Consider the following 53,746-nt stretch of genomic DNA (forward strand, 5'->3'; position numbering starts at 1 on the left):
CCTTCCTTCCTTCCTTCCTTCCTTCCTTCCTTCCTTCCATTTCACTTAACCCACCTACGCACACCCCACCCCTTTGGAAAGCATTTTGTTCTGTGGTCTGTTTCTGTTTTGTTTTCTTTACTCGTTTTATTTGTTTGTTTTTGTTTTTTGTTTGTTTTTGTTATTTTTTTCGATTCCACATATAAATGAAATCATATTGTATTTGTCTTTCTCTATCTGACTTATTCACTTAGCAGAATACTCTTTAGGTCCATCCATGTTGTCACAAACGGCAAGATTTCCTTTTTTATTGTTGAATAATTTATATTTTGATGGACACCTAGGTTGCTCCTATATCTTGGCTATTCTAAGTAATGCTGCAATGAACGTAGGGGTGCATATACCATCTCAAATGGGTGTTTTTGTTTTCTTCAGATAAATACCCAGTTATGGAATTACTGTGTTATATGTCAGATCTATTTTTATTTTTTGAGAAATTTCCATATTGTTTTCCCAAGTGTCTACACCAATATATAATCCCACCAACAATGTATGAGAGTTCTCTTTTCTTCACATCCTCACTACCACTTATTTTGATGCTACCCAATCTAACAGTTGTGAATTGATATCTCATTGTGGTTTAGATTTGCATTTTCTGCTGATTAGGATGCTGAGCATTTTTTCATGTTCTTGATTATCTCTAAGTATTCTTTGGAGAAATGTCTACTCAAGTCCTCTGCCCATTTTTTAATTGGATTGTTGGCTTTTTGGTGTTAACTTATAGGAGTTCTTATATATTTTGTATATCAACCCATTATCAGATGTATCATTTGTCAATATCTTCTCCCATTCAGCAGGTTGTCATTTGTTTTGTTGATGCTGTCCTTCAATGTTCAAAAACTTTTTAGTTTGATTTAGTCCCATTTGTTTATTTATTTTTATTTCCTTTGTGTGTGGAGACATACCCAAAAACATACTGCTAAGACCAATGTCAAAGAGTTTACTCCCTATGTTTTTTTCTAGGAGTTTTATGGTTGCAGATTGTACTTTTAAGTCTTTAATCCACTCCGAGTCTATTTTTGTATGGTGTAAGAAATTTGTTCAATTTTGTTATTTTTCAGGTATCTGTCCAGTTTTCCAAAACCATTTGTTGAAGACACTGCCTTTACTTCATTGCATATCCTTGCCTCCGTTGTCATAGATTAACTGCCTGTACAAGCAGGGATTTATTGCTGGGCATTGGATTTCATTCCATTGATCTATATATCTGCTTTAATGCTAGTGCCATATTGTTTTGATTGTTGTAGCTTTGTAGTATAGTTTCAAATCCAAGAATGTGATACCTCCCACTTTGATCTTTTTCAAGTTTTCTTTGGCTATTCAGGGCCTTTTGTGGCTCCATATAACTTTTTGAGGTAAGTGTTCTAAGAAGAATGTCATTTGTATTTTAATAGGGAATGCACTGAAACTGTATATTGCTTTAGGAATTAAGGACATTTTAACAATATTAATCTGTCCAAACTATGTCCATGGTATATAGCGCTCCATTTATTTGTATCTTCTTAGATTTCTTTTTTAAATGTCTTATAGTTTTCAGGGTACAGGTCTTTCATCTCTTTGGTTCAATTTATTCCTATATATTTTATGCTTTTTGATGCAATTGTAAATAGGATTGTTTTCTTAATTTCTCCTTCTTATCATTTGTTACTGTTGTATAGAAAAGCAACAGATTTTTCTATATTGATTTTGTATCCTGAAGCTGCTGAATTCATTTATTAGTTCTAATAATTTTTTGGTGGCGTGTTTATGGTTTTATAAATATATAGAATCATGTCATCTGCATATATTGAGAATTTTACTTCTTCCTGTCCAGTATGGATGCCTTTTATTTCCTCTTCTTGTCTGATTCCCGTGGCTAGGACTTCTGTGTTAAATAGCAGTGATAGGGGGCATTTTTGTCTTGTTCCTGACCGTAGAGGAAAACTTTCAGGTTTTCACCATTGAGTATGTTTGTTATATACAGCCTTTATTATGTTGAGGTTTGTTCCTTCTATAATGACTTTGTTGAGAGTTTTTATCATAAAAAGATGTTGAATTTTGTCAATTGCTTTCTCTTCATCTGCTGAGACAATAATATAATTTTTATTTTTTATTTTGTTAATGTGATATATCATGTTGATTGATTTACAGAAGTTGAACCATCCTTGCATCCCTGGTATAAATCCACTTTGTCATGGAGTATAATCTTTTTTATTTATTGTTGGATTTGGTTTTCTAATATTTTGTTGAGAATTTCAGCCTACATGTTCATGAAGCATATTGGACTGTAATTTTCTTTTAATTTGTATGTTTTTGTCTGGTTTTGGTATCAGAGTAAACCGGCCTCATGTAATTAATTTGGAAGAATTCATTCCTCTTGTTTTGAAACAGTTTAAGAAAAATAGGTATTACTTCTTTATTAAATATTTGGTAGACTTTACCTGCGAAGTCAACTCATCCTGGACTTTTTATTTTTTTGAGAGTTTTTTGATTACTGATTCAATTTTTAGCTAGTAATTGACCTGCTTAGATTTTGTATTTCTTCCTTGTTCAGTCTTGTAAAGTTATGTGCTTCTAGAAATTGATTTGTTTCTTCTAGATAGTGGAATTTTTTGGCATACAATTGTTTGTAGCATTCTTTAATGATTCTTTGTATTTCTGTAGTGTCAGTTATCAATTCTTCTCTTTCATTTATAATCTTTTAAAAATTTTCTATTTTGTTTATTTCCACTCTAACTTTAATTATCTCTTTCCTTTGTTTATTTTGGGTTTTGCTTGTTCTTTTTTTCTCATTTCTTTAGGTGTAAAGTTAGATCGCTTATTTGGGATTTTTACCATATCTTGAGCTAAGTCTCTATGGCTATGAACTTTCCCTCTTAGAACTGTTCTTGCTGCATCCCATAAATTTGGGGTATTTAAAAAGTAACTAGTAAAATAAAAAGCTTGAGCTCGTTATGAGTGAAGAATGTATCTTTATTACATAGTTCAAATCCAATGATTAATATAAAAATGATAAAATAAAATTAAACCATGTATACCAAAAGTCTTAAAATTAATAGTTTGGTTTCAACATTATTTCCAAAGCAGTAGGGAAAAAGAACTAAAAATCAGAAATTTCAAAACACTTAATCTTGGTCTACACTCCAGTATTTATTCTAAGTCTTTCATTACAGTGTAAATGATTTCATTAAAATTTAAGTTTAAAAACTCTATATTGTCCTTAGAAGATGTACTTTTTTCAATGTTAAGCTTCCCCATTTTTCATCTTTGTAGATGAAAAGATAATTAAAGTTGATGAGGTGGCTTACGAATCTAACCCCTCTCAGCAACTTTTAAGTTTTAGCCTTCAGTTTTACTGCAACCTAAGAAGTTAAGAGAACGTCAGTGTTGCTTTTTAATTCCCAAGTTTAACTTATATAAATAATAACTCCAAATGAAATAAAATTGTGTATTTGAGTGAAGACCCCTATATAGTTTCTAACAATAACCAAAGTTATATAGACAAATGGAAACTTTCATCCTAAAAATTCTAGTGACTATACCTGTCACAGATTCCTGTTGTAAATTTTATCTTGGCCACGAGTCCAATTTAGAAATAGGGTATACATAGTGTAAGAAAGTCCCCATCATGGTCCATAATTTGCTGTAAAACTTAAACCAAAAATTTCACAAAAATTTTCTTACAGTCACAATAGCTGATGCAACTCTGCACAGACTACTCATGTGACAATAATATTAAAAGTAACTGAAAATATTTTTAGCAAAGAAATGCATGCAATTCTGATGGCACACTCAGACAGGCACATTTTTAAAAGAGGCATCATGCAATACAGAGTACAAACGAAAGCTTCAAAAATGTATGTTATGTATGAGGAGCACCAAAACATTCAAGAAACATGTTTAATTTACCCTCTCTTCCTGATGAGAAGAAATTAGTACACGTAGATGCCAGCTACTGCAACGCCAACAACTACAAGAAAACCAAGAAACAAATGATGTGTAACTCTAAAAACTAATACCAAAATTCAAAATATAGCAGAAGAAATTAATGGTTACAATTCAGTAGTCAGAAAATGTAATTTAATTTAAGTACATATATATTTATATTCCATCTGGATTCTTCGCCAAGGGCAAGACTCTGAACTCACTCAAACAGTCCACAGTAAATCAGAGAAGAGTCCTAATGGCTTAACTTCGAAAGTTACACAAAGAATATTTGAGATGCAAACTCATCTGACTAATCATCTCAAAAAACGTGTATTATTTAAGATTTGTCACAGAGAGGACATATAGAATAAAATATATTCAATTGTCAATACAAGGTAGATTATCACTTAAGATGTCGGGTGTTTCTAGATGGGTTTACTAAATTTCAAGCTACAAAACTGTAGAGACTGAAAATCAGCTAAAAAATAATGTACTCCTTCATAGTAATATTTTACTTTAAGTGATATACAAGTTTGGGACACTTATAATAAGAATAGTTTGGGGCACTTACAGTAAGAACAATCACAGCAGTGAGTCCTCCATCTGGGAAAAAATAAAAGCAGTTTGATATAATTGAGCATATATGAGTCTCCAGATAGCAGTTACATTTTAAATTTGACCAGATCATGTATAAATTATAGCAAAGAAAATGTTTCTCAATCCAGTTTAGTAACACTGTTAGTGCATCTAGGTAATTTTGATCATAGAACCTTTCTAATCTGATTCCAGGCTTAGGGTCCAACATTATTTTGTGCTATAGTTTCCGCACTAGGTTATTTAGTGAAGGTTATTAATAGAACAATTAGAATTCATTCATTAGAGGAAAGTCATTTTGAAAACATATTATCCCATTATAGTTGGTTTAGTCCAGTATTCAGTCTATATTTCTTATGATTTATAGAAATTTAATGTATCCTTTTCTCACCAAAAGTGGGTCTGTGGAATGTCATAATGAAGTTCTCTTAATCTATCGCCCAGGTGCAATCTTCACATACAATATTTATCTTATTATCAATACCTCCTTATCTCTCTATCCAAAGAAAATTAAGACATAGTCTTAATTATGAAGGAAATTCTAAGCATGTATATGAAACACTGGGACACATGGATGAAAACTATGCATAGAAACTTAAACATGCATTTTTGAGTGTCTAAGGAGCAATAAATAATACTAGCAAATCTTAATTCTTAGAAATGTTGGTTAGTTTTACCTCTACTTCTAAGTGGCCATTATTTTTATGAAATTTTTATATGGCAAAGCATATAGTGTCATGTTTACCTCTTCAGAAAAAAATTATCAAGTGTTTAATGTCTTAAGACGACACTCGATTAACTGGCACAATACAGTTTAACCACAGTGTTCAGAAGGAAAACATAAAAAGCCTAAGGCACATTTTATAAAAAGATTACCTTACTAGTCTAATGTAAATAAAATACATATTTTTCATTTACTCATCAAGAAATCTTATATTTCATTTAACTGTACAGCTATACTTTATCATTTTCTTAATATATATTGGGTGAACCTTGTGAGTCTACATGAAGTGTGCTATAACAGCATGTTTTAGAAAAACAATAATCTCACTTGCAGTATTTTAAGGCCTACATATACAAGGTATGAATAACAAGAAAATTTACCTACAAATTGCTATCACAAAATTATCACATGGAAAGGAAGTTATGTTTTATATATTTTAACCTACATATAAACACAATATTTGATAAAGTTACCTCACCATACTAGGAATTCTAATTTGGAGCATCTCTTGAAAACTGTATTATCTATGTGTCTACACATACAACTGGTTACATTTGTCATAGTATCTAAACTATTTATAAGTCCAAATGTCAATTACCACCCATTTGGGATAGATTGTTTCTACTCTAAGTACAGGTAATTTAAATATGATATTTCCATGTAGAACTCTAAGATCTTATAATGCCGGGTTATTAATAACCAAAATAATACCTAAATCCTTAACATCATTAGCTTGTGATTCATCACTGGAAGTGACATTCTCTGGAAAAAAGAAAAAATGAAAATAATTAAAAAGAAGTAGAAAATAATAAAGCTTAAAGACTTCTGAATTCATAGGTTTTGATGTCTTTTGCCTTTGTACAAAACCCCTTATAATTTCATTTTCCTTATATAAATTATATTAATGTTTCTTATTAAAAGTAGTATAAAATATTATAAATTTAAATTCAATGTTATCAGCATTTTTTTTCCTGTCCAATAACATTTCTTATAACAATAGTCTGTGATACAGCAACCAAATTTTTCATTAGTGTATTGCCAAAATTAGCTGTGGATTCAATGTGATTCTACGTAAAATTAAAAATACAGGAAGGCTTAAGAAACAATTTAGAAGTTTATCTGCAATAGAAAGAAGTTTCAACGTAATAAATTCTATTTATGAAAAATCAATAGCTAACATTATACTCAATGGTGAAAGACAAAGATTTCCCTTAAAATCAGTAACAGGAACAAGATAGGATGTCTGTGTTTGTCACTTCTGTTCAACGTAATATTAGAAGTTTCAGTTAGAGCAATTAGCCAAGAAAAAATATAAAAAGCACTTAAATTATGAAGGAAGGAATAAAACTATCTGTTCCAAATGACATGATCTTTTAAGTAGAAAAATCTACAGTTTACACACAGAGATGCATGTGCGCATGCACATATATATATATAGAGAGAGAGAGAGAGAAACACATACCTGTTAGAACTAATATATAGATTTAACAAAGTTGCAGACTACAAATCAGTTCCATTTCTATTAACTGACAATGAGTAATCAAAAAAAAATAGAAAAATAATTTAATTTACAGTAGCATCGAAAAGAACAAGATATTTAGGAATAAACTTATCCAAGGAGGTAAAAGACTCCGACACTGGGAACTACAAAACATTGCTGAAATAAATTGAAGATGACATAAATGGAAAGATATCCTATGTTCATGAATTGGAAGACTTAATATTGTTAGGATGTTAAAACTATACAAAACAATCTACTACACGTTAAATGCCACCCCTATCACCATCATGAATATGCATTTTGCAGTAGTAGAACAATGTAATATATTATTCATATAGAATCTCAAGGGACTAGGGCTTGAGATTCTATATGAATAATATGTTAGATTTTTAGCCAAGACAGTCTTGAAAATGAAGAGCAAAGTTGAGAGAACTCACACTTCTGGACTTCAAAACATACTCAAAATCTGCAATAATTACAACAATGTGGCACTGGCATAAAGACAACACACAGACCACTGGAATAAAATACAGTGCCCAGAAACAAACAAACAAACAAACAAACAAATATTCAGATGATTGTGTACAAGGGTGCTAAAAACATTTAAGTGGGAAAGGACAGTCTTTTCAAAAAATAGTTCTTGTAAAGCTGGATATGCACATACAAAATAAACTTTGATCCTTACCTTATGCCATATACAAAAATTAAGTCAAAATGGATTCAAGAATTAAATATAAGAACTAAAAGACGAATCTCTTAGAAAACAAAGATTCATGATGGATCTTGCAATGATTTCTTGGATTTGATATCAAAAGCGCAATTAACAAAAGAAGAAAAAACATAAATTGGACTTAATCAAAATTAAAAACTTTTGTTTACCAATGGATACTATCAGTAGAGTGAAAAGTCAATCCACAGAATGGGAAAACATATGCACATTGTCTATCTAATAAGGGATTACTATCCAAAATATATAATGAACCTCGGAAATAACAACAAAAAGAACCCCAATTTAAAAATAGGCAAAGAACTTAAGTGATATTTCTCTGAAAAAGATACATAAAAGACCAACATGCATATGAAAAGATGATCAGTCACTAGTCATGAGAATGAAATGAAAGTAACAATGAGCTAACACTTCATATATATTAGGATGCCTGTTATCGAAATATAGAAAATGACAAGCATTGGGAAAGAGGTGGAGAAATTGGAAGCTTTGTACATCACTGGTAGGAATGTAAAATGGTGCAGGTGTCACTGAAGACAGTATGGCTGTTCTTCAAAAAAAAAAAAAAAAACCACACACAGAATTACACATAACTCAGCAATTCTACTCTTAGGTATATATTCTCCAAAACTGAAAACAGTGACTCAAATAGTTACTCAAATGCCAGTATTCAGAGAAGCATATTCGGCATATCCAGAAGTTGGAAACAACCCGAGTGTCTATCAAAAGATGAATAGATAAAGGAAATGTATATTCAAAAAATGAAATATTATTCAGCCATAAAAGAAAATAAAGTTCTGATATATGCCACATGTTGGATAAACCTTGAAGACATTATGCTGAGTAAAATAAGCCAGGAGATATTCTATTTCTATGAGATATCAAATTCACAGTTAGAAAATTGAATAGCGGACAGGCGAAAAAACACGGTGGAGTGAGAGATGTCTCCAGATCTCTCCCCTTGAAACAACAATAAGCTGAACATCTAAAACTTAACAAAAAACACCGAAACTGCACACCAGCACATCTGAGTGTGGGATCTGTGCATAAAAGCTACTACAGGTCAGAACCCTGGGTGTTGGGTGGTGGCCTGGAAGATAACCTCAACAAATATAAGAGGGTTGAAATCATACCAACCATATTCTCTGATCATAATGCTTTGAAACAAGATATCAACTACAGAAAGAAATCAGGAAGAAACACAAATACATGGAGATTAAACAACATGCTATTGAAGAATAAATGGGTCAGAAAGAAATGAAAAGATCAAGAGATACATACAAATGAATGATAATGATAGTACAACATATCAAAACTTTTGGGACATGGCAAAAGCAGTCATAACAGGAAAATTCATATGATTACAGGCCTATCTCCAAAAACAAAAGTGAGCCCAAATAAATAACCTAACGCTTCATCTTAAAAAAGTAGAAAAAGAAGAACAAATGAAGCCTAAAGTCAGCAGAAGAAAAGTAATCATCAAAATTAAAGCAAAAATAAATGGAATCGAAAACAATAACAACAAAAAACAATAGAAAAATAAATGCAACACAAAGAGCTGGTTCTTTGAGAAGATTAATAAAATTGACAAACCCCTGGCTAGATTCACTAAAGAAAAAAGAGAAAACACAAATAAAATCAGGGATGAAAGAGGGGAAATTACGACTGATATTGCAGAAATACAAAGGATCATGCAAGAATACTATGAAAAACTATATCACACCAAATAAAATAACCTAGAAGAAATGGACCAGTACTTAGAAAAATACAACCTTCCTAGACTGAATCGAGAACTGGAAAATCTAAATAGATGGATCAGCAGTATGGAAGTTGAAACAATCATCAAAAACGTATCAAAAAGTAAAAGTCCAGGAACAGATGGCTTCACCAGTGAATTTTAGCACATTCAAAAAAGATATAGTACCTATTCTCCTCAAACTATTAGAAAAAATCGAAGAGGAGGTACTATTTCCTCAACACATTTTATGAGGCCAATATCACTCTGAGACCAAAACCTTGTAAAGATAACACAAATAAAGAAAACTAGAGACCAATATCTCTCATGAACGCAGATGCGGAAATTCTAAATAAGACACTAGCGAACCGAATACAGCAACATATTAAAAAGATTATACGCCACGATCAAGTAGGCTTCAACCCAGAGGCACAGGGATGGTTCAACATATGCAAATCGGTTAATATGATACACCACATAAACAAATTAAAAAAGAAGAATCATATGATCATATCAATAGATGCAAAAAAGGCTTCAACAAGATACAGCATCCATTTATGATCAAAACACTTAACAAAATTGTTATAGAAGGAAAGTAGCTTAACATAATAAAGGCCATATATGACAAGCCCTGAGCCAACATTATACTTAATGGTGAAAAACTAAAAAATTTCCCTCTCAGATCAGGAACAAGGCAAGGCTGTCCACTATCGCTACTGTTACTCAATATAACATTGGAGTTCCTAGCGAGTGCAATCGGGCAAGAGAAAGATTTAAAAGGCATCCAAATAGGAAACGAAGAAGTCAAACTGTCACTACTTGCGGATGACATGATTCTGTATATAGAAATCCCTAAAGGCTCCACAAGAACACTGCTAGAAACAATAAGCAAATACAGTAGAGTTTCTGGATACAAAATCAATGTTCAAAAATCCTTACCTTTCCTATACTCTAATAATGAAGCATCAGAAAAAGAAGCGAAAAAATAATTCCATTTGCAATTGCAACAAAAAGAATAAAATACCTAGGAGTAAATTTTATAAAACATTCGAAGGACCTATATAATGAAAACTACAATATCCTGTTAAAAGAAATCAAAGAGATACAAAGAAATGGAAAAATATTCTATATTCTTGGATTGGAAGAATCAACATAGTTAAAATGACTTTATTACCTAAAGCATTATACAGATTTAATGCAATCCCCATCAAAACCCTATTGGCATTTTTTAAAGAAATAGAACCAGAAATCATCAGATTTGTATGCAAGCACAAAAGGCCCCAAATTGCCAAAGCCATCCTGAGAAAAAAGAACGAGCCTGGAGTCATCACTCTGCTTGACTTCAAATTATACTACAAAGTGGTAGTAATCAAAATGGCATAGTATTGGCAGCAAAACAGATACACTGACCAGTGGGACAGAATCGAGAGTGCAGAAGTAAACCTATATTTATATGGGCAAATAATTTTTGACAAAAAAGCCAAAAACATACAGTGGAGAAAGAAAAGCCTCTTCAATAAATGGTGCTGGGAAAACTGGAAAGCCACCTGCAAAAGAATGAAACTAGACTGTTGTCTTTCACCACACACCAAAATTAACTCAAAATGGATTAAGGACCTGAGTATAAGACCTGAAACAATAAAATGCATCGAAGAAAACATAGGAACTAAACTCAAGGACCTTGGACTTAAAGAGGATTTTATGAATTTGACCTCAAAAGCAAGGCAAGTAAAAGCTAAAATAAATGAATGGGGGTATATCAAATTAAAAAGCTTTTGCTCAGCAAAAAAAATGGTCAACAAGGTAAAGAGAGAACCATCTGAATGGGGAAATATATTTGCAAGCAACACCTCTGATAAGGGCCTAATATCCAAAATATACAAAGAACTCATACAACTCAATAACAACAAAAAAACCCAAATGATCCAATCAAAAAATGGGAAGTGGATCTGAACAGACACTTCTCCCCAGAGGACATACAATTGGCTAACAAGTATTTGAAAAGATGCTCAACATCACTAGCTATTAGGGAAATGTAAATCAAAACTACAATGAGATACCATTCCATACCTGTTAGAATAGCTATAATCAACAGGTCAAGTAATAACAAATGTCAGGGAGGATGCGGAGAAAAAGGAACCCTCATACACTGCTGGTGGGTACAGCCACTATGGGAAACAGCATGTGGATTCCTCAAAAAACTGAGAATTAATCTAACATATGATCCAGCAATCGCTCTACTGGATATTTACCCCCAAAGACTTGAAAACCGATATCCAAAAAGATATTTGCACACCAATGTTCATAGCAGCATTATTCACAGTGGCCAGGATATGGAATTAACCGAAGTTTCCTATAATAGATGATTGGATAAGAAGCTGTGGTGCATATATACAATGGAATATTACTCAGCCATAAAAAGAGATGAAATATTGCCATTTGCAACAACATGGATGGACCTTGAAATAATTGTACTAAGTGAAATAAGCTGGACAGAAAAAGTTGAAAACCATATACATCACTTTATGTTAGATATAAACCTAAAACCAGTAAATGTACAGGACAGAAAAACAGAGACTTGTGGACATGGACTATAGACTACTGGTTACCAGAGGGTACAGGGAAGGTGGAGAGGGGAGGTAGATGGGGGAAATAATTTAAATCATTTCTTCAAGTAAAAAAATAAATTAATTAAAATAAATAAATAAATAAATAAAATAAAAAACAGGAGCCATGGACCTTCCTCTTCAGTAATATTAACTGGAGCGATGGTGTCAATCATGTCAGCTTCCTATATGTCAGGCACTGTAGTGCATCTCATTTTACCTACCTATCACCCAGTGAAGAAGGCATTAAGTCATTTTACATAAAGTAAACACATGTAAGTTTTACTTAACCTGCCAAATTTACATACCTCTTTCTATCTGTGGACTGTGGCAAATCATTTTAGAATCACTAGTATAACAACCAGAATGACTGTATATATGTCCTTTTCCCTTTTATTACTAAATAAGATGAATGACTGCAAATCAACGACATTCAATGAACTCTTTAGAAAATCATTTAAGCAATTTTGAAAAATAAAGCAGGAAGTTAGTAAACCTGCCAGACGGGATATTGTAGGTTTTGTTCTGGGAGAATGGAAATTATTTAAGCAATTTTGAAAAATAAAGCAGGAAGTTAGTAAACCTGACAGACGGGATATTGTAGGTTTTGTTTGGGGAGAATGGAAAATGTAAAATAAAATCACGTAGACTTATCTACCATTTAGTTAATATTTTCACTTAGATGAAATTATGCCTTTCATTCTTCACTTATTTAGGTAAAAAATCCTATGCTTTAATTTATTGGAAAATGGCTACTCTAAATTTTTAAACGTAAAAATGCCAACCAGAAATTTATACACCTATGTGATATACATGACATACCAAGACCGTATGAAAAAATACAAAATAACAGCAGAGTTGTTTCTAAATTACATGCCATACATTTTTCATGGAAATAAATATAAGACAGAGTTAATTGCTAAAACTGCTGGTATTCAATTATTTTATACATTGATATTTAATATCAAAGAAATAAAATCTAATAAAGAAGGAAAGGGACACCTGTTGTTTCTTTAGTACATTCTGGCATCTCAGGCTCCCATACACTGTTAGCACCACAGAAAATTGTGTTGTTGCCTTTAAGGTGAGAACCCTGGTTGCATTCAAATGCGACCTCGTCTTTATAGTAATATTTTCTTCCAAATCCTGACACCAGTCTTCCATTTTCGACTACTGGATCTTGACATTTGACCACTGAAAAGTAGAGAAATTCCAGAATTAATAAAAAGCTGCTATGACATAGGCCACTAGTGCAAAGTAGTAATATCCACTTGGAACCAAGGGAGAAGGGATAGAAGGATGTTGACTTTTTTTTCTTAAAAAAGACTATTTGTGCAATTTAAATCCACGTATGGATTTAGAGAAATCTAATAACCTGTTTCCACCTAGAATAGATAGTCATTACAATTTATTGTTTTCCTACATTCCCCCCGCCCACCCCCCTTTGAGAAAGGTCTGAATACCAGATAACAATTCCAGGGAAGCTGAATAGCAAGTTTTGAACATTTTAGATCTAGGGATTATTATTATTTTTTTTTCATTTCATGTTGACAATGATTACAGTTTCCTGCATTTTATAAAGCAGGAAAGACTCTTTTGAGAAGGTAATACATGAACTCAAATGTAGAAGTTGGAAAAAAGCTAGCCAGGCAAAGATTTGGAAAAAGAAAGTCCTCAGGTAGCAACAACATGCATGAACTGCGATGTTCAAGAAATAGAAAGGCCAGTGGAGTTAGGGCCATGTTTTCGAAACTTTTGGGTTATAACCTAGATCTCAAACACCATATTTTACATTGTAAGCTAGTATATAATCCCAAAGGCCTCAGATAAATTAAAAATTAATATTTAGAGTTCATTTTACTACACTCTGGTATTTCCCATTCTACTCTACTTCTCAAGAAGTAAAATGCTGGCCATGCCCTTCTAGAATGATTACAGGATCCAGTAATGTGTTTGGCAGAATTTGGAAAAAGCACAAAGAACACTGGGCTGGGATGTGAGTGCAGGAGAACCTCTCATGAGATTAAATCTGAGCAATAGAAAAGGGCCCATAATGTATAGCCTTTTAAACCAGAAGAGTGCTCTTCCTCGTTGCCTGTGATGTGAATTTCCATCAGGTATCTCTTTCCCTTCACTCTGAAAAACTTCCTTTAGCAATTCTTGTTGTGCAGGTTGGGTAGTGACAAATTTTATTACTTTAACCTCAAAATGGTTTTATTTCACCTTCAGTTCTGAAAGATTTCCCTTGACAGAGATTTCTAGGTTATATGTTTTATTCTCTTTCAGGACTTTAGCTAATATTATTGTCTTCTAGTTTCCGCAGTACTTCCACAGTTCCTTAAGAGAAGTGAGAAGTCATTACACTTAGGGTGAGGGGGGTGGGTCAATGTAATTTTTTTTTTTCTCTTCTCTCACCGGCTTCTTTTACTTTAATTTTTAATTTCAATACTTTCACTACGATGTATGTAGTTTAGTGAGGATTTCTTTGTAAAATTTTAAAAATTTATCCTCCTTGTGTCACTGAATTTCCTGGACTTGTGGGGTTGTTGTTCTGGTTCAATTGTGGTAAATTTCTGGCCAATTTTTATTCAAATAATTGTCTAGACTGTCGTTTCCCCACTCCTTTTGTAACTCCAATAATATGTATGTTTGACTGCTTGCTACTCTTCCCCAGGTTCGTAACTCTCTCTCTCTTATTTTAATATTTCTTTCAAATCATGTTGGATTCTACTGTTCAGAAGTTAGGTTTGCTGATTTTTCATGTTGTTGTAAATGCTGGTAGCCACGTTAATGATTTTAAGTTAGTCTTTTACTGGCTATAATTTACATACAGTAATATTCATCCTTTTAAGTGTACAGCTGTATGAGGTTTCATAAATGTAAACGCTACTATGGAATTACTACCAAATAGACATAGGAAAGTTTCATTACTTCTAACATTTCTTCATGCCACTTGGGGCAAACAGGAAATGGGTTAATTTATTTTAGTGTTTAGTTGTTTTTACCATTGAAATCTTGCACATTTATTGTTAGATTTATTGGCAAATATTTAATGTAGTTTGGAGCGCCTGTAAACAGTACTTTAAAATTTTAAATTTCTATCCATGTGTCACAAATGCCGGTATTTCATCTTTTTTATGGTTGAGTATATGAAACTGAAAGCAACAAACAAGACAAACAAACAAAAACCCATAGACTCAGACAAGATTTTAGTGTTTACCAGAGGGGAAGGTTGGACAGTGGAGTTAGATAAGAGTAAAGGGTGTCCAATATATGGTGACAGAAGGAGATTTGACTTTGGGTGGTGAATACACAATGCAATTAATATACGTACGATATATTATTGAATTGTACATGTGAAACCTATATAATTTTATTAACTAATGTTACCCCAATAAATTTAAAAATGCTAAAAAATTATCAATCCACAATAAAAAATGTAAATTTCTAATGATTTATTGCTAGTGTATAGACATAACATTGTTTTCTGTATGTTGAGCTAGTGTAGTGCAACCCTGTAAAATTCAGTCCTTCAAATTTTCCACATAGACAATCATGTCGTAAGTAAACAAAATCTATTTAATTTCTTCCTTTCCAAAATGTATGGCTATTTCTGTATCTTGCCTTATTGTACTAAACAGAACCTTAAATATGATGATGAATAAAGGGGTAAGAGTAGATACACTTGTCTTGCTCCTACCTCAGTCAAAAATAAATTGGTCTTTTACCACTAAGTATAATGTTAGCTGTGAGATTCTTGTAGGTGCCTTTTATCAGGTTAAAATAGTTAGGTCTTCTCTATTTCTCATTTGTTGATAAATTTCGCCACAAAAAATGATCAATTCTGTCAAATGCTTTTATTGCATAAGGCAAATTATACTGATTAACTTTGATTTTAAACAACCTTATGTTCATGGAATAAATTCTACTTGATTATGATGTAGTCTTAATTTTACATATGACAAGATTTAATCTGTTAATATTTTATTAAGAATATTCTGTTATATGTTCATAATGGATATTGCTTTAATTTTCCTGCAATGTTTTGTCTGGTTTTGGTATTGAGGCAATGCTGTCCTCACGAGATGAGGTGAAAAGTATTCCTTCCTCTTGCATTTTCTTGAAGAGTTTGTGTAGAGCTGCTATTATTTACTCCTTAAGTATTTGGTAAATTCTCAGTGACAACACGGGCCTGCTTTTCTCTTTCTGAGAAGATTTAAGTGTCAAACTTACTGGCATAATGTTGTACATGTTATTCCCATATTATCTTTTAAATGTCTTTAGGATATTTAGTGACTCCTCTTTCTCATTATTGATATTGGCAATCTGTATCATCTATTTTCTTATTGGACTGGGTATAGATTTATTAAACTCCAAGAACGAGCTATTGGTTTCATCGATTCTACTTTTTTATTTAAATTTCACTGATTTCTATCTTTATTATTTTCTTCTGTTTCCTCATTCAGGGTTTATATTTGCTCTTTTTCTTTAGTTTCTAAAAGTGGAAGCTGAGATTATCGATCTGAGACTTTCCTCTTTCTCTAATGTAAGTATTTCGTGCTATAAATATCCTTCTAAACAATGTTTCTGCTGTCTCTCCAAAACCTGTATATGTTGATATAGCATGTTCATTTTTCTTCAGTTCAAAACACTTTCAAATTTCTTCTGTGACTTCTTTATTAATGGGTCAGTTAAAAGTGTCTTGCATAATTTTTAAATATTTGGGGATTTTACAGATATCTTTGATTTGAGTTCTACATTCATCTCATTGTGAAAATTCTGTACTGTAAAGAATTTCAATTTTTTAAATTAAAAAATTATCTTATTGTCTATAATATGATAGTAAAGATTGTTCTATATACACCTGAAAAGAAAAAATATTTTGCAGTTGTTCAGTGGTTTCTTTCCTTCAAGTGTCAAATACCCTCCAGTGTGTCCTTGGTTCTGGTCACACTCTCATGCCATAAACATTGTTTTTAAAGTACAGACATATCTCAGAGATATTTGCAGATTTGTTCCAGCCTATAGCAATAAGTGAATATCAAAATACAGTAAGTCACAATTGTTTTGCTGGTGAGGGTCTTGCCTTCAATTTGTAAAAAATGCAACATCTGTGAAACACAATAAAGCAAAGCGCAATTGATCAAGGCATGCCTGTATGTTTTGTTTAGAGTTTTTCAATCTTATTTATTGGTGAGAGGGGTGGCTGGTCTTTTATAATTTACTGTACCACTCCATAACTGTCATGCTACTTGTGTTAAGAGATAAAAACTTTCTTATTTTTAAGCCAATGTTTGTGCTTTTTATGCTTTCAAGCAAAAAAAAAATAATAATAATAATAATTACTATATGTATAGTAATTAACAATGTATAAACAAGAATGCTAAGAACCTGTGGGTGGAGAGGTGGGTGACTCTATAATTAGAACTATTTTTGATATTATTTGACTCATATTAAATTAAATGAGAAACTAATTTAACGGGAGAAGCAAGCATATATGGGTGTCTTGTTTACTTGTTAATAAAAGTATTTACAAAGTATTTCCAGGCTACTTTAAAACGAGAATGAAAGAGTGGAAATAATATTACCTTTACACTCAGGAGGGTCACTACTCCATAGTCCGCGACAAGTAAGTTTGCTCTCTCCAACAAGTGAATATTTATCTTGTCCCATTGAAGGATTACAGCTATAAGTTACTACTTCATTATAGTCAAAGATAGGCTTGTCACTATTGGTGTATTTTCCATTTGCTATATTTGGAGGTGCTCGACATATAATTTCTTAAAAAGAAAAAAAAAAAAGAAGACATGAAAGGCAAATGAAACAGTGGAAACTAAGACAGCATTAGTAATGTCTTGTGAACTGCCTTTAATACGTTCCCTGACGTATTTCTACAAAGTAGTTGTGAATCCAGTATACATTTAGAAGAAAGTTTCTAATATATTATCTCAATTCAAATCATTAATGGAGAAATGAACTTTTAGAAGAAATCTCCTTTTCTTAAATACCTATATAAGTTTCCTATATAAAATACTTGTATTTATCTGCAAGGCCTTTTAAGTCTGTTAAGACTTCTTCTCATGATAAGAGATGCTGACAATTTAATAAGACATTACGCTTATGTTTAAAAACACACCTCAGTGTTGAGAAATGTTTTATAATTTATAAATATGTCATTCCTAAATCGATGGTCACAGTAATACCAAGATGTTATTGTCTTTTTCACTTTCATTCTTGAGTTTACAGTGAATTTTTCCAATGGCTTCAAATTGTTTGATAATGTAACAAAATGAATCCAGAAGTCTTCCTTAAAGCCAGATATTGAAGAGACTGAGAAATATATAAAACAAAGCCATAATTCTCACTGTTTGTTTTGGAAATATTTTATTTTTATGAAAAAAAAACTTGCATTTGTTGGCATGTATTGAGCTTACGGTTCTTACAAATGGATTGATAAATAATTATTTTAAAACATCTCTGTTTTAATTCCAATATAAGGAATATTATTAGACCTAATCCAATTGCAGGAAAGCTCTGTGGGCTCTTTACAATTTAAAAGTGTAAAGAGGTCCCCAAGCCAAAACGTTTGAGAACTGCTGCTCTAAATTTTAAAGAGAGAATACTTACTTTCACACTCTGGGGGATTATCACTCCAATCTACATTACTTCCAGAAAGTTCACAATATAGAATTTTTGTCCCACGTAGGATAAAACTAAAGGAAAAAATAAAGGATTACTGTGTTCTTATCTGTTACAAAAAGAATATAATGAAGAAAGCATCTATATGGATGTTTTTCTGCACTACTGTAGTTTCATGGAGAAGTTTCGTATACAACATATATTGAATGTACTAACAAAACCTGCTATATAATCAAATAAACAGATTTTGCATTTGCACACACATTGTCCTAGAAGAAAACATCTAAATAAATCTGTCACCCTTGTCACTCAGGTATTTGCTATCTCTGGCAATCACATCACACATTTACTTCTTTGCCTTTCCCGGTGCCATTCTACGCAGTATGGACAACAGCTGAGTAGAAAGATGAGGCCTTAGAGTTCACCTAACTGGTTTCCAGTTCCATCTCCAGCTGGACTGACTTGTTTTTTCAGCTTGGACAAGTTTTTAGTGTTTCTGTGGAACATGGTGAATGCTAGACAAGTTTTAGTGTTTTATTAATATTTTTCAGAATATCCTCCTAAGAGTAGCTCAGGAAAACTACTTGATGAAATCTCTGATGATTTACATTCACAGTACTCTCTTCTCCTCTGGACTCTCATTGCAATGATCATGAATAAATCTATTTCTTTGGTACTTCTCATTTACTACTTTCCTTTAACAGCTCTCAGTATATATTGTGCTTCTCAATAAGACTACGACTTTTTGAGGAGAGTCTATGTCTTAAAAGAATTTTTGGTACTCAGTGTGTGTAACAAACTCTCTCTCTATAATTATTGACTGGATATTTTCACTTATTAAACTACAAAATAATCAGTGAAACTGCCTATGATTGCTTCCAGCTGACTTCTCTCCAAGGCTATACCATAATGAATTAGGAGAGGAATCTGTGATGATGGATGGCAGGATAGGAAACAACAAGAATGTGTCTTTTGACCTAGACAACAATTGTAGTGCTAGAATCTCTCTGATGTAACTGTTTTGGAACTCTGCAGCCTGCTGAAGACTTGCAACTTCCAGGAACAGACTTGGATGGGTAGATTGTACTAATTTTGGTCAGTTTCAGCTCTTAGCGCAGTGGCAGCCACCAAGTACACTCCTAAAGCAAGCAGCCACTGTGTATGTCTTCCTGTAGCAGCTTATAATCAGCCCTAGGGAATAAGGTGGGCAAAAAGGACTTTGTCCTCCAAATATCACAGATCCATGCTCTTATCATTGATCGCTGATTCTGATCACAGAGAAGCAGACAAAGAGTTGGGCAGCCATTGCTGTTTCATGTTTCCATACTCCTGTAAGTCTCATCTTTGCTGACTGAGGTGTCTTCCAGGGGAATTAAAGAACCAGCAACTATTGTTCTCTCATTGATTTTTCCCTTTTGAGAGCCATACATTAAGAACTGGGACATTCAAAAACAAATATATATGTGAAATAAATTAGAGAGTGACTGCAAATGCCCAGAGGAAGGCTCAGAAAAGATCTGAGAAGACTTTCAGTTACATATCAGGCTGATTCTTAGCACAGAGACAGTCTTCAACAATAGAAAAAGAAAAACAAAAAACCCATAAAACAATAAACACTAGTAAAGGTGAAAACCTGATTTCCAGAATTACCTCATTATTAGATTCAAATGTCCAGTTCAACAAAAACTCATGAAGCATACAAAGCCACAGGAAAGTATGGCCGATTAATGAAAAAAAAGGAATCAACAAAAATTACCCCTGAAAAAGAACTGAGGGAATATATACTAGACAAAGACTTTAAAATAGTCATTGAAACTGTGTGTACATAGTTTGCAAGCACTCTTGGTGGCAAACCTGCAATTTCTGATTCCACAGTCTTTGTTTTCTTCATGAGTCTGTTGAGCAACAGATGCAGAGCTGCAAATCTTTGTGATTACCCTGACAGGCAAGACTATCACTATCGAGGTTGAATCTAGTGACATCACTGAGAATGTCAAAGCCTAAATCTAGACAAGGAGGGTATCCCTCCTGACCAACAGCATCTGATGTTTCTGTGCAAACATCTGGAGAAGGTCCACACTCTGTCAGACTTCAACTCCCAGAAATAATCCACCATGCACTTGGCACCTCGCCCATGGAGTGACATCAATGAGCCTTTCCTCCACCAGATCCCCAGGAATACATCCGCCACAAGATGTGCCACAAGTGTTTTGCTTGCTGCATCCCTTGTCAACAGCTGTAGGAAGACATGCAACCACATCAACAATCTGCGACTCAGAGGAAGGTAAAAAGAGGCCTTTCCACCGGCCACTCCATTGTCTGTAGAAATGCCAACTGCAGAAGCCTAATAGCCCGGGGGTTTCAATAATATTAGAAAAAAAATACAAACTGTCTTAAGGATGCTCAAAACACTAAAAGAAATGTAAAAAGTTAAGAAATCAATGTGTAAGCAGTGCCAAGAAGAGAATTCACGGCTATAAACACTTCAAATAAAAAATGGAAGATCTGAAATCAAGAACCTAACTTTACAACTGAAAGAATTAGAAAAAGAAGAAATAACCCAAAAACAGTAGAGGAAAGTAAATAATAAAGATGAGAGCAGATATAAAAAAATTGAGAAGAGAAAAATAGAGGAAATCAATAAAACTAAAAGTAGGTTTTTCGAAAAGATCAACTAAATTGACGAAACTGTAGCAAGAAGGACTAAGAAAAAGACTCAAATTACTAAAGTAACAAATAATAGTAAAAAGTAAAGTAAAAAATAATTCTACAGAAATACAAAATTTTATGATGACTATGAACAATATTATGCCAACAGTTGGATAACTTATTTAAAGTAGGAAATTTTCTAGAAACACAGAACTGACGAAGACTAAATGAAAAAAAAAAAAAGGAGATCTGAGTAGACCTATAACTGGTAAGAAGATTGAATCAGTAATCAAACATCTCCTAATAAAGAGAAGTCCTGGACCTGATGGTTTTACTGGTAAAAAGTACCAAACATTTAAACGGAATCTAAAACCAATCCTTCTCAGTCTTTTCCAAATAACTGCAGAGGAATGAAGCCTTCTGAACTTATCTTTGAGACCAGCATCACCATGACACCAAAGTCAGAGAAAGATACTACAAGAAACGAAAGCTACAGACTAATATCCCTTATGAACCTTGATGTAAAACTCCACAAAAATACTTGCAAACAGAATTCAGCAGGATTATACACCATGGTAAAATAGATTTATTCCTAGAGTGCAAGGGTAAATCAACATATAAAAATCAATCAATGTAGTAGGCAACAAGAACAGAATGAAGACCAAAAGAAACCCCACACGATTATCTCAATTGATGAAGAAAAAGAATTTGACAAAATCCAACACTCTTTAGTAATGAAAATACTCAATAAACTAAGGAAACTACCTTAAGATAGGAAACACCATGCATGAAAAACCCACAGCAAACAGCATACTCAATGGTCAAAAACTGAAAGCTTTTCCTCTAAGATCAGGTGCAATGAAAGATGCCCACTTTTACCACTTGTATGCAACAAAGTACTGGTTCTAGCTAGAGCAATTAGACAAGAAATAGAAATAAGGGCATCCAAATTTGTTAGGAAGAATTAAATATGTAAAAAATTAAGGATTACACACTAACACACACACACACACACACACACACACCTGATAGAATAAATGAATTCAGTAAAGTAGCAGGATACAAAGTTAATATAAAAATCAGTTGCTTTTTTATATCGTTTTACATTTACCTTCCAAATGCACATTTGTCATAAATTCCCAATATCCTGAATATATAGTATGAAAAGAGTTTTATAAGATAAAGGCTAGTATTAAGTGCTCAGTACCTCTTTTTGAGATGCTTCACTCCTTTGTAGCACTCTCAAAAATAAGGTTTTCCAACTGTGAGACTTGATCAATAAATATTAAGGCCCAGGCTAACCAGGTCTATTTTTTGTCTGCTAACACCTGACAAAGTTACCTCATGTAAGAATATCTTTGGCAATTCCACCTTGCATTTCTATAAGCCCTTTATCAACTCTGAGAGTTGGCCATTTTAAACAGGGTGCACTTTGTTGTTAAGGATAAAGTCATCATGACTACTACATTTTTAATGCTAATGATAGGCTTATTATTACATATAGCAAGTATTATACAATTTTGCTTTCCTGCAATTTAAATTTCTTCTATTTCATTATACACCTTTTCAGTCTCCATAGAAAGTCGAAGAGTTGATTAGCTACAAGTAAAGCTGTCACAGAGAAAGCAAAGAACCAAAATTATAGGAATCTGTAAGAAGAGAAGCAAAACAAATATTAAATTAGTAATATTTACCTTCTTCCTAAGCAGCAACTTACTTACCCCTCATTGCAAACATAGTGAGCCTGTGAACCAAACTGAAAAGTTCTGTTTACATAGATTATTTGGCCATTTAGGGGTTCTTCTAGCTGTGGACATGATTTTTCTAAAAGAAAAATGTCAAGTTTTTTGTGTTATAATTTCAAAACAGATTTAGATCAAAATCAAAATTCTACATTATTCTTCTGAATTCATGGAAATATTGTCTTTCTTTCATGATAAAAAGCTCAAACTTAAGATTCACATTTGCTCTGAAGACCAATTGCCAAGAATAAGACTCGGGCTGACATTGCTATTTAAAATCTACATTCTCATGAGAATACCTTCATCACAACAGTGAAATATGCAGTTTAAAATGTGTGAAGATCTAGAGCAATAAAAAGAAAAGTTTTATTTACTTACTTGTACAAGCCTCCTGGAGAGTTGTCCATGTGTTATCAGGCTGACAAACAGCAGTTGTGGTAACATAAGACAGAATGGGCTGGTACCCAAGGCGACATTGATATTCTATTTTGTCCCCAGATACATAAAGATTTTTAGGAAGACTGCTGAGCATCATAGATTCGAATCTCGGTGGGTCATCACAGGCATCTGTACCTAACAGAATGAGAATATGAAAATAACACTATTTGATCTTCTTCATCAGCTAGGGACTATGGGCAGTATCAGGTGGGAAGTACAGAATAAATGGAAAGGTTGTTGCAAGATTATAAATGACTGTTTCCTGCTTTTATACAAGTGGTGGTAATAGTGGAGGATGTTCTGTGCTTGCTTTAAATAACATACTGGTTTGTTGGGGAATGAGGTGAATTCTCACTCCAGTAAAATAAAGAGATAGCAGCAATGTTTTTGGTTTTAAAATTTATTTAAAGCATGCATCCTTCCCCATTTTTTCTCAATTCCTTTCACACTTACCTCTCCCCGAAGAAGACTTCTATACTACATAGCACTCTGGCCAGATTACTCTTCCACAGTTTGAGACACAAACTGATGATGAATTGTCACTTCTGGCTCAGTCTTCTCTAGAAGGCAAGCTCCTCGAGGCCAGGGATCACATGCCTTCTTTTTCTACTACACTCTGTACCCAGAGAGTGCTCAAAGAATGCTATGGTAAGAGGTGATCACTACAGAAGCATTGTAGATTTCAAAAGTCCAAATAAATATGGACTAAAATTGTTCAAAATATAAGACTTCATTTCATATGTTTCATATCAGCAACCTGAGCATTTTATAAGAGAATAGATGCCACTTAAACATCAAATTTTATAACTTTGACATTATTTTAAATATAATTTAATCTTCTTCGCTGATCAATGGACTATACGTGACTTCAGAAGTTCCCTCAGGTGGCTGTGGGCTATGTATCGAGTACATCTCTTTAGTAAAGCTACTATACTGCAGTACTTTTAGAATTTTTTACTTCTGGGTGTTTTATTTTTTTGGTAGTTTTTCCCTCTAGAATAGTGTCACTTCCACCTTAGTAATTCCTTTCCTTTAATTATCTGTGGGCTTGACAACCTAACAAATCTGTTAGAACTATTCTGTAAAATAATGTCATAGAGACACATCAAGTAAAGTACTTGAGGGCTGAAAGAATGCAGAGGCTCTCTTACAAGGTTAAGAATGTAGGAAGAAACAAGATAGATCCATTTTGATCCCTGTGATACCTTCCTGTCTTACTCCCTGGATTGTTCTTACTTCAAATTGAGAACTCTCACAAGTGAAATTTTACTCTTATTTCATATTGTATTCTAGATGCTGAAATTCTCTCTATATACACAGTTCAATATTTAATTTTCATCCTGTTGTGATATTCATCTGTTGGACTAATATTTTCAACATTTCCACTGTGCTGACCTTGATATCTGAATGCTCCTCAATCAACTGTCCAAAATAAAGCAAAACCAAAAAGCCAACCCAAAGCCCTAGTAATTAAAAGCATTGCTTAAAACGAGGATTGGTATAGAAGTGAGATTTATTAATAACATTACATTTACTGAGTATCCTGAGCCAGACATTTTCCCTTTCAACAGGAAAACAAACATGAGTTAGAAATGCAACATATTTCTGTTTAGATATAAATGGGTAGCATCATTCTAGAATTTCCTGAAACCATGAAGAAAGAAATCCAGTAACAGCAAGTCCATGATTAAATTATACAAGTATCCTTTATTTTATGCATTTTGTCTCAATAAATGTCTTGAAAGCATATAAAGAAGATAGGATTCCTAATATGAGTCTCATATGCAGTGCTCTGAAGGAAAAAAGAAAAGTCAACTGGCTCGTTTAATCCATTCAACTAATTTGAAGCATTTCTTCCCATTAACATGCACCATTAAAGTCATGATTACAGCAAAGTGCAGAGTTTATCATTTGTTTTGGCAACCAATTGATTACACTAAAATAATTGAGTCCAATATCGCACTTTTTCTTTTTCTTTTGCACCTTATTTAAAAAACTGTTTTTTAATTTTTCAATTACAGTTGACATATGATATCATATTAGTTTCAGGTGTATGACACAGTGATTATATCTTCATGTAACTTATGAAGTGATAACCCCGATAAATCTAGTACTCATCTGGCACCATACATAGTTTCTACAATACTACTGACTATATTCTCAATACTATACTCTACATCCCCATGACTATTATGTTAACTACCACTTTTTATCTCTTAAATTATCTCCCCTTCAACCAGCCCCGCAAGCCTCCACCAAAACTGGCAACCATCGAAATGCTCTCTGTACCTTTGAGTTTGTTTCTGTTTTGATTGTTCATTTACTCTGTTTTCTAGATTCCACGTATAAGTGAAATCACATAACATTGGTCTTTTTCTGTCTGACTTACTTCACTCAGCACAATACCTTCTAGGTACATCTATGTTGTCGCAGATGGATCGATTTAATTCTTTTTTTACGACTGAGCAGTATTTCATTGTATATTTGCATCTCCTCTTCTATCTGTTTATTTATTGATGGATGTGAAGGTTGCCTCAATATCTTGGCTATTATAAATAATGCTGCAATGAACATATGAATGCACATGTCCATTTGATGTACTGCTTTGGGTTTTTTGAATAAATACTCAGAAGTGGGATTACTGGGTTCTTCTTTGTCTCTTATAATAGCCTTTGTTTGAAGATCTATTTTCTCTGGTATTAGTATTGCCACCCCAGCTTTTTTTTGTTTCCATTTTAATGAAATAGTTTCCCCGTCCCTTTAATTTCAGTCTGTGTGTCTGTTTTGATCCCAAGTAAGTCTCTTGTAGGCCGTATATGTAAGCGTCTTTTTTTCTTATCTATTTAGCCACCCTATCTTTTGATTGAAGCACCTAACCCATTTACATTTAAAGTAATTATTGATAGATATTTAGTTATTGCCACTTTATTATTGATTTTTTAAAATCCGTTTTCCTTTTTTCTTTTTTTCTTGAAGAAGCCCTCCAACATTTCCTATAATACTGGTTTGGTGATGATGAACTCCATTAGCTTTCTGTGTCTAGAAAGCATTTTCTGTCCTTTGATTCTAAATGATAGCACTGCTGGGTAGAGTCATCTTGATTGTAGATTCTTCCTTTTCATCACTTTGAATATTTCATGCCAACTATTTCTGGCCTGCAAAGTTTCTGTTGAGAAATCAGCTGACAGTCTTATAGGCACTCCTTTGTAGGTAACTGAATGGTAATTGACTGGAAGCAGCTTGGGCCAGTAAATTTTTTGGAGTGGGATCCTAGGGAATCACCAAGGTGAGGTGAATGGTGTTAGGTTGATGAAGACTCAGGTATGGCATCTGCCTGAGCATGCACACTGGATGGAGGGAAGGCTCAACACAGGAACAATGGCTTCTGCCAGCACTTCTGTCTGGGAAGAAGGTGTCTCTCCTCTGTCCTTGCCTGTAGCCAGACAATTTAATTTGTCCTCGTATTTCCCTGGCACCTTTTGAGCTGCTGCCCCAGAGCTGGAGCTCAGAGTGAGTGAGCCCATCAGTGAGTGAGTCTGCATGTGGGCCCTTTACGAGAAACACCTGGCACTACAGCCATCCTCCTCATTCAGCCACAATCTACCCCAAAAGATGTTAGGACTTCTCCTCACGGCACTGGAACTTGAGCTGGGGAGGCTGGTGTGGGGCTGGGACTCCTCGATCCTCGGGGTAGACAGCTTAGAAATCCCTCTTGATTTTTAATCACCATTCATGGGTACAGGATCAGCATGATCTGTTTCTCTGCCCCTCCTACAAATCTCGAGGTGGCTTCTTCTGTATGTCGTTGGTTATAGAACTTCTTTTCAACTATACTTCAGGCAATTCTCAATGATGGCTGTTCTGTAATTTAATTGTAATTTTGATGTGGCCATGAGTGGAAATAAGTACAATAGTTATGTACTCTGCCATCTTGACTGGAACTCCAAGACTTTTTAAGAAGCAAATTTCTTCCTGTGCTCAGAACACTGAATTTTTTTTTTTTTTCATATACGGAGGTTCAAAATAAACATTCCCCAGATCCAGAAAAATTAACTTAGTTTTTCCTAGATAGTTTAAAGATAATTATATTAGCAATGATATATTTTAATAATAGATGACATCAAGTAATGAGATAGACTGCGTTCTGAAAAGTCCCCCAAATTCCAGGTGAATTATAGGAAAGTGAAATAGTTTTCTGCTATGAATCAAGAGAACTGTTCACGTTCTCTTCACTTGCCAAAGTTGTGTAAGCCCTCTGCACTTGCAAAAATAAAAATTTTGACACTAGTTACACATCACGGCCCAGAATGGTGCCTGCAGAAAATCATGGTCTCTGACCAAAACTGGAACCTCAATAAAAGCTGACTGTCCTGCTCCTTCTCCCACTGTATATACAACCTGTTTTAAAACTTTCTTTGCTTCCCAAAATGCAGATTCTGGCACATATACCTGTCAGTTTTATTTTTTGCTTCCCACTCATTTCTAGGCCTACAAAAATCACTAAATTGCTTTTGAATTAATTAAGTAGCCTCTTTCTTTTTCAATGAATCCTAACACTTTTTTTTCCTCAGTAATTTTAGTTACCTCTCTTTAAAATCTGTGGCTATTACTCACTCTCTCTTCAGTCCTTTCTGCCTGAAAAGCTCTCTCTCCTTGGTTTTCAGGACAGCATCACCATCCTGGGTTTCAGCTTGTCCTCTGGATGCTCTTCCTTCTCCGCCTGAGTGGATAATGTGATGTTCCTACTGAGTGGTTCCAAGAACTCTTATTTCACTCTCAGGATCCCCTGGGTATCCGGGTAGATATACTCCTATGACTTCACTACCTCTGAGAAGAGCTGCCTCTCAAATCTCTCTCCATCACAGACGTCTAGCTGGGGTGCCAAGAATGTATATTCAATTGCCGCCCCAAGCGTCATGCTAACTCAGATAACAAAATAAAGCCAGAGTGTGCTCTTTTGATTCTTCACACTCAGACATGCCTAGCAAACTAGTTAATTTTTTTCCACAACTGAAACACCTTTTCTATCCTTGTAGTTGCATCGTTTACTTCTAATTAGAGCCAGTATCATTTATCTGCAGTGTGGTAAGAGTTTCTGAATAGGTGTTCTCACCTACTTTGCTACCGTTCATACAATTTATTTTATAATTTACTAACTATAATAATGGTTTTTATTCATTTTCATTTAATTAGTCATAACAGTATGTGCATACATTCTCAAAAAAGTAGTTCATAACTCTGTGGGAGATGCATTGCTTATCCTATCCCACAGAATAGATTTGCAGGCTTTTTTTGACAATCGGGTGAAAATCACTGATATAAAGAATTCACAGTTAAGCCACTATCTCTAGCTAGGTAGCCTGCTATTTGCGGGGAGGAGGAGTGCAACAAAGCTCTACCAGATCTCTCTTTCTGAACTGGGTATCCTTTTGCCTTCGATTACTATTCAGCTGATAAAAGAAATTGGTACGTGAAGATCGCACATAGTTATCAGTCTCTCTTCAACATACATAGTCTCATGAACTACTGCTCAAGACATTTTCCATTAAATCATTCAGTGCACCCTATTAGTTTCTATATTGAAAAACTAATATTACGCCCAGCTTGTAAGGACACAGTTCAGCTCTCTAACAGGTTTTAAACCCATGTTCCAAACTCCTACAGCAGATAATTTTCTTATGAAAATGTAGTCATGAAACTTTTATATGCAATTAATAGAAAAATGGCTCTTTCAAAGTTAAAGGACAAAGAATATTTTAAAAACTGGATTTAAAATTCTTTTACAATTGATAAATATGGAGAAAAATGCTGTTGAGAAATATAGCAAAAGCTTTACTATAGTGAAAACACAGAGGAGTTTATCTTTCATATACTTCTTTGAATTTTAAAAAATTTCCACAATGAGTATGAATTAGTTTTTAATGTTTAGACTCAAAAACATTTGTATTTTCATCAAATAATAAAAATTATGTGACTTTTAAAATTAAATTCATTGGGAGTAACATTGGTTAATAACATTATATGAATTTCAGGTGTACAACTTTGTAGTGGGATAGCTGTATCCTCTCTTATGTGCTTAGCACCTGAACTTTAGTCTCCTCCCTCATCATATATTTGACTCCCTTTACCCGCTTCATTATCCCCCAATTCCCATCCCTTCTGGTAACCGCCATTCTACTGTCTGTATCTGTTAAGATCTTTTTTTTTCATTTTCTTTATTCATTTGTTGCTTTTTTGTTTTATATCCCACATATGATTGAAATTCTATGGTACTTATTGTTTTTGACTAACTTATTTCCTTAGTATAGTGCTCTCAAGATCTGCCCATGTTATTGTAAATGGCAATATTTCATCTTTTCATGGCTGAGTAGTAATTCACTGTGAATATGTACCACTTTTTCTTTATCCAATCATCTGTCAAAGGACCCTTAGGTTGTTTCCAATTCTTGGCTATTGCGAATAATGCTGCAGTGAACATATGGCTACATATATCTTGATAGTATTTTCAAAAATTCAGATAAATACCCAGAAGACTGATTGCTGGTTGATATAATAGCACTATTGTTAATATTTTGAACTTCCATACGTTTCGCATAGTGGCTGCAGCAATTTACATTCCCGCCGCAGTACGTGACAGTTTTCCCATTTCTCCACATTCTCTCCAACACTTATTTCTTGTCTTGTTGATAATAGCCATACTGATAGGTGTGAGGTTGTATCTCATTGTGGTTTTGACTTACATGTCCCTTATAACTAGTGATATTGAGCATCTTTTCATATTTTGGTAGGCCATCTCTATGTCTTCCTTGCAAACTTGTCTATTCAATCCTTTGTACATTTTAAAATCAGATTGTTGTTGTTGTTGTTCAGCTGTATGAGTTCTTCATATATTTTGGATATTAACCCCTTATCAGATGTATCTTTGGCAAATATATTCTCCTATTTAGTGGTTGTCTTTTTGTTTTGTTGATGTTATTTTTTGTTATGCAGAAGCTTTTTTGTTTGATATAGTTCCATTCGTTTATGTTATACTTCCTGTGTCTTTGAGGTCGAGTTCATTAAAAACAAAAAACAAAAAACAAAAAACCCCTATGAGACCAAGGTTCAGAAGATTATGTTTTAATTTAATTAATTTTTTTTCATTAAAATTATTTGAGTAACATTCGTTAATATAATCAGTTAGGTTTCAAGAGTACAATTTAATAATGTCATATGCATATTGCATTGTGTTCAACCACTCAAAGTAAAATTTCCTTTTGTCACCATATATTTGACCCCTTTTACTCCTCTCCCTTCCCTTTGGTAATCAGTAATCCACCGTCTGTGTCCATGAGTCTGTTTATTTGTGATGTTTATGTGTTTTTTGCTTTCAGTTTTATGTCTCACATATCAGTGAAATCATATGATTATCAACTTTTTCTGTTTGACTTGTTTCGCTTAGCATGATGATCTCAAGATCTATCCATGTTGTTGCAAATGACAATATCTGATCATTTCTTATGGCTGAATAATATTCCATTGTATATATGTACCACATCTTCTTTATCTAATCATCTATCATCTCTGTGGATAATGTTTTCACATTTTTGGGGGTAAATACCCAGAAGAGGGATTGCTGTGTCCTATGGCAATTCTATTCTTAGTTTTTTGAGGGCTCTCCATATTATTTTCTAGAGCGACTGTACCAATATACTTTCCCACCAGCAGCGTATGAGGGTTCCTTTCTCCCCACAACCTCTCGACACTTGTTATTGTTTTGATGATCATCATTCTAACAAGTGTGAGGTGGTATCTCATTGTGGTTTTGATTTTCATTTCCTTAATGAATAGCTATTCTTAATAGCTCAACTAGCTCAATGGAGAAGTTGAGCATCTTTTCATATGTCTGTTGGCCAGTTGTATGTCTTCTTGAGAGAAGTGTCTGTTTAGGTCCTCTGCCCATTTCTAATTGAATTTTTCTTATTTTTCCATTGGTCTGTGTGTCTGTTTTTCTGCCAATACCATGCTGTTTTGATTATTATCACTTTGTAGTATAATTTGAAGTCAGGGAGTGTGAGTCAGCTTGTTCGTTTTTTTCTCGATTGCTCTTGCTATTTAGCGTCTTTCGTGCTTCCATGTAAATCTGATGATTCTTTGTCCTATTTCTTTAAAAAATGCCACTGGGATTTTAATGGGGACTGCATTCGATCTCTATAATGCTTTAGGTAACAAAGTCATTTTAACTATGTTGATTCTTCCAATCCATGAACGTGCAATATCTTTCCATTTCTTTGTGTCTTCTTCAATTCTTTTTAACAATGTCTTATATTTGTATGTATAGGTTTATCGCATGCTTTGTTAGGTTTATTCCTAGGTATTTAATTTTTTTTGTTGCAATTGCAATTCAGTTCTAGTGAAAATTTATTTTTAAAGGAATTTTTATACATTGATTTTGCATCCAGAAACTTTACTGTATTTATTCATTATCTCTAATGGTTTTTTAGTGGAGTCTTTAGTGTTTTCTATATAGAGATAATTTCATTTGCAAAAAGTGGCACGCTGACCTCTTTATTCCAAATTTGGATGTTTTTATTTCTTTCTCGTCTGATTGCTCTAGTGAGGAATTCCAATACTATATTGAATAATAAGGATAATAGCAGAGAGCCTTGTCTTGTTTCTGATTGTAGAGGGGAGGTTAATTTTTCACCATAAGTATGATATTACCTCAGGGTTTGTCTTATATGGCTTTATTATGTTCAGGCATTTTCCTTCTTTTCTTATTTTATTAAGATTTTAATCATAAATGGATGCTGTACCTTCTCAAATGCTTTGTCTGCATCTATTGATATGATCATGTAATTTTAATTCTTCATTTTGTTTATGTGGTGTATCACATTAATTGATATACATATGTTAAAATATTCCTGTGCTCCTGGGATGAAACTCATTTGATCACGGGGTATGATCTTTTAATTTGCTAATATTTTGTTTAGGATTTTGCATTGTGTTCATAAGAGATATTGGTCTATTTTGTTTTTGAATTACCTTTACAAGGTTTTGGTATTGGGGTAAGTTTGGCCTCATTAAGTGAATTAGGAAGAATTCCTCTTCAATATTTTAGAAAAGTTTGAGAACTGACATTAAAGCCGTCTGGTCCTGGACTTTTAGGAAGGTTTTCTATGGTCATTTCAATTTCCATACCGTTGATCAACATATTTAGATTTCTCAGTTCTTCATGATTTAGTATAGGAAGGCTGTTTATTTGTCGGAATTTGTTCATTTTTTCTATGTTATTAAATTTGGTGGAGTATACTTTTTCATAGTATTCTTATATGATCCTTTGTGGTAAGATCTCCACTTTACTTTGCTGACAGTTTCTTTTGCTCTGCAGAAGCTTTTTAGTTTAATGTAGTCACAGTCATTTATTTCTGCTTTTACTCTCCTTGCTTTTGAGGTCAAATTCATGAAATCCTCTTTAAGTCCAAGGTCTATGATTTGGGATCCTATGTTTTTTTCTATGCAATTTATTGTTTTAGGTCATATATTCAGGTCCTTAATCCATTTTGATCTCCATATTCACAGCATTATGATTAGAGAATATGGTTGCTATGATATCAATCTTCTTATATTTGTTGAGGCTATCTCTGTGTCCCAGTATGTGGTCAATCCCTGAGAATGTTCCATGTGCACTAGAGAAGAATGTATATAAGCAGCTCATTTGGGGTTAAAAGGCTCAGTAAATGTTGATTATGTTGGTCTAATATGTCATTTAAGAATGTTATTTCCTTATTGATTTTCTGTTTGGATGATGTGTCCATATCCAACGGTGGGACATTTAGGTCCTCATTATGATAGTGTTTTGGTGTGTTTCTCCCTTTAGTTCTGTTAGAAATTGCTTTATATATTTTGGGGCTCCCTGATTGGGAGCATGATATTAATAAGCGTTATGTCTTCCTGGTGTACGATTCTCTTTATCATTATGAAGTGTCCTTCAGTATCTTTCTTTATCTTTTTTATTTTGAAGTCTATTTCATTCAACAGTAGTACCACTACTCCCGCTTTTCTCTGAATGCCATTTGCTTGAAATATCGAGGCTTCAGCTGCCTTGCTTCTATATCTCTGCCTCTGTCACTGAGACTGGTTGCAGTGTATGTTTCAGTTCTGTATGTGCAGAATTCCCTGGGGCTCACTAGCTCTGAGAGGGTATGGGGGCTTGGGGGAAAGGCATGCTATGGGATGGTGCGGGGGAGGTGGCCAGGCTCTGTGGCTCAGCTTTCTGCCTGGCAATGGCGGTTGCTAAGACACAACTGTTGCCCCTCTGTACTTGGTCTCTGCCCTGCTCTTTGCCCTGATTACTGGGTTCCACTGTGTAATGGACCATCATGCTGATCACTGAGTCAAGACTGTTCGGGGCTTCAAAGAGCCAAAAAAGGCTGCATAATTCCTTCCTTTCCCTTATCCTGCAGGGCGCTCAGGACTATTTTCCGCAGTATCTGTCTTTGATCCTCTCTCATTTTTTACCTCACTGTTTCATGCAGCTGGCCCACCTGCAGATGCTCTGATGCGCAGATCTCTCAGATGTGCTTGAGTGTAGGTTCAATGTTATTTGTTGGATTGTAGGTGTTCAGCTTGTTGCAATATCAGGGGGAGAGATCAGGGCAGATCCCTTATGCAGACATGCTTCCGATATCACTGGCTTCTCTTCCGAAGTTTAATGTGTATGTTTTCTTTTATGTATTTTATTTTTTAAAATCTTATATGCATATCTTCAATCTATTATGTTTTAATTTTTATGTATAGTGTCAGAGATCAGTCTAGCTTTATTTTTTGGCATGTGGCTTTCCAGTTTTCCCAGCACCATTGATTGAAGAGACTTTCCATGTTATGTTTTTGTCTCCTTAGTTTCCATATATCTGTGGGTTTATGTCTCTGCTCTTGATTTTGTTTCACTGGTCTGTGTGTCTGTTTTACTGCCAATACCATACTGTTTTGATTATTGTAGTTTTGTAGCACAGTTTAAAGTTAGTGCTTTGTTGCAGGATTGTTTTGGCTATTCAGAGTTTCTTGTGGTTCCATACAAATTTGATAGTTTGCTCTATTTAAAAAAAAAAATACCATTAGGATTTTGATGTGGATTGCATTAAATCTGTGTACTGCTTTAGGCTTTTGGCCATTTTGACAGTGTTCATTCTTCCAATCCATGAACACAGAATATCTTTCCATTTCTATGTGTCTTCTTTAATTTCTTTCAACAATGTTTTGTAGTTTTCAGTGTACAGGTCATTCATATGCCTTGTTCAGTTTATTCCTATGGTGGAGTCTTTAGTGTTTTCTATATATACAGAATCTTATCAAATACAAACATGACAGTTTCACTTTGATGCCTTTTATTTCTTTTCCTTGCTTAATTGTTCTGGCTAGGACTTCTAGTCCTATGTTGAGTAACAGTAGTGAGAGTGGTCATCCTTGTCTTGTTCCTGACTTTAGAGGAAAATGTATTAGTTTTTCACCATTGAGTACGATATTAGCTGAGTGTTTGTTATAAATAGCCTTTATTATGTTGAGGTGCTTTCCTTCTATACACATTGTATTGACTGTTTTAATCATAAATGGATGTTGTATCTTGTCAAATGCTTTTTCTTCACTTATTGAAATAATTATACGATTTTTTATCTTTTACTTTGTTAATGTGGTGCATCACATTAATTATTTCATAGATGTTGAACTATCCTTGCATCCCTGGAATGAATCCCACCTAATCGTGTTGTATGATCCTTTTAATGTATTGTCGTATTCAATTTGTTAGGATTTTGTTTAGGATTTTTGTATCTATTTTCATCAGAGATATTGGCATATACCTTTCTTTCTTTCTGTGGTCCTTGCTTGGCGTTGGTATCAGGGTAAAGTTGATCTCATAAAATGAGTTAGGAAGTAGTCTCTCTTCTTAAATTTTTTGGAAGAGAATGAGAAGGATTGGTATTAAATGTCTGAACGTTTGGCAGAATTCACCAGTGAAGCCATTTCGTCCTGGACTTTTGTTTTAGGGGTCTTTTTTTTATTACTCTTTCAACTTGCTTACCAGTGATGGGTGGTGAGTGATGAGTCTATATAGGTTTTCCACTTTTTAAAAAATTTAATACGTTTGTATACAGTATTATATTGTTATATTAGTTTCACGTGTACAATATAGTGATGTGACATTTTTATATCTTACAGTGTTGATCACCCCAGTAATTCTAGTAATCATCTGTCAATGTGAAAACTTATCACAATAATATTGAGTATATTCCCTTCACCCTTTCACCCATCCCCCATCCACTTCCCCTGTAGCAGCAATCCCTTTATTCTCTGGTTTCTATAAGGCTGTTCTTGTTATGTTCTGTTTTTTTTTGTTGTTTTTCTAGATTCCACATATAACTGAAATCATACAGTATTTGTCTTTCTCTTTCTTACTTATTTCACTTAGCATAATACCCTTTGGGTCCATCCATGTTGTTGTGAATGGCAAAATTGCATTCTTTTTATTGCACTATAGTTCATACATATATAATACATATACCACAACTTCCTTGTCCAATTTTCTATCGACGGACACCTAGTTTGCTTCCATGTCCTGGCTATTATAAGTCATGGTGCAATGAACACATGGTTACATATATCTTTTTGAATTAGTGTTTTCATTTTCTTCAAATAAATACTCAGAATTGGAATTGCTGGGATGTATTATATATCTATTTTTAGTTGTTTTTTTTTTTAAGGAAATTACTGTCTTTCATAGTTGCTGCACTAATTTGAAGTTCCACCAACAGTGCACAAAGGTTTCATTTTTCTCCACATTGTCACCAACGCATGTTATTTGTTACTTTTTGGAAATAGTCATACTAACTGGTGTGATGTGGTATCTCGTTGTTTTGATTTGCATTTTCCCGATTAGTAATATTGAGCCTCTTTTCATATATGAATTGGCCATCTGTATGTCTTGAAGAAATGTTTTTCATGTCCTCTGCCTATTTCTGATCAGATTGTTTAATATTGTGTTACTGAACTATACAGTTCCTGATATATTTTTAGATATATTTTTAGAAATCAGATATATCATTTTCAAATATATTTTCCCATTTGGTAGGTTGTTTTTGTTTCATTGAAGGTTTCCTTTGCTGTGCAGAAGGTTTTGATGAAGTCTTATTTGTTTATTTTTGCTTTTGTTTCCCTTGCTCGTGGGGGGATTTTCAAAAAGATCTTGCTCAGACTAATATCAACTGGTTTTAGTACCTCTTACCCCTCGTCCCAGGAGATTTATTGTTTCAGGCCTTACATTTAAGTCTTAATCTATTTTGAGTTTCTTTTTGTATGTGGTATAACAGAGTAGTCCAGTTTCATTTTCACATCTATCTGTTGTTTTCCCAACAACACTTGTTGAAGAGACTGTCATTTTTCCATTGTATATTCTTGCCTCCTTTATTGTAGTTTAGTTGACCATGGCGGGGGGAGGTGTTATTTCTAGCTTCTTTATTTGATTGATCTATACGTGTTTTTATACCAGTAGTATACTGTTTTGATTATTAAAGCTTTGTAGTCCAGCTTGAAATCAAGGCGTGGTATACTTTCAATTTTGTTCTTCTTTCTCAAGATTTCTGTGGCTATTTGGGGTCTTTTGTGGTTCCATATCAATTTGAGGATTAATTTGTTCCAGTTCTGAGAAAAAGGTCATTGGTATTTTGATAAGGATTGCACTGAATCTGTAGATTGCTTTGGGCAGTACGGTCATTTTAATGATGCTAATTCTTTCTCTCCATGAACACAGTATATGCTTCCATGTGTGTCCCATTCAATTTCTTTCTTTGATTTCTTATTAGTTTTCAAGGACAGGCCTTTTCACTTCTTGAAATTTATTCCTATGTATTTTATTCTTTTCGATGCAATCGTGAACGTGATTTTTAAATTTCTCCTCACAGTTATTTGTATAAAAATGTGACCGATTTCTGTGTATTAATTTTGTATCCTACTACTTTATCGAATTATGTTTTTAATTCAATTTAATTTTTGTGAATTCCTTAGGGTTTTCCTATATACAGTATCATGCCATCTGCAAATAGTGACTGTTTTACATCTTCCTTTCCAATTTGCATGCCTTTTATTTCTTTTTCTCGTCGAACTGTTATGGCTAAGACTTCCAACACTACATTGAATAACAGTGGTGAGAGTGGGCATCCTTGTCTTGTTCATGGAAGCTTTTCACCTTTGAGTATGTTAGCTGTGGGCTTGTCGTGTATAGTCTTTATCAAGCTGACGTATGTTGCTTCTGTATCTATTTCATTGAGAGTTTTTATCATAATAGATGTTGAATTTTGTCAGAGGCTTTTTCTGCATCTATTGAGATAATCATATGATTTTTATCCTTGGCTTTATTTTTTCATAGTCTTTTTCCATAATCCATTGTATTTCTGTGTTGTCATTTGTAATCTCTCCTCTTTCATTTCTGATTTTATTTTATTTTTTGTGTTCTTCTTTATGCCTGAGTCTTGCTAGAGGCTTGTCAATTTTACTTACCCTTTCAAAGAACAAGCTCTTAGTTTTATTGATCTGTTCTATTGTTTTTCTGTTTTCTATTTCATTTATTTTCTGGTCTTTATTATTTCCTTTGTTCTACTTACTTGGGGTTTTGTTTGTCCCTCTTTTCCCACTTTCTTTAAGTATAAATTTGATTGTTCACGTGAGATTTTTCCTGTTTCTTGATGAAGGCCTCTATAGTTATAAACGTTGGTTTTATAACTGGTTTTGCTGGATCCATAAATTTTGTAAGACTGTGTTTTCAGTTTCATTTGTCTCAAGGTAGTGTTTGACTTCCTGTTTGATTTCCTCTTTGATCTGTGGTTTTGAAGCATGTTGTTTAATCACAGATTTGTGTTTCTTTTTTGTTTTCTTCCTGTTGTTGAGTTCTAATTCCATGTTATTGTAGTCAGAAAATATGCTTGGTATATTTTCAATCTTCTTGAATTTACTGAGGCTCGTTTTGTGACCTAGTATGTGATCTATCCTGGAAAATGTTCTATGTGCACTTGAGAAAAATTGTTCTCTGCAGTTTTTGAATGAAATGCTCTAGAATGGTCTATTAAGTCAAACTGGTTTAACGTGGCTTTGATGAATTGTCCCCTTTATCATTATAGAATATCCATCTTTGTCTCTTGTTACCTTTTTCATCTTGAAATCTATTTTGTTTCATATAGATATGGCTACCCCTGCTTTTCCCTGGATGCCATTTGCTTGAAATATCATCTTCCATACCTTTGAACTTATGTTTTTCTTTGTAGCTGAGATGAGTCTTCTGAAGGCAACATAGACTTGGGTCTTGTATTTTAATGCATCCTACTACTCTGTGCCTTTTAATTGGTGAGTTCAGTCCATTTACATTTAGGGTGATTATTGACACGCAAGGTCTTACTACAGCCATTTTATGTTATGTTTTCTGGTTGCTTTATATCTTGCATTGTTTCTTTTCTCTTGCGATTCCGCCTTTTTTTTTTTTTTGAAAATTTTCTATAATTTTTTTCTCTTTTTCATCTTTCTTGTTTGTGTCTCAGCTCTGATTTGTTTATTTTGTGGTTGCTGCTAGTTTTGTGTAAAATGTCTTATACATAGACCTTTTTCTTCTGACTGCCTCTGATCTTCACTCACCTGTAATTTTCAGTCTTTTTTCTCCTCTCCTTTCGATTTTGTTGTCACAAATTATCCTTTGTTATATAGTGCATTTGTTTCCAAGTTATAGTTATTTTTAAATGTCTTATTTCCTCTTTAAACTTTATGTTATAAAGAAGTGTTTAATGACCTAAAGTAGATGTGCAGTATCCTGCTTCTGTCAGTTTGTTAATCATACTATTCAATATTTTGTATACTTTTGCCTTTTTGCTTCTGGTAGAAGAGCTCCTTTCAACATTTCTTGTAATGGAGGTCTTCTGGTGGTAAATTCTCTCAAGCTTTGTTTGTCTGTGAAAGCTTTTATTTCTCCTTCACACTGTAAAGATAGCTCTGCTGCATATGTTACCCATGGCTGATGATTCGTATCTTTGAATATTTTCTTACACTATCTCCTATCTTTGGATATTGAATAGGGTTTCTTTTGTAGGTTATAGAATTTTTTTCCCTTGGCTGCTTTGAGAATCCTTTGGCATTAATTTTTGACAGTTTGAATAAAATGATCTTGACATGTGTTCTCTTTTTTGCCTGTTTTAAAGTCTAGTTCTTTCCCTAGGCTTAGATAGTTCTCATCGACCATCTCTTCCAAGAGGCTTTTTCTTCTCCTCTCTCTGTATTCTCCTTCTGGATCTATTTTCTTTATGTTGCTCTTTTTAATGTAGTCAGTTCACAAATATTCCTTCCTTCCTTCCTTCCTCCCTCCCTCCCTCCCTCCCTCCCTCCCTTCTTTCTTCCTTTTTTCTCTTTCTTTCTTTCTCTCTTCTTTCTTTCTCTCTTCCTCTCTTTCTCTCTCTCTCTCTCTCTCTCTCTCTCTCTTTTTAACTTTTAGTTCTCTCTTTGATTCCTCCTGTGTCATTTCTAGGTTTTTATCTTTGAGCTAATTCTCTCCTCCATCTGGACTGATCTATTTCCAATGGTTTCTAATGTATTCCTCATCTCTATATTGAGTCATTTATTGAGAATTTCTCTTTAGTTATTTTTTATAGTTTCAATCTCTTTGGTAAAGTATCTCTTTTGTTCATTAATTTTATTCCTGAGGTCATTAAACTGCCTTTCTTAGTTATCTTGTTTATCATTGAGTTTCTTCATAACTACAATCCTAAATTCTCCATCATTTAAATCACAGTCCACCATGACTCTGAGATTTGGTTTCTGGAGACTTTTTTCTTTCTGGGCTTCTAGTTACCTTATTTTTTTCATAGTATTTGATGGATTGTTTCTCTGTCTGAGCATTTAAGGTAGTGGTCTTTTTTCTTGTTTATATATTGTGTTGCTTTTAACAATTCTGCAAGTTAATAGGTTCTGGTGTTTTCTTTTGTTTTCTAGTAGATGGCAGTAAAGTGCAAATTCTTGTTTTCTCTTACCCGCACTTTGTGCCTATGGGATTGGAGTGGATCAGTATAGCTTTACATGAATAAAAATGCCCCGTACCCACTGAAATGGTGGGTTGCCCTTCTGTGACCAACTTGTGTCAGTCATGGGGCACAAGTGTGGCAAGAAATGTGGAGGAGGGTAGAACCAGTTTTGTGAGTTCCCAGAACTACCTCCTATTTCTGATGTGTTTTCTACCTGGCACTGTGGGGTGTGTGGGGCAGAGGAGTTGCAAGTTCATAGTATGGCAGCTCTGCCCCTTCTAGTAACGGCAGTTGGCCGCACTGTGTTGTTTCCAGCTTCCTAGCCCACGCTTCTACCCAGCTCTGCCACAATGAGGAGCGTGGAAAGATGTCTTTTCTGGGAAGAAAACTGCTTCTGATTCTCTCATGCTCCAGGCCATACTGTAAGGGCTGCAGTGCAACCTATGCACAGCTACTGCATTCACTGGAGCCATGCGGCGGGCCAAACTGCATCAGCGGCCACTGTCCATCCTTCTCCCCAGCCTGCCTCCCCTACTTCTTCCAGTACTCCCACTTTAGATGTCCCACTGTGTGGATCTTTCAGACATGTTGGTGTTTTGAGCAGGGGATCTTTTGTTGAGTTACAGTTGTTCGTCCAACTTATTATAAATTTAACGTGAGAAACAAGGAGTCTCTTCACTCTTCCATGATGCTCATGTCACTATCATTCTTTTCTCAAATTACTACCATAAGAATATTGATATGATACAGTGACTAACGCTCTTCCTAGTCAAATGCTTTTCAATGGCTACCCAAAGCCCTCAAGGTAGTCTAAGACTCCTTAACAATGCTCACAAACATTTAAAATCTGTGACTATCAGGACCCTGCTCACTCTTGCACACTATTCTCAATTCCTTGTAGTCTCCATTAAATTACTAAAATGACTTTAGCACGCTAGGCCTCCATACAACATTTTACTTCTGCTTTGACCAGACAACCTACCATTCTTCCCACCCACTTATCCTTCAGTTTCATTTTAGGTGACACTTCTTCCTTGCAGCTCTTGACAGCTCGAACTCAAAATATTGAGTTAAGTGTCCTCATGCTGCCCTAACTTTCTTCACTATAGCACGTTTAATATCGTAACTCTTTATTATTTATACTCCCCGGACTGTTCTTCTTGAGTAGCATGTCTCACTCATCACTACATTTCTAGTACCTTATTATGAACATATTCTCTATTACTGCTATGATTAGAAATGGCATTTTAATATAATCAAAGGTGAATTCCAAATACTATGAGTTATATTTTTTCCTAAAGTATGATAATGAAAGATTCTAGTACTCCCTTCTTCAACAGTACTGATGATGTTAACAACTTTAGAAACAGTAAACTTTAAGCACCACTTGTGCCAACCATTATTTTAAGTGCTTTTAACTAACTTAAACTTCATAATCACCTAGCAGTGTGTCTGCCATAGTTGCTATTCAAGGAAATTCGAAACTCAATAAACCACTACTATCAAACAGAAAATGATGGTGAAGAGTATACTGTAATGAATATAATATTTAAAATAATCATTTTAAAGATTTATGCACTGGAGAAATTTGGCGCCATGTAATGCCTTTTGTTGCCTATCTCCCAGTGTCCGGCAACCTAGCAATTGACAGGATAAGGGCTGCTGTCTTTGTATTGTAATATGCAGACTTAGAAAACTACTGTGTAAGCACTTGTTGATCTTATCTTCTTTAATTAGAAAGAAGGAAAGAAAAGACAATAGGCAGAAGACACCACACATAACAGGAGATTTGGGTTTTGTCCAAAAAAGTAAACATCTCCTGGAGAAATGAGATTGGTCCCCAAAATTTGGCAAATGTTCCCTGCTGCTACTTTGAGCTATTTGACAACTACCTCTGAGATGGAAAGCCTCCCAGGCACAACACTGTTTGCTTACAAACTTCCTCCTCCTGGCTGCTTCAAAAGTGAAATGTAGGGAATGCAGTCAGCAGCAACGTAATAGCTATGTGTAGAGCCAGAGGGAAGATAAGTAATCAGGGGGATAGTTTCAAAAACTATATAAATGTCTAACCAGGGGGACAGTTTCAAAAACTATATAAATGTCTAACCAATGTACTGCATACTTGAAACTCATAATAAAATAAAATACAATGCTAAAAAAGTGAAATGCTAATTTTTTCCACACGTTCTGTTCCCTTCCCAGCATACTGAGTTCTCATTTTTTACTTTCTCTAAGTTTTAGTTTATCCTGACTTTACCTTTTAATCTTCAACTCAATCTTGGTTTTCCTCTTCTTCATTTCTAGTTTCATTACCTTCCCTGTTGGACCCTATTTACTTTATCTATCCTCTATTGCAAATCACTCTCAACATCTCCTTCAACTTCTAGCTTTAGGCCTATTCTAAGTTAATTCTTCTTTTAAAAATTCCTCTCATTTCCTTCTTACTACCATGGTTGCCTTCCTTCCCCCATAGAAATGAACTTTTTAATCATCAATTACAACATGACTGGAGTGTCTAGAGGCCTGCAGACTCTTCATTAACAGGGGAAGACAGAGCCTCTCTGACTCTCGGCTGCCCCTGCCTTAGCGTTTTGGGCACCACAGAAAAGCCATCCTCAGCATGGATCCTTAAAAAAACCTTCCTCCTGAAGGCCGGAAGAATTTTTCCTGGGCTCTAAGCTCCAGCCGAATATTATATTTAATTTCTTGTCACTTAATAGCTATAAAAGAATATTGAGACCAAGGGATAAAATTGGCCATTTGCAACCACAAGTGTAACAAAACAGACAGGAGCTCGACATTCTAGCGAAGAGAGAGTTTTAGAAGAGTGACTACAACTTAGGGGGGATTTGAGCTGGAGTGTGTTTCTCACTGATGTAGCTTGGTTAGAGAAGGTCCCTGAGCATGTAACATCACAACCGAGTTTTAAGGATAAAGAGCCACTAATGCAAGAGGCAGGAGGAGAATGTACCCAGGCTTAGAGAAAAGCATGTGCAAAAGCCCCACAGAGGCAGAGTTTGGCCTGTCTGATGAGCAGAAAAATCTTTCCTTCCTCCAGTCATTTGTTAAATGCTGTCAGAGAATCATGCTCCTTCCCTGTAGATCACTTCTCTTGGGTTATAACATATTGGTATTATGGTTTGGTTACTGTCTGCCATTCCAAGTAAATTTTAGCAAATACTTATTGATTGCCTACCGTGTGTCTAGCACTGGGGATCTACCTGAGCAAAACACAGTCCCTTTTTATATTCCTGTATTCACGTGTGCACGCAAATAGAGAAATAAGGATCAAGAAATAAGGAAGGGCTTGTTATTGTTCACCAGTGTATCCTCCGGACCAGCACAAGACGTGGCACATACAAGGCAAATATTTGTAGAGTGACTGTTGCTAAGGAAAGAATGTAACATTTAAACAGTACATGTAATGGGATCTTCAAAATAACTTGGGCATAGAATCCCACATGCATATAAAGATAGAAGGAAATATACCAACTATTATAATGGCTGTGCTTTGATTGTGTATGTTTTATACAACAAGTATGTTTTTAGCATATATATATATTTTAATACACATTTCATTCGATAAAACACGAATCAAACTCAGTGGATGGCCTTGTCCTTTAGTTTATGAGCTGATAGGGGGGGAACCCTTTTAACGTTATTTATCGTTCATTTCTTAAGATACTCGTTTCTCACTCGGTTTGGCTACAGATATTTTCTAGGTTGCTTCGGATTTCCCTTCATATAGGATCCAACCTAATGAAATACGAATGCCCCAAAGACATTAGGAAATAGAATAAGATACTGCCTATATTGGAAGGGAATAGTAAAGCTGACTCTATTGTTTACAGTGAAAAAAATTAAAAAAAAAAAAGAACAGCCTGCACACCAAAACATTACCATTTGGGGGCCACAAGGAGCCTTTTACCTTTCTTTACAAAAAGCACTGTGCGCCATTCCCTATGAACCCCAGGCACCCAGAACCTGCTCTCACTCACTCAAGAGTTCCACGCATCCCAGCCCCTTACAAAGAAACCAGAGTGTCCTTGTCCCACACTCCGCATCGATGGCCCGCCCACTACTCTAAAACACGCCTCCTGTAACACTGGGCCCTTATTACCCCAGCCCGACCCAGCGGGGCAAAAACATTCCACACGCCAAGGCATCCACGCGCCAAGCGAATACAGCACAATTATAGCCAAGGGCACAGCGGGGGCCCTAACAACATTCCCGTACGTCTGGGCACTCGTGGACGAGCCCTCACCTTGAGCATCGGTCCGCGCTCCCCAGCCCCATTAGCTCAATCCCCAAACACCAGCAAACGCGAATTTCAAAGGACACACCTTGGCCCCGGGAAAACAGTGGTTACGCCCACCACCAAACAACGTTCGCCGCAGGCACTACGTGGTCTCCACTCCCGCGGATCCGCGCACAGCACAGTCCAGGGATCTCTGGCTAGGCCTTCACCCCAACTCCCTAATACCCAGGTCGACCCAACCCCGCGCCTCCGACCCGACCCACCAAGCCAAGCTCCCTCCCCGCCCTGGTTCCAGTCGGCCTGTTCCACAGCCCGCTCCAGCTCGTCCTCCGAGCGCACACCCGCTCCAGGCCCCTACCGGAGGATGTGGGTAACAGCAGGACTAGAGCCATCAAAAGGATCCCAAGGAAGCTCCAAGAATCAAAGGGGCTCTCGGGGAGACGGAGAGGTGCAGTGCGCGGCGCGGAAGAAGCCGTCATTTTTGGAGATATAGCGGGGGACCTCAGAGAGAGTAGGGATTTACCTTTTTGAGTGCGGTTATCAGACGCAACAATCCCCAGACTCAAAAAGTGTCAAGCGCGGTACCGCAGGTGGGCGTGGCCTGAGGCGTGACGTTACGGAGCCGGGCGTGGCCAATCGGCCGGCACAAGGCGGGGCCTCGGCGCTGGGCAGTGCTTTGGTATTGGAGGGAACGGGGCGTGGCCCCGATCGAGATTTAACCCATTCGGGTCCGGTGGGCAGTTCCGACCCCTTCGGCGTCAGCATCCGGCGGGCGGTTCTCTGGCTGCTTACGCATCTGGAAGGAGCACAGCGGCTTGTGGGAAACAGCTGGTTCACCACTGCGTTCGTAAACAGTTACTATCCCACTTAGGAAGGATGGAAAAGAAACAGTTGCTGGCGGGAACATGATCGTGCGCTTTCTGGAACGCTAGATTGAAGAATAAAGCGCATCGACCTGAAAGTAGAAACCCAGATCCCACACAGTGGATCGCCCTGGAGCCAACACCCCCTCAGGGCTCCACTTTTGTCCTGAGGCCCCCAGACTGGCAGGTTTACCAAGCAAGGTCTTTGCTTAATCTTCGGCTTCAATCAGGCATAATTACGGACAGTACTTGTGATTTCCTTGGTCGAATGTCTACTTCTGAATTCCATCCAAGCCTGCTAGAATTCTAAATCACAGAGATGTTTGACCATAGGCTCCCAAAACCCTAATGTAAATGATTCTGCCCCTCCTTCGAGAGGACCCCAGGGAAGGTAAATCTTAAACAACGCTGTGACAATAAGCATAGTGGGCCTCGAACTAAGGGCCCTTGCCCTTGAACAAGTAAAAGTTTCATTGAAAAGGAAATATAACTGTGTGGAAAAGGTAAGGACAAGGATCTATTAAGTGCCAAATTCCTGGATGCAATGAATGCCATGATTGGTGGGATGGGTAGGAAATAATGAAGGAGAACTTTTCTGGTGAAAATCTCAATTCTGGAACATTAAAATTGAGCAAGATTTATTTTTAGAGTTGTGAGTAAACCTAAATGACTAGTAAAAGTAAAAATAACATGATGGGTATAAAGAACACGCAGAAAGAGCTGACATTTTCTATTGGCAAAGAACAAAAAGGTGAGTAAACACTGGGAATAGCAGTGACCTCAAATTTTTAGTTTTTAGTATAACTTTTCTGTAAGTTAAAAGTTATGATAGACATGACTTTTAAACCACAAATTCCAATTAGAGTTTATCCCAAAGAAATCATCAGAGCTGTGAGCAAGGGTGTATAATTTTGGAAACAATATAAAACCTAGGTGTTTAGTAATAGCATTAAGGAATTTATAGTAGGATATTTTTATGGGATGGAATTCTATGCAGCAAGCATATCAGAAGCACTTGAGATCTTTAAACAATCCGTGTGCTCAGGTCACATCCCAGATCAGTGATGTGAGAACCTCTGCGGGTTGGGACCCAGGCATCAGTAAATCAAGTGACTGCAGTGTGCAGCCATGGTTGGGACACACTGAGTCACGAGCTCAGAGGTTTAGCAATTGAATTTAAATCAAATCTGCAACGAGAACAAGAATTTTTTTTTTTTGCATAAACAAAATCAAATCCTAATATTAGTTACACAATTCAAAGTTTATAGTTTCATTACTGGACTTGGAGTTTTAATCACTTAGCCACACCATGCATTAAACTGATGTGGAAGATATGTCTTCTCCTAGACACGTGTATATAGATACTCAGATACTCAAGGCTAGGTAACAACAAAGGCTATGAGTGCTGGGCAGAAATGAGGAAAAGCGTCACGGAATGGGTGCTATGCACCGGCCTCGCAGATGCCCAGGAGCCACAGGTGTTCCAGGTACCAGGGAACTAGGAATACAGCACAGGGCAGATGGTCCGGCTTGACCGAGAGTAGGTTATTTGAAGAAACGCAGCAGAAAGACGCACCTTGGGAAGAAGAGTTGGGATTTAATTGTAGAAGGTCTTCAAATATCATCTGAGAAGTGTGGACTCCCTGCTGTAGGTGATGTGGTGTCATCGGACACATGTCTGGGGAGTGGAGCAGCCCAGACAACACCTCAGGCTCTGGGATGTGAGGGGCAGAAGTAATGACTGTGGGAGTGCAATGGCTACAGAAGATGGGCCCCCGATTAGAAACATACTCTGATGTGGGATAAAATACACTGGAAACAAAATAAACACATTGTCACAAATAAATCTTCTGTAATCCTATATTTTATTTTTATCAGATTTGAAAATCAGGTTTTCAAAAAATGAACAATAAGGGCCTCTATAAATGGGACTTCCCATTTCACTGCAGATACATTCTTCCAGCTTTAAGAAACTTTTAGTTCAAATATGCTTCTTTCCCTGTAAACAAACTTCTCTACAGAAAACTGGTTTGCCCTATAATTCAGTAATTGACAAATTATTTGACAAACAATATTTACACATATATATCAATATCACATATAAATATATTCAAATGAAAAAAAACTAAATTTGAAGCAGAACCTACTATAAAAGTTGATTTCTGTTGGTAGGAATAACAATCTTTGGTTGAAAATATGTCAGTGAGACTTAAAAAAATATTGCCATCTCTGTTTCTAAGCAAGAGCTAATTCTTGAAAATAAGCATGTGAAAATGGGTGTAGTAAATTTCTCTATATTTAATTCAGAAAACGTTTATTTCTGCTCAAACTCATCTTTCTAAAGTCTGGCACCAGAGATGACAAAGGGAAGGAACACTTGTGGTGCATTATAAACATGCCTTTATAAGAGTAAAACAGTATTTGCCCTGGCCCACTCTGATTCCCCAATCACGTCCTTCTCAAGGCAAATTTCTTGGCCCAATTTGTGGTACTAAATATAAAAGTGTGAAACAAAACTTGTAAAGATGAATGAGAGGGGCGGTTCCTCCTCTTTGCCAGCTGGCTCATTTGCAAGTGCCCTGCCTGGTGTGAGGACTCAGAAGAGGGGGCATCTATTCCACCTGAGCGGAGAGCTCTGCCTGACCTGGGGGTTCTTTCTTCCCTTCCTAGCACCAACAACCAGCACACAAAGTTAAGCGTTCTTTTCTGAAATACATGGCTTACGGTCTACCCTGCCTTTCAGCAGGTGAGGTGGGATGCACACACAGACCGAGATCCTGATAGAACGTGAGGTTATCTGATGAGTTTACTCCCTGCAGAATGGCCTGCATTTAGATGACTTGTTTAAGTGAGTCATCTCTTCAAAGAGGGAGAGAAAACCACCTACGCCAGAATTTAGAGTGGCGTCTACGTCTTAAAAAGTGGAATTCTCCTTGAAAAGACAAGGCCACTGTGTTCACTTTGTACCGAGCTGGCATTCTTGTTGTGGGTGTTAGAACCCTCTAACTTTTACAGAAGTATGCAAATAATTCCCAAGTATTACTGATTTCTTAGACTGTTTTATTGATATTAAAAATGATGAAGAAATACATTAATTTTATGACTTCTTTAAATCACCAAGAAGTTACAAAGAATTTTAAAAAGGAAAAATTTACTCTATTTACTATAAGAGTGTTTTCCAATAATATTCTTAGTTAAGGAAGTCAACTTTTGTTCTAGTTTCCAATTTTTCAGTGTTCTTATTTTTAATTTTTAAGGGTTGATGTAGTATGCACATCCATGTAAAGACTTTTTACAGTAAGTAATACACAAAGCACATTTTAGAATTGTTGAAAGAATGAACCTTATTAGTTGGCATTAATCTTTGAACAAAAATATTTCGAAATCACTTTCTTCACAAATGAAATGTAATTTCGTCTTGAAATATATTTCCCTAAATTTGGAGATTTTATTAAAAAAGTAATATTTTCACCTTAATACTACCAGAGATATTGTGTTGACTTGCTCTATAAATGCAAGTGTCATTTAGGGGAAAACAGGCAAGATTCATACCGATTCAAAGAAGCATCAAAGGATGGTCACTACTTTTGAACAATAGAATCTTAGCCTTATGTCTTAACAGCTGTATTCATGAGAGTGAAAAGGACTAGAGAATAGGTTTGTAAATCTTTTTTACTTCCATTATTGAGTGAGATATATTTGCCATCTATTATTGTATAAAATTAAATATAATGATTTGATAATGTATATATTGTGAAATGATTATAATGATTTGATAATGTATATATTGTGAAATGATTACCACAATAAATTTAGGTAACTTTCATCACCTCACAGTTAAAACTTTTTTCTTCCTTGAGATCAGATCTCTTAAGATCTATTCTCTTAGCAATCTGCCAATGCACAATACAGTATTATAATATAATTACAATATAATTATAATATAATATAATACTGATTATAGTTACCATACTCTTCATTAAATTCCAATACTTGCTTATCTTGTAACTGGAAATTTATACCTTTAACCACCTTCACCAAATTCCTTCACCCCACTCTGACCTGCCACCAGAAACTACAAATCTGATTTCTTTTTCTGTGAGTTTGTTTCTTTGTTTTTTTAGATTTGACATATAAGTGAGATCATTCATTATCTGTCTCTCTTTGTATGCCTTATTTCAATTAACATGATGCCCTGGATGTCCATCTATGTATTGGAAACGTCCAAATTTCCTTCTTTTTAATGAATGAATTGTACTCTGTGTGTGTGTGCGCGTGTGCATAAGTAAATAACATTTACTTTAATCACTGATCCGTTGATGGACACTTAAGTCATCCCCATGTCTCGGTTATTGTAAATAATGCTGCAGGGAGGTAAATAAACCAGGGAGGTGCAGATATCTCTTCTGTAGAGGGATTTTATTTCCTCAGGATGTATACCCAAAACAGAATTGCTAGAAAACATGTTTTAATTTTATGAGGAACCGCCATACATTTTTCTATAGTAGCTATGCAAATTTATAGTAGATCTTAATATTTTAACAAATTAAGAGAAAAAAATGATACACTGTTTTGTAGAAGCAATTTAGTGTGTCTGCTCTGCTGCAGTGCTTGATTTATTCTGGTAAATGCTGTATGTAGCACTAACCTGTTCCCCTAAAGAGACATAATCAGAGATAAATATAATTAAGTACAAAAATTAAACTCCAGAAGCCCATTTAGAAAGTTGACCATTAAAAAAACTGTTATTAGTCCGCAAGCTAGGAAATCAATTATTCTTTTGAAAATGATTTCAAATTTTCAACTGGCCACACTCTAGAAACCCTTCTTCTATGCATGTGTAATATATTTTTTATTCCCTGCAAACAAAAAATGGAGAAGTCTCATATACAGTACTTATTAAATATATCCTTACTTTGATTAAGCGCCATTGGGAATGACTGGACAGAAGTATGTGTTTTCCTAACATTGCAATTTTAAATTTGGCTCTGAGATGAAACTTTTATAAAGGTAACGATATCAGTATTGTTCACATTCGGTAATACCTCATCTATACCTACTGTCAAGGAAATCGTGTGCTCCGGTAAGACCTTCTCCTAAATAACTAGTTTACATCACACTATTATACAATAGACGTCTTTCTAAAATCTATTATTCTAGTCAAGTGCTGTCCAAAAAAATATGTCACATGAGTAATTTAAAATTTTCTAGAAGGCACATTAAAAATAGTAAAAGCAATAGACAATATTGAGTTTTACATATTTTATTTAACCCAAGACAGCCACAATATTAACATTTGCCATGATTTTGCATTTTTGTGCTAACTTTTTAAAATCTGGTGTATATTTCACATGTACAGTACATATTACATTGCAATAGCCACTTTTGAAGTCTTGAGTAGCCACACATTGCCATTTACTTTTGAATTAGAAGATGCAGTTAGGCCTGTCACTGAATTCTCCAAAACCCCTATAGTTTTCTATCTTTTGAAGTCAATTCATTTTATTTTCTGTAGTAGGATATTTTTCTTCAAATAGATTTTAAAATAGAAATCCAATATATAATAAGAATTAATATAAATTTAAAGAAAGGTTTGATATAAAAATGAAGCAATTTGAAATAATGAAAATCTAAAACTGAATTCCTAATTCTAGTTATTTTCTATTAACTTCAGCATTCATCAAATTAACTTCAAGTGTTTATAGGCTCCTTGAAGCTCATGACAGTCTGAAAACTACTTTCCTGGTTGGCTTCAGCCTCGAAGGAATCTTAAGAGACCAAGGAGATCTAGTAGGGATGTCTTGTCTTGCCCTTTGCCCCTGGGATCAAAGGCACCACTTTGCTTTTACCAAGAAACTGCCCTTCCCATTGGCCTTTGTGGAATCGGCTCCCAGACTCTTGATGGGAATCTAGGGTAGCGCCTCACTTTGTAAGTGGTGGATCACATATAGCCCCCTCTTCCCAGCTATGCAGACACCCATTCTGGCACAAAGAGAGGAAACTTCCACCTCATTTCACTTAAAGACAGAAGGGCTGGGTGGTCGAAGGGTTTAAGGCAACGCAATTCATAATTTGTCAAAATCTGAGGATTTTTTGCTGGTTTCTCTTTATACGCTACAAATATTCTCATCAAAGAAAAAGATAAATGCCTTTACAGAATTAATATTTACAAATTGAAATTAAACACATTTACAAAATTAAGTAACATGTATTTTGGTTTCTGTAAAAGGACATTTTTCCTCCCTGTACTTAAAAGAAAGAGATTCTATGATTATTAATCATTGGGCTAAAAATTCTTCCACTTGTGGAATTACAGCTGCTAGAGGGTAGAGGAAGCTAGACAGTCTGATGAAAGGACAAGGGGACATTATTCTACTGGCACCCACCTCAAAGAAAAGCCTGTCACTATGTGTTATTTTACATTAAAGCAGGATTGGTATAAGAAAATATTGATAATTTAGCAAAGGAAACAGGATGAGGTTTACTGTCATATCTGAGCTCAGGTTATTGACATCTACCTATTTGTTGAATACTTTTCAAAAGAAAGGACATCGCTGAAAAGAAACCTTTTAATGATAAAAACAAGCCTTTCTCTCATCTCTTCTCAGAGAAAAATAAACTTTACTTCTCTGTGGTTCTCACCAGTTTGGTAGGTGCTCAACAGAGGAAGGGAAAATGGCTGAGTAAGACGGTGGCATAGAACCTAAAGGAAGGACGAGTGGCATAATAAGTGGGACAAAATCAATGCTAGATGAGAATGGAAGTAAAGCTGACAATTAGGTTCATACGTTATGACTTTTCTGACTCTCATTTAGGAACTGGAAGGAGTAATTTTGTGCCAAAGCTACTTTAGCCTTGAATTCTTATAGGTCATCCAGCAGATGAACAGATTCTAAATTTCTGTGCAATCTGTTTACCACTGAAACATCTAGCCTAAAGTGAATAATATGAACTGTCTTTCACATAAGAACAGATTGTAGAGGGAGAGATGGTCCTGGTCTCTAGCACCTTAGATTTTGAGGGAATACGCAGGCAGCATATATTAAACGCATATACCATTGTCTTAGAAATCCGTTTTATGACAACTCACACATTTTCTGATTCATCTTAACTTCTGCACTGAGCACAGTTTCTTCCTGTGGCACTTTGTTTTCAACCTGAGGGAAGATCTCTGTAAAACTTATAAGATTGATCGAAATCTTGTAATGTGCTCTTTCTACTAACTACAAAATCTTTTTGAAATTATTTTTCTGGTTAAAATATTTCGAGTAGTTTGTTGAGTACTGAAGAATTTGAGAGTCAAATAAAAAATGTTGAAACTAATTTGATCCTTCAAGTTTTTGCCCCATGTCATTATACTCCCCACCACCGGACCTGGCCACTATATACAGTAAATCCAAAAACCTTTTTGACATTCATTTAAGCAGACAGCTTAAAAGTTACAAAGTTACCACGTGAATCATTTTTTTATACTATTAAAAATAGGTTTAAATTATAACAAATGATAAATATTCTTAATGGAAAGAGAAAAACTATTTTTACAGGTAATAAAATACACAAATTATGCAAATAATTCTAATGAATTTAGCAAACTCTTACTCATCCATAGACAATATAATGAGATTTAAGAAAATCATGAATTTTTGAAAAGTATTCACTACAAATAAATGAAAATAATGTAAACGATAGGCATCTGATTTTTGGAACCACAGTGGTGTCATGTAAAATGGATTCAAGCAGTACGAAGTACAGGGCGAGAGCTGTGGATTCCAAGACAGAAGATATGGTAGAAGAATTAGCTGAGAAAGGAGACTGGAGGGAAAAGGAAGCAGGGTGTAGATGGGGCCCATTGTGGAGCAAATGGGATCCTATTCTACTCCTTGCTGAGAGCTAAGTAACAGAAAATTGTAGTAGGTACTTTTAACTTGTGGCTATAAAGTAAATAAAGTTTAATAATCTTAAACATAACTTCTTATACTATTTTATATTTTGGGTTTTTCATTATTTGCTTTTTTTTTTTATGTAGCCGACGGATGAATTTTATTTTGACAGTGGTTTTCTTATTGTAATAATTTTTGGTGACAGTCTCCTATACAGACTTTCTAATCATAAACGTTTTAGGAAATGATACAGTGACATATAATGTATTCTCCCACATTCACAAACCTCTTTCTACACGTTGCCTTGCATATTCTAGCAATAATTTCACCAGAGAAGTCTAGGTATAATCAAATCTTACATGTGGATTGATACAGATATTTTGTTTTACTATTTCTCCCTTCCTTCCTTCCTTCCTTC

General features: G+C 35.0%; 1 protein-coding gene and 1 long non-coding RNA gene across 3 annotated transcripts; one reads left to right on the forward strand and one right to left on the reverse strand.

Annotated features, from left to right (window-relative positions):
• Positions 1 to 2,973: 2,973 nt before the first annotated feature.
• LOC120613807 (membrane cofactor protein-like) lies at positions 2,974 to 45,220 on the reverse strand. 2 transcript variants are annotated; one of them, XM_039876460.1, is made up of 9 exons: positions 45,109 to 45,220; positions 23,241 to 23,429; positions 22,842 to 22,944; positions 18,460 to 18,545; positions 17,421 to 17,612; positions 12,835 to 13,026; positions 5,975 to 6,025; positions 4,517 to 4,548; positions 2,974 to 3,988 (listed from the first exon to the last, which is right to left on the reverse strand). In XM_039876460.1, exons 2-9 carry the CDS (start codon positions 23,395 to 23,397, stop codon positions 3,971 to 3,973), a joined length of 831 nt encoding a protein of 276 aa, XP_039732394.1. In that variant the 5' UTR covers positions 23,398 to 23,429; positions 45,109 to 45,220; the 3' UTR covers positions 2,974 to 3,970. The 2 variants fall into 2 exon arrangements, with proteins under 2 accessions (XP_039732394.1, XP_039732395.1); XM_039876461.1 differs by lacking the exon at positions 45,109 to 45,220 and having other exon boundaries at positions 23,237 to 23,427.
• LOC120613809 (uncharacterized) lies at positions 15,245 to 28,276 on the forward strand. Its single transcript, XR_005655771.1, has 2 exons — positions 15,245 to 16,378; positions 27,965 to 28,276. It is a non-coding gene; the product is annotated as an uncharacterized LOC120613809 (long non-coding RNA).
• Positions 45,221 to 53,746: the final 8,526 nt, after the last annotated feature.

The sequence above is a fragment of the Pteropus medius genome, unplaced genomic scaffold (assembly GCF_902729225.1).
Source record: "Pteropus medius unplaced genomic scaffold, Ma_sr-lr_union100, whole genome shotgun sequence".
NCBI lineage: Eukaryota > Metazoa > Chordata > Mammalia > Chiroptera > Pteropodidae > Pteropus > Pteropus medius.

Excerpts from the sequence above, each read along its gene's own strand:
- LOC120613807 (XM_039876460.1), bottom strand. The coding sequence starts at position 23,397 with ATGATGCTCAGCAGTCTTCCTAAAAATCTTTATGTATCTGGGGACAAA. Across the intron at positions 13,027-17,420 it reads TGACCCTCCTGAGTGTAAAG|TGGTCAAATGTCAAGATCCA; the intron begins GTAATATTATTT and ends TCTACTTTTCAG. Across the intron at positions 4,549-5,974 it reads TAATGATGTTAAGGATTTAG|ATGGAGGACTCACTGCTGTG; the intron begins GTATTATTTTGG and ends ATTTTTTCCCAG.